The sequence below is a fragment of the Taurulus bubalis genome (assembly GCF_910589615.1).
Source record: "Taurulus bubalis genome assembly, chromosome: 4".
Lineage (NCBI taxonomy): Eukaryota > Metazoa > Chordata > Actinopteri > Perciformes > Cottidae > Taurulus > Taurulus bubalis.
The window spans coordinates 25946448-26018536 of NC_136592.1; the positions used below are offsets into that span (position 1 = coordinate 25946448).

At 42.5% G+C, this 72089-nt stretch overlaps 1 protein-coding gene across 1 annotated transcript; it reads left to right on the forward strand.

Moving 5' to 3' along the window:
- The first annotated feature begins 3159 nt into the window (after nucleotides 1-3159).
- mpped2a (metallophosphoesterase domain containing 2a) lies at nucleotides 3160-59833 on the forward strand. The gene is made up of 7 exons (XM_079216871.1): nucleotides 3160-3170; nucleotides 5472-5741; nucleotides 22680-22861; nucleotides 27619-27844; nucleotides 57869-57984; nucleotides 59274-59387; nucleotides 59652-59833. The coding sequence occupies exons 2-7, from the start codon at nucleotides 5629-5631 to the stop codon at nucleotides 59768-59770; spliced, it is 870 nt and encodes a 289-aa protein (XP_079072997.1). The 5' UTR covers nucleotides 3160-3170; nucleotides 5472-5628; the 3' UTR covers nucleotides 59771-59833.
- Nucleotides 59834-72089: the final 12256 nt, after the last annotated feature.

Here is a 72089-nt window from a genome sequence, read left to right on the forward strand (position 1 = left end):
TAAATCGTTGATATTATTAATAATAGTGTTATGATAAGATTGGAAAAAAACTGTTTTATCAAACTTTAGATGTTGAGTCTTCTGAACAAAGCTCCGATGCAGCATTATTATTTTATTCCAGCTATATTCTATATATATAATTCTGAAGATGTTTTGTATCCCATGAGAAAACCTGTGTGGAAACATCAAAATTTGATAAAACTTCCTGAACTGTGCCACAAAGTTGTTATGCTCACTCAAGATGGTTTCTGCATTTCTCGAAAAAAGAGTTGATGCGCTAAATGGGATAAGGTAATGCCTTTGTCACATAAATTCTGACTGCGAGCATTAAACTCACGTGGCTGAGTCGTCGGTTGTCTCGGTTATACCCATAACGTGCGAATGCTTGTCTTTGTCTTGGGACAGCATGAAACATGTTGACGTGATGACGTGAAAGAACAATTAAAACAAATTATCTCAAAGCATCTCCAGTTTTTCTCTAAAATTTGCTTCACAATTTAAACAAGACAGTGTTAACTGTTGTACAACTAAACCAAAGTACTGGACACATTTTAACCGGATGATGACGCTATAGGAAAAGTCAGGGCGTCACCAAAGTTCACAAAGACAGTGAGCGTCTGCACCAAATTGCATAATAATCCATCCAAAAGTTGGTGAGGTATTTCACTTTATGAACCTCACGCAGGGAAAGTCAGGGGATCAATAAAGACACTGTGATTCATCCTTTGGGAAACACAAATGTCTGTATCAAAATGTGTGCCAGTTTAATGGAATCATTAAATGCTTCCGGCTTCATCCTCTGGGGACGATGACTTTCTGTACAGCTTCATGACATCCATCAAGTTGTGTGAAGATAGTTCAGTGTGAGAACCCACCAACATCCTAAACATGGATAAAAGGTAAGGCTGACTTTTGTTGAATGCAACCTCAATAGTACAGTGAGGTTGCTGCAACAACAAATGTCAAGTCAATAAGGTCAAAAGGTCAGAAAGCTAGCAAGCTACCCTTTAAGCTTCGTATAACACATGCCTTTGTCAGCAAACCATTTTGAATTGAACCGCTGTTGTTATTGAGGTTTGGTTTGTTCTTTCAGCAAATATACTACATTTCAACACATGTGAGACAAATCAAAACCAACTTTCTCCCAGACTTCCTGTATAATTTAGTGAATTGACAATCACAGAGTTAACCCCTTATGATCAGGAGGCTGTTTTTACACCCTAGTTGCAGCTTTTTCCCAGTTTGGAAACTGTGCTGCCCCATTTCAGGTTGCGTGAAGGACTCCCACAGGTACTCATTAGTATTGTTTACTTGTGAACCCAAAGGGGCCGTGTTGTCTTCTAATCATAGATTTCACAACACCTTCCACACTCTGGCAACGTTTTCCCACATGACTGTGATCTTATGAAGAAATATTTCAGGTCAACAATTGCACAGAATTAATGTACAGCGCTTTTCTGTATGGAAACCTGTCTGTTAGTTCAAGGTCAAATATGAGGACGTCTGTGGCGTTCAGATGCCCCGATTATTTCAATAAGTCAAATTTAAAAATGCATCTATTGTTTCCGGATCTCGCCATTAGTGTCCATCATGACCAAGGCAATCGATTAGTTTCAGCATGTGTGCTGGTTTAATAAACGAGGCAGTGTATGTCGAGTTCAAGGTGCAGCAACCACAATATTGAATACTGCATAAGATTTCATGGGAGAAGATCAATAACCTTCTTATTATGCCATGTCATGAAGCCTCACAGCCTGAAGTAAACATACCATAATAAAACCTTTCTTACGGCCAACAGAAGACACACAAAGATGAAAGATACAGATTGTAAACAGTACATTTAGGATGTTTCTGTTATCGGTGTCTCCAGCATGATTAAAGTAATCATGGGTGTGGATGTTGAAGGGCTTGTTGGGGGTTGTAACCTGATTTGAGAACTTCAAATAAAACACACCTAATTGTTATACAAAGAGAAGGTGCAAGCAAGAGTTGTTGAAGATGTGATTGTATATGACACTCTTTAAAACAGTACATTGTGACTTCAATAGTCAATGGCTAATAAATCACTTACTAATGCTTTATAGATCCACAATAAGTCGCTAATAAGAGAGCTTTTAGTGTAATTACCAGGTTGTAGAAAAAAAACCTACACTGGTTCTCATCCTCATGTAGAAAAATATTATTATTATTAGTCATCCGTTATTTAGCTTTTATAAAGCCATAAAACACCTGTTATTAATTAGTAAGTAAACCATTAATTAATTGAAAGAAAAAAAATGTTACAAGTCAATAGTACATAATCATTTTGGCTTTATTAACTAACATTTTGAGTAATGGGCGTCACCTTAAAAAATGGATTTATTCTCCATTTATAAAGCCAGAAAACTATCTATCTATCTATTTATCGAAGTTATTGATGTATAACATGTACTTTCTGATAATACCCATTTGAAAGTAGGGTATATACTTTTTTTTTTGTGTAAATAAGGATTTTGGCTTAATAAAATAAAAAAATCCGCTTTACTCGCAAGTCGCTGCTGCCTGTTAAGTGCAACTTAGTAATATCATTTCCGACAGCAAGTGAATGCAGCACGGAGGTAGCGCGGGACTGCGCGCCCGCCCGCCCGCCCGCCTCCCCTCCCCTCTCGCGCCTTGCCGCGCGCGAGCCCGCCGGCGAGGGCGCGCGCACGGGAGGTGGCGGGGGGTTGTGCTCGCTCCTGCTCTCTCTGCTCTCTGACCCCAGTGGCAGCTCCGACTCACTGCACTCCGGCTCCGTCACACCGAGGCTGCTCTCTCTCTCTCTTTCTCTCTCTCTCTCTCGCTCTCTCTCCCCCTGTTGTCTGTCAGTGTCTCTCGCCCTCCTCCCCGGCTCTATCTCTCCCCCTTCGCTTTCTTGTCTGGTTTCTTTCCACAGGAGCCAGCCGAGGTCTCGCCGGGTCGAAGGTTCTGCCCTATCCGCCCAGACTGCCGCAACCCCCGGACGGCCGCGTCCGAACCGACCCGCTCTCTCGCTGCTGCCGCATGGACCCGCGTCCATCCGCCGCCGCCGCCGCCGCTGCCGCCGCCGCCGCGTAGAGGGCGACCCCGACCCGACACTCTTTCTCCGGCCAGTAAAGAAAAAAGAAAATAAAAAAAAAAAAAAAAAAAAAAAAGAAGCCCCCACGACGAAGGTAGAGCAACCTTTCCGCTTTGCTTTGAGAACCGAAGAGGGAGGGAAGGGGGGAGAGAGAGAGAGAGAGAGAAAGAGGGGTAGACGGGGAGAAAAAAAGAAAGAAATTCCTGACACAAAGCCGTCGGTTGAAAGGTGGCTTGTCATTTACGAGGACGAGCAAGAGGTTAGCGCGGCGGTGCCGTGACACTGACAACCTTTGGGTGGTTTTTATTATTCCAGGAGCAGAGTTCAGCATTGCACGGACCTCCTTTTTGTTTTTGTGTACATTTCTGCAACAACAAGAGGCGCATAGCTCACCTCGTGTGTATTTATATATATGTACATATATACATGCATGGTATCAGTAGGGGTCAATTTATTCGCCTTTTACCCTCTCTGCTTTCTACCCGTGAAGTTAGCTATTTGGTCTGTAGTAGCTGGAGGGGGGGCTCTGTATATTCAAAGGCACAGGGCTGACTGTGTGTGTGTGTGTGTGTGTGTGTGTGTGTGTGTGTGTGTGTGTGTGTGTGTGTGTGTGTGTGTGTGTGTGTGTGTGCACCGCTGTTATAGAAAAGCTGATCAATGCGAAGCTACAACCTGCATAATACATTATTTTTTTAATTTATTTGTAATCTAGTGCCAGTGCAGGTTTAGCAAGCTAAGCTACAGAGCTAGTTGCTGCTACTGTAGCCACAAGGTAGAGAGATACACACACACACACACACACGCGCGTACATACATACATGCACGCACGCAGCGAGGAGACCGTGGAGCATGCTGCACACAAATCGGCCTGCATTTGCACACACACACAAAAAGAGCACATTTTCCGAGCAGCAGGAGTATATAAGATTTTAGGTTTTGTCTTGAGAGAAGTGATTGCTGAGGGGAAGGAAGTGTGTGCAAGGCATCTGACAAGGCAGCTTTTAATTGAAGTGATCATAAAAAGATATTTGTTTAGAAGGCCCATGAAGATCTGCCAACTTGTGTATTGTACTTACAGCAGCAAAGATTTTTTTTTTTTGACGCTATCTGCAGGATTTGAGTTTACCCTCCTTTTTGTTTTCTAGGCTGGCATGAATCTTTCTGACTTAAATGCATACCATATATCATAGGAAGTAGCATCCAGATGACCTAGAAAACATAAATCAATGCTTCAGTGAAAATAGGACAGTTTTTTTTGCTTTAAGATATTCCACAACTGGAGTTCTTTTCTTTTTTTTTACTCGCCACAGGATTTAATCATCAAATGAACTCCGGAGCTGCTGGTTACCCTCCAAAAAGTTGAATATATTTTTTTTTTCTTCCTTCTTCTTCAAATGCTCATGGCTGCATCAGGAGGTCTGGTATAAAAAGCCCACAGTGGCCACTTCACTATCAGTCAGGGAGGTCAGGCAGGAGGGAAGCTCAGGGGTTTGCAAGGAGACGCACACAGAGAAGCCCGGTGAGTGAGCTCTGAAGATGCAAAAACAATAACAACACACTTTTTGTTCAGCATTTTAGCTGTTTTTGACTCCGGAATTTAAGTGTGTTTTTACCTAGTTGTAGTCTTTGTTGTATGGTTTTTGCAAAGCTATTGGAGCTGTTCAGATGGCAGATTAATTGTTCCTGGGTCTTTTCAGAATTGGGCCTGGAATAAGAAAAGTTTGTCTTATTTTTTACACGTTTCGGAGTTTGTTAACAAACCTGTTCTGTGTCGTGCATTGTGGGGAGAAAAAAATCCTTGTTTTATTGGAGGCATATTTGATCATTTGCTTAGTTTAATTTCAATAGGCTAATGCCTTAGAGGCCATGCCTGCAGTCATTTTTTCAGATTTGATTATATTAGTTTGCATTAAAAACCAGCTGTGTTATGTGCAGAGGAGCAGCAATTAAAAACGTGTCTTCCAGATTGTAAATTGTCTCCCTTAACGGTCCAGTGTTTGGTTTTTTGAAAGAATTTCTATTCACTTAACAAAATGCCGTATTGTTTGAAAAGGTAGAATACGTCAGCTTATTGTATTTATTTTGCCTCGGTGCATTTCTTTTTTCTAATTAGGATTTTATGAGTAATGTTTTTTTCTTTTTTTCCCAAAATCAAATTGTGACAGCAAAAAATGGAAATGATTAGAAAATAGTCTTATCCTTACTTCATGTGTGCTCAAGAGTCGATTCACCTGTTTGTCTTTTTGCTGGTGCATTTTGTTATTCACAGAGGTTTTATACTTTCTTCTTATGTGAAAGACTTTTCTACCAGTGTATTCAGAAGTGTGTGTGTGTGTGTGTGTGCCTTATGCTCCTGTTTGAAGCAGCTGTGTGTGTGTGTCTCCTGTCGGTGCAGACTGCAGTGTGTCGTGGTCGAGTCGGTCAGCCGGGTCGCTGCTGCTGCTGCTGGAAGACTTCCTGGGCTTCTTGAGCGGCTCTGAAGGATGACCGCTACACGGCTCGCTGCTGAATCCCGGTGAACGAACGGCGTCTCATGTCCAAACGGCGGAAGGATGGCTCATGGCAAAGTGACCATCGCGGTGGACGAGTACAGCTCCAACCCCACGCAGGCCTTCACACACTACAACATCAACCAGAGCCGCTTCCAACCTCCACATGTCCACATGTAAGTGTGTCTCTCTCTCTCTCTCTCTCTCTCTCTCTCTCGCACACACACAATGTGGATCACCTGCCATGGGAACTAAAATGAGAATTAATCATTCATCATTTATACTTTTCATCCTGCCTGTTTGCAATCTTTAATGAACAAATGTCACTTTTAATCGAGGCCTTTTTTTCTTCTTTCTTTTTTTCATTAATTTAATTAATTTCCCATTTTATGTTTTGGTGGTTTAAGGCTGGTTTTGTTTGACGTGTTAAACAAATTTCAGAAGACGTAATAATCCAGACTGCAGAAATTTCGATATTCTTGAGAGGCGACAGGAAGCCAATCAGGCGCCTGTTTGATGCAGAGTCTTTGTTTATACTCTCATTTAATTGGCCCAAGCTCAGAGAGCGTACGGTGGCCATGGAGGACAAACTTTGAGAACAGGCAGACTGAAAAAACTGCCCTGTGTAACTTTTGAGGACATTAGATATCACTGGTCCCAGGAGTGTGGCAGGTGAACACAGAAGTTACATTTTAAAAATTGTCATTGTGGTGCATGAACGCTTTGTCCGCATTAGGGCGCTCTTTTTATTGTATTTATCAGACCAGTTGCTTAGCGTGGCTCCTGTCTGATGTGGTTACTCTCTGCCTCTCATTAGTGGGTCAGAGTGCTGTGACCCGTCAGCCCTCGCCACGCACACACTCGCCAGAGCGCCAAGTGTTTTTTTTTATCTGTGAACAGATATTAGTCTCACACACAGCTGCATGTTTGCAGGCGTTGTGTCTTCTCCCAGTTACAGTCGGTTTAAACTTTTAAACAAGATTTGTGAGAGATTGTTGGTTGTGGTTTCATGCACAGTGTGAGATAAGTAGGGATTGAAGGGGAGAGCTGCCTGTCTGCTGTTTTCACAGTGGATTTGTGTCGTTTCATTTTTTTTTTGCTCTTTTTTTTTTTTTTTTTTACTTCCTTCTTTGTTGGGTAACTTTGGCGTGATTTTGCTGTTTGTTTTTTTAGATGTATGATTGTTTTTCGAGGGGAGAGAAAAGCCGACACATAATCCTGTTTCTCTTCGGCATTTTCTATATTATATAGATGCAATTTGCTTGGGCAAAATACTTATTACATGATGCATGTTGATTTTTTTTTTTTTCACGCTTTAAGTTTTAGGAAGTCCCACACCGAACAGGCTTTAATGTGAGAAAATAGAGCCCATGCTGACACCATGCAATAATGTCTGTGTTCTGGTAAGAATTGACTGTTGTGTAAACATGTAAAAACACAACAACCAGGTCCTGACATATAATTATACTGTTGAGGGTAAAAACACAAAGCTTATTTTCACTTTTGTCCTTAAAGGTGAAATGCCACCAGTGTTTTTTCCTGGTTGCATCTTGATTATGTTGCATGCCTTCAACTGGCTCAAGCAAACACTTTGTACATGCAACATATTTCAGGAATTCACGTCGCATGTGTATCTTATTAAAAAAAAATGGGAGTCCTTGGGTATTCAATCGTCATCAGCAGTTTTCTGTTGTGGTCCCAATAATATGTCTTTCTCGAGTGTACTGAAGTAGAACATCACGTGCCATGGTGAAGCTATGTTTGCGACTGAGACCATATGACCATGAATACTGTTATACTAATTATATTCCGGAACAATTTCCTTCTATTGGAAAAACATTTGCCATATACATATTTTTTTTTTCAAATATAATTTAAATAATCCTAATTTAATTTATTTGCATTGATCATGTTCTGCAGATGTCTGTTTGAACCTTTGTATTAGATACAGTGGAACAATATTTCCTTACATTTCATCGGTGTAAACGGACGCACACTGGCGTTGTAAGACGGCGTTCAGGCACGCCTGTTCATAAACGGCAGCCAGCGATATACAACTATAAGGCAGGTTGGCTTCCCATGTTCATTACTGATCGTCGGCTGTTTAGTTTTCTTCACTGACAAAGACGTTACCATCGGAAACGCTGGTGGTCGCCTTGTCATTTTCAAAGTGCGATAACCAATGGTGCTCCCTGGTTCCCCACATCGCCGTAATGCCGCTGCCGTTTAAAATGACGACAATCCGCGAAGTGCAACGCTTGCTGAAAGCCTCCATGAAGACACCTGTGAGACTTATGTCGAGAGCTTGAGGCAGGATGAAATGTGACAAAGGCGGGCCGCCTCGTAATCGTCTATGAAGGGAAAAACCCGACCACAGATTGTCACGGAAGGTTAAAAAAGCTGGGACTAATGCTTGACTGTTAAAGAACCATTTCTTTACCACAAGTTGTAAAACAATTTTTGAGTTATTCTGAAACACTGTTCCTGGTATCAGCAGCAGTTTGTAAATATACATTTTCTCCTAATAACCGCTAAATCTAAAAGGAATAATGGGCGCTTAGCTCCTGCATCTGTTGTTGCATAATCTCTGGTCAGACTTAAATTAAAGTAATGGAGTTCTCATGTTAATTGACATTAAAGGCCATCAGATAAGAGACGCTGTAAAGTCCTCCTTTCACTTAATCTGCCCTTCATCCTGGTCCGGTTGCACACGTGCTCGTCATCGTGTTACGTTGAGGTGGAAGTGAAGTGGTGTCTGCATCCAGTTAAACCAACAGTGGGGTTGACACTCGGTGCATACGTTTATGTTACATGACACAACACTCATGCATATGTATATATATATATATATCATAAAGGAGACTTTTTTAGACAAACGTCAGATGGATTGGAGCCAGAGGAAGATCTGTGCAGCAGTGTCAAATCAGTGAAAACCGAAGAGCTGAAAAGCAAACCAAGCCGCTCTCCCTCACGTTGTGGCGCCACAACATCTGGCAAATACGTTTATTTTTGATTTGTTTACCTGAACCACTCCGATTCCCACAATTCTGTCTGAATGATCATGTTTATGTAAACAGGATTATTTTGGGGGGAGAAGGTCAAATTATGTAACGGCGTAAACCGCTGAATGGGAGTCTTACCTTCCTCCCGCCGGTGTTGGCAGAGTTCACATTATTGTGCCATTGTGTTGTTTTTGGGATTCCTCAGCGGTGAGCCGCGATGCCAGCGCAGCGAGCGTCGGGGCCTCGAATGTGCAGAAGGAGTCGAGGTCACCCAGCAGTTTGCGTTACGTCAGTCCATTTTAACGGTGGACAAAGGCGACAGTAAATCAGGCCAAATGCTTCAATATGAATCAAGGTTAACACACGGCAGACCGCAGAGGATTCACCTGAATAAATTCTAGTTTGATGTTTGAAGAGGCTCCCTCAGTTGTTGGTTTTTTTCTTTTTCAAAAAGGTAAAGAATAATAATACAAACAAGGTTTTCGCAGCTCTAAAACATGAATGCAAGGTTCCATTTTTGCTGAATTTTGGGATTTGTTATTTAGGATTGACAGATTGTGTTGAAAGGTTTGGTGTGGTTCATCTCAGCCTTTTTATTCTGCAGCGTTGCATTGTTTGACCTTAAGCGTAGTTCAGTTAGAGAAGCAGCAGAGAAACCTTGTATTAAAAAAAACCCTCTTTTATAGGAAAATAGAGAAACAAGCAAAGTTGGGGTCAAAAAAAAAAAGGTTCTACCTTTTAAGAGGAAAATGCTTACACGTTTTTATCGGCCAACCGGAGATGGCACAGTTTTATTCTAAACAACGTCAAGCAGGAGCAGATTGTGGACGACACTGTAAAAGAAACAACTGTTTATTAAGTGCAGTCAGACGGCTGAAAACAAGATCTTCCAGCTTCTGCATCTCTGAGAAGCACGGCGATGGAAAAATGTCAATGATGGTGGGTTTTAAGGTGCAGAAAAGCAGTTTGAATTCCTGAAACTTGGAAGAAATCATCTAAACTCTAATCTAACTAATCAGTATAATATGTTTTAAGTCTGGTTTTTTTTTTGTGTTCGTATTGGGCAGCCCTGCTGTTTCTTCCAGTCTTTTCGGAGGTGAAGCCTCAGTAGGAAAGGGATGTGTTGAAGCCGTGGGGCCTCTCAGCAGATATGTGTTTGGATAAATACATTAGGCCGTTTCCTGGCTTCCACAGAGCTCGCACTGTTTTACTCGGCCATTCTTAAACTCAGACTGGGAACACCGGGATCACACACACACACACACACACACACGCGCGCGCACGCACACACTCCTATAAGCCCATCCCCCCGCTACGTTTAAGTGCTTATAGAATACGCGCTCTGTTCTGGGAAAGTAAAGGCTTGTTTAGATTTGGGAGATAATGATCCGACTTGCTTGGGGGATCTCGCTCGCTGCATCCACAGTATTTGGACATAAATAAAGTTGTTGCTTCTCTTGTCAGAAAAGAGAGAGAGAAATAGAAGCTTGAGTGAGGGGGTTGCCCGCCTTTTGAAATGCAATCCCTGCTCTAATGCTTTTTTCCCTTCCCGAGCCAGAATATTTCGATTTCCGTGATGGAGTACAGCAGCACCTTTTGTGTGGCGTGGAAGGTAGCGCTCTCTGAACCGCGTTTGAAAACACGCATGGAGAGCATGCACACACTCAGACTGACGCACACACACACACGCACACGCACTCGGTCACAAACTAATGCTCAGGAACGTGACCCTGAAGTCAAAGTGGGCTTTCTTCGGAGCACGGGACGTCTCAATCTCGGTCTGTAAGTAAGCGACTGGCTCAGTCCAACCATGTTTGTCTGGTTTATTTTTCTACGCCGTCGTATGTTTTTTTTCTTCTTTCCTCAGCCCCCTCTTCATCGTCTCGTGAAATGAAATGCTCAGCAACTTGAAACACATGCTTCGAGTTGGGACACTAATGGTTTCAAATCCAATTTGAGCAGGATCTGGGCCAGACTGCAGGACGCAGACAGACAAACTGACAGAGAGTAGGAACTAACAGGACTCTAAACTGGAGATCTGGGGGGGGGGCTGAAATAGTTTGGAAAAGTCTTGAATTTAAGGATCAAAGAAGTCTGGAAGCGTCTCCTGTTATTGAACTCCAGGAAAAAGTTAGCGACAAATCACGCTTCAGAAAAATCTTTTCCCCTCAGAATGAAATCCTCGTTAGGTTTGCATTAATCAATTACTCTTTAGAATGCACCCATCATCATTTCTCAAAGCCCAATGTGACGTCTTCAAGTCAGCAAATCCTCACATTGGAGAAGCTGGAAAAAGCTAATTTTTGCTCGATAAATGGGTATAAATCAACTCTCCAAATTGCCCGCAATCTGTTATCAATTGACTGATTGCTGAAGCACAAATCTTAGTAAAGATAAAAGTTGTTCAGCATCTTAGCCGTTCAGACAACTGCCAAGATTCAATATTGTTCAAAGTGGGAGAACCTGGGCGTACCGTAGAAGTAAAAACAGAAGAAAAATGGCTGCAGGGAGGCGGGAAAAGAACCCGAATAACATGGAGTTAATCATTTGCACCACGTTAGATTGTGCAGGGATGATGAGGATCGTGATGTTCTTCCTGGTTGATCTTGATCGCAGACGTGTCGCCGTTTCTCACTCGGTGGCTTAACTGCATTACACCATTAACACCTTTTTTAGAGTGTTAATTTATTTAATTCCCACCTGCAAGCCAACACAAACTGTGTCAGTGGAGAAAGGGACTCCTTACCGATGCAGCCAGTGTCGAAGATGAGAAGTTTATTCTGATTATATGTATCGGATTTTCTTTTTAGTAATCGGTAAACCCTGAAATCACCAAAAGAAGCATGTTGGGACCAGTGAGTGCCGAAGAGAGAGCAACCCGGTCCGCCAAGTTGTTGTCCATTCCTCGCTTGGAGCTTTTCCAAATAGCACTTAAGGCGGGACTCCGCTGAGTTAAGAGCTGTCGGCGCATCTTGGAATCACTTGTGTCTTTCTTAGTTTCCCAGACTGCGTGCGTCTGCCACCAGCTTTGTTCTTGCAGTTCAGGTTCTGAAACGGTCTTCAGTTCAACTAAATCTGTCCTCGTAAAAGCTCCATTTTGATGAAGTGATCTATATAGTCTGCTGCCTTTTCCGTGAGAGCCGGAGCTGGTCGGGTGAAGTCCCTTCAGCGTCTGATCCCAAGGATTCGGACATTTGCGTTCTCACTCACAGCTCCTCCGGGTAATGTTCAGGTCAGGGTTAAAGTGCACGAGGGAAAGGGGACTTAATCGATAGTTTAATTCTGAAAAAACAATAAGTCACTTGGTTTGGACAGGACTTGTCTTAAAGTGTGGCTTGATTATTTATTTTTTAAGGAAAATTAAAGGAGAATATTTCAAGAAAGAATTTTCCACATTGACCCAATATCTATAAACAGAGATTAAATGTTTGTGTACAACTTAAATGTTTTGAGGGAGACGAAAATAAAATATTTGGATATCAAAACACACGTTTTGTGAAGTTTAGAGCCTCTTCTTTCTTTCTCCATCAGGGCACATCAGACTTTTAGTTCGTTTAACCCATGTTTTGGTTTATTTTTTTCCACCAGTGGGCGTTAACTGGTCGCCTAGCACAAAGCTTCCCGATTTAGAACGGCTAAAAACTGTTCTGAGGCTCAGAAGAACCAGTAAACACAAGATGCTGCATTCCCTGTTTTTTAGGCAGCTATTTACATTCTATAAAACATAACTCACTCAAGACACCTGAGCTCCATGCGTTCATTTTAATGCTGGGAAATGGAAATTCTCTAAACCCCCTCACAAATGTTGGGAAGAAAAGAAAAAAAAAATCCACATTTAGCAAACTCCTTCTCCTCCAGATGCCTTGTTAATTATTCCCGCCCTCTGAATAATTGAGGCGCTCGTAAGTATGAATCATTTAATGCCGTCGCCTGCATCCATACATGTGGATATTTATTCTGACTCAAGCTGGCGAGGAAACGACTCCAGAAGATCACGGCCTTCACACACTCGTTTTGACACCGTCCTAGTTTTTATTAATGAACTCCTTGAGGATATTCTTGGTATCGAGGAACAATGCTGTAAATGCAGTCGAGGAAATTGCTTAGACTTGATATGTATACTTGATGAGAGGAGCAGCCCCAGGTTTCACAGCTGACGCTGTTATTAACATTGTTTTTTAAATCTTTTGCCGTCTCCATTTGAGTTTGCGTGCTGAAAGGAGGGATGATGCTCAGCGTGTTGAGTCTCCTCACAGAGGATAATTAAACATTTTCTCTTCTGCGTTGGTGATGTTGGCTTTACACAAAGTGAACCGTCAAAGGGAAGGAAGCTGTGCCGTCACGTAGCGCGTTCTGGAGGTTACACCTTGTTTACTTCAACAGCAGGCAACGCTTTGAAGATGGAAATACTAGCGATTTAACTGTGGAGAAATGTGTGACTTTCACACAGATACGTGGGCATTTCAAAACCCCCCGTGTTGTCTGATTCTCACCATTGAACACATCAGAAGCGTCACAGTTTTTCTGTCTCTCTCCTCCAGCGTTTATAGATCTTAGATGGAAACACAAACAAAGAAACACTAAATGCTCGTCCCTTTCAAGCGGATGAGTGTTTACTTCATGTTTTGTTCATTTTTGATTGTGAAGCAGTTTTTTGCTGTGTTTCCCGTCCTTTTTACTTCGTGTTATTGTATTCAAACCTGTAAGAAGCATATTTGTCTTGGTTTTCAGAAACACAACTATTGAGCCCCAAATGTTTGTTTATACTTTTTAGTTTGCTGTGTTTTGTTTCAATACAGTTGTTTTATTAGTTTGTGGTGCAGCTACAACCTGAAGCTAAACTCCAGTGTCTGTTCTTGTTTTGTGGTCGTCTGGTAAAAAGCGTCTCCAGATGATGGAGATTGCTTTTTTTTTCTGTTTTTGCTTGTGGCTCTGATTTTCCACAGATACTTTGTGTGAGGTTTGTGTTTGTTCCCTGGTTCTGATCGGTCACTTGTAATGGAAACACTTGTTCTGCCAGCCTTGTTCCCGACCTTTTTGAGGGTCTTGTTTTCCAAACGGGGCCAGAATCTGCTTCACCGACGTGTGTGAGATGGATGAACTGTATGAGTCCATTTACAGAAATAATAACTTTAAAATCAACATTTTTCCTTGACCGAAATAATAAAGGGAAAACGGATCGTTCAGATGTTTTGAAGTTGGCTGTATGAGGTACTTATCCATAGTTTGTTGCTGTGACACTTTTTTGTATTTTAGTTCGGACTCGTTGGAAAGAGCTTTCTGACAGCAGGTGAAACAATGAATATATTCTGACAATATTCTAAATACAGCCAATTTATTTAGATGCAGTACATTATCCTGCTCCTGTACTTCTGTCTTTCTCGAAACTGGCCACACTGTACCACAATGCAACATTTTGGGACTTAAAAATGCCTCTGTGGTCCGCAAATCTATGATTTATTAATCAAAAGGCCAGACTTTCCGAATAATGGTGCAGCCTCCTTTTTGTTCTATTTTTCATCCCGAACCGTTTGAGCATCAGCAGCGGCAGCAGCAGTCGGGCTTCAGGTCTCCCGAGAACAAAGAGCCAGTCCCATTTTGTGGCCTTTTTATTTCTCTCAGCCTGCCGCTGCTCACCGGCAGGAGTGGAGGGGCTTTTGTAACTGGAGAACCCTTGATTAAGTCCCCTCTCCACCCTTGCTTGGAGCCCGGCGGGACGGTACTGGTGGTGGAGTTGCTGGTGGGGGGGGTTAAGTGACAGTTGACATAGGACAGGTCTGCTGTTTTTGAGATTGAAGCTCATTTGATGTCTTTGAGATTTTTTGGGCTCTTAGCCTGCGGAGCCTGGCATCGCAGGGCACGATCTCCTGATGATGTCACTTCCCACTTGACATAAAATGGAGGCAAAGCCGCCCGAGCCTGCAACTTCTCAACGTGACAAGTCCATCCATTCATGCCTTTGCTGGTAATCACTCTGTTTTGCTCACGATACTTTTTCTGTGAGGCGTTCAGAAATCGCAGATTGCATCCCACTCTACCTTCAGAAATAGAGACGAGTCGTTAGATTTATCCTGTGAGTCAGTGAGGCGATTGTTGTCGTGCTTCTGTTTGAACAGAAACAGCAACTTAATGGTTTTATTGGTAGGCGTTACACTCACACTTAATCATTTGTTTGTGTTTGTTTGTTCTAGTTCAGAGACCTGCTACTAGCTTTACTCGAGTGTTATGATGCAGGTATTTGTGCTACACAAACTGCGATTTACATTTCCTTCATTTCTCATGATCGTTGTTCTGTAAGGGCTGTGTGGAAAGGTATATAAAGATGCTTTCTTTTTCTTCTTTTTTTGAATCCTTTCTTTCATTCAACAAAAGAAACCTCAAATGTTGTTTGAACAAGAGCTTTGCTTAAATAAAGTTGTAGAGAGAAGCCTTTTTTTAATTTATAGAATAAATTAAAAAGATTATGAATCTGAACATTAGTCCCTAGCTGAGATGCCTATGAACAATTTTCAGTCATTTTTGATGAATACCAAAACAGTATTAAGGTTCAACACTCAATCTTAATGTGTAAACATCTTCTAAAAGTATAATTATGTTTGCTGTTTTTGAATCCGCCGCTTATATGAAGATGCAGTTGAGTATCCTGCAGAATGAAAAGCGCTCCATAAACCGTTTGAATGCTTCCTTTCAAAACGCGTCCGTATGTTGCCTCAAACTGAAGCTGGCATGTTGTTTTTTTTGTTATCTGTACTTTTCTGCTGAGAGCTGTGTCGGTCCAAACTGCTCCACAAGCCCGGTTGGTGTTCGGCCCCCGGGGGCCGCGTCGTACCCGTCTCCGCAGCCCTCCTCCCATCACCCCTGCAGCCGGGCGGACTGTCAGCAGCACAATTAAAGGCTCTGTCGTAATGAAAGGGGCATTAGCAGAAGCAATTTATTTCCCGGCGCAGAGCCGGAAGGTTTCTCCGTTGCTGATATTCCAATGCAGGCTTTGTGTGCCGTACTTAGTCATTATGTGTGTCTGGGGGTGGGGGTGGGGGTGGGACCCTGCCTAAACAAATGGAGTAAAGGGGAGGGGGGGAACATTAAGGCAAGAGAGAGGCCATCATTCAGCATTCCTTCAAATCTATATTTTTGAATATCCTTCTCATTTTTCGTGTGAATTCCCATCATTCTGCATCTACGTTCTGTTAGTGCTTCTGCCGCTCCTTCCTGTTGGCTTTTCTTATTTGCTTGTTTTCGCTCTCCCACCTTTTGCTTATTTCTCTGCTCCCTTGAGCACAACCACCACCACCACCACCGCCTCCCTCTCCGTCATTCCTGTGTTCATTTTGTTCCTCTGAAGTTTATTGAATTAGCGCATACAGCTGAAATGCAGAAGATAAGAGAGGCGCTCTCTCTGCTCCTCTCAGAGAAATGGTATTTCACCGTGTGTGTGTGTGTGTGTGTGTGTGTGTGTGTGTGTGTGTGTGTGTGTGTGTGTGCGTGTGCGTGTGTGCGCAATAGGGGGAGGGGAACTGATGCAGAGGTTATAGACAGAAGAAATGGAGAGCGTTGTGTTTTGATGTTTCTCCAGAATGAGCGATAAAGACGGTGTGAGCTCAGTGGAGGAACGGCGACTATTTGGTCTCCAGTTCAGCTTATCTTTTTTAAATTTCCTATTACTGTTGCGTCGTGGACACACAAACATCAAATGTTCTCCGACAGTCTTTGTTGTGAAGTTCGACAAGGAAGCGGTGAAGAGCAGAGGTCCCATCCACCGTCTGCTTTGAGAGGAGAAATTGTCTTTGTTTCGCCACACCCTGCTGAGTTTAATAAGGTCCATAAAAGGATTTACTTAAGTCAATAAAACTAACCTTAAATACTGATTTTGTTTCATGTCATAAATAGTGAAAAATGCTGAGTTAAAAAGTGACTTTAGTGGTAACATCATTCAACCAGAAGACAGCTCCCAAACAGTAATTTCATCACGCAATCTTCTCGAGAGCATCTTGATTGTTTACTCCAAAAAGTTACTGTTTCATTTTAGAAGTATTTTAAATTCAGGAAGCAAGTTGAAGGCAATGAAAATTCTGTTTGCTCGTGATTTAAATCTTCATGACCTGCAGCTCACCTCCAGTCAAACCTGTGCGTAGTGTAGTTTATATTTAGATTAAATCAACATGGAATGTGATCGGCTGACATTTCTTGCAAAATGAACAGGAATGCATGATGGTATTTTGAAGGATGGCTAATCCTGCTCCGTGTGGTGTGTACGCAGTGAGTGAATTATATTGTGTTGCAGTTGCACACACAGTAAAAAAGGCTGTAGAGTCGGGTTAATTGGCGCTTCGTCTGTCTGATAGACTTTGAACCAGCAGGTGTATGAGTCTTGATCCGGTTTGTCTCGTATGAGCAGGTCAGCTTTATTTAATACGTCTATTTCCACCGTTCCCCTTTGAACTCTGGAGGTTTTATGTGACTCTGTCCCCACTGGTGGGCTTCATTGATGAGAAATCATGAGCAGGACGACTCCATTTAACAATGAAGGAAGGAAGGAGAGAGGAGGAGCCTGAGGCTAATCCTTCTGTAGCAGGTATGAAATGGACAGAGACCCAGAGACAAGTGGGCAGCTCAGAGGTCGTTGACCCCGTTAAAACCTGCCAGGGCTGGATGGGTGCAGGCGGGCATCAGAATAATCAATCTGGCCTTAATATTCTATATTACTCTACAAGTAAGAAGGGCTTTTGGACCCCGCCCACATACTTGTTTGCGCTGGACGGCATAGCTGAGGGAGATAACAACAAACATGCCAGCTGTTTGGAGGTATTTCACGCTCGCTGCGCCAACAAGTTCTACGGCTACTTGCGTTATCTGCAAAGCCAATGTTTCAAGGTTTGGCACCGAAAATATAACGCAACCAACTTAATCAAGTCCCTCCAGAAGCAGCGCGGCTTTCACCAGCAGCTTTCACCAAGTTGTAAGTAATCATAATTTTTTTGCATCTCCATTTCAGAGGAAATGGAGATGCAAACTATGATTTTTATCCTCTTCTAGAAGTTCCGAAGGCGTTATAACCATTCTAACCAAGATCATGATAAAACTGAATGTCTTCTACTAGCCTTCACTACAACCTGGACTGTACATTTGGTGATGATCTGCTAGAATACAGCATTTATGATCCAAGTTTTAAAGATATACTCAGGCCATGGCCAACTCGCTCTTATATTAACGAGGGTTATATTTGTACGACTTTGTTGTCAAAATACTTCGTAATAAGGTTCACAGATTCTGAAAGCTGAGGATCATATTTGCTGACGAGCTAAACGTTTTACCCGTAAGAGCTCGGTGAGTTGATGTAGATGGTTGAGAAAGAGGAGTTGCAGTGGATAGCAGTGCCGTCACCTGCCTAACGTCTCGGTCTTTTACTTTACCTTTTCATTTTATTATATAAAATGGTGAATTTCACAGTTGAAATCATTGAGAGATTACATTTCTGCAATGATTCCTTCTATCAGGTCTGTATTTCACACATAAGCAGTGTACGTGACGTTATCTCTCGCCGTGATGGATAGCGGGGTTTAAATTTAACTAATTCTAAAAACATATGATAAGAGCTTCGACAGTTTTTTGGCCCGGCAGCAAACAACCTCGGCCTGTTTTGGACGGCGTGAGGACCCGGGAGGAAGCGTTGCAATCAATCAAAGTGATTATGTAGCGCGCTTAAAGAGCCGGACGAGTCGGAGAGTGACATAGACCGCGACCTTCTTATCTGCTGCGAGTTAAGTGTCACGTTTGAAGAAGCAAGCTCGGTCTGAACTTTGACCCTGTTTGCTTGTGTGTGTTTTTTTTTTTTTTAAAGGCCTCGGAGCCAAGTGTGCTCCGTCAAATTGAATATCCTCCTCCAGACATCCGAGAGCACTCCCTCCCTCCATCTGTCTCTCCCACAGTGGTTTACACTTCTCTCACCTCTTAGTCGCTTCAAAAAATGACACCTGGAAGCAATAATTGGGGAGAAAATCGATCCAGTTTCTCCAATTTAGTTGTGTTTCACATTTTCCTTGAACAGTTTTCTAATCTGTAAGCATTAGTGAGGTAATCAATGTTAAATTGTGTTCAATTTCCAAATTATATGCAGGTCTTGAATTTTTGAATCTGAGGCATTATAGATAAATAGATGGATAGATAGTTACTTTATTAATCCCGCAAGGGGACATTCCTTCTCTACAGCAGCATTTGATGTGAATAAACGAGAACTTCAGATATGAAAGCAGCAGAGAAACGTAACTTTATTTATTTATTTTTTATTTAAAGAGTGGAAAAATGCTTTCATTTACAAATGTGGAACATCTTCTGTCATCTGTGAATTTTGTAATTAAGAACACAACACAAGCATGACAGTTGGAATAAAAACAGTGTGTCTGGCGGGGGCTCAGGAAGCACCAAGTGAAAATGAATGTTAAGTACGCTAAAGTACAATTTTGAGGGACTAATGCTGCAGCTGTAGGTGAGAAGACGTTAATGCGGTGAGGGTTCTCTCGCAGACGTTTCTTCATCGAGCAGATATTTCTGCAGCCGCAGACCTCGGTTTTGTGTCAGCTCCGATGTCATGGCGGATTTGAGAGTGTGCTCCTGCCCTCCTCCAGCGCATTAGCATTTCTGCCGCTCCCCCACTCTTCTCTTTTTTTTTTTTTTTCTCCTCCGCAGTCTTCCCTCTGATGTCACGGCTAAGCTCAGACATGTTAACACGAACCTTCATGCTAACACAGTTCAGTCTGTCACTGGAGAATATTCTTTTACCTGCTGCCGCAGCGCAACAAGACTTTTTCATTTTCACTGTCTCCGTTTACGATAGATCAGAGGCCTTTTCTGCACTGCTGAACTCCTGAACTCCTGTATACATTACTAATGAACCTCTGGATTGTTATACAGTCATATGTTAACAGGAAAGACAGGGGCCCTCTCTCATTGTGTGTGTGTGTGTGTGTGTGTGTGTGTGTGTGTGTGTGTGTGTGTGTGTGTGTGTGTGTGTGTGTGTGTGTGTGAGAGAGAGAGTGAGACGTATGCACCACTATCATGAAGGTTTCTTGGCCCTGGCCTGCTCTTAATTGATAGGGGCTGCTGGTATTTACTTACATTCTCAGGGTGGATTAAATCTCAAAGGAAAGGGGAGGAGATGGCGGTTCTTTTTCTCCTGGCTGTGTGTGTGTGTGTGTGTGTGCGCGCATGCATGCATATATACATACATGTACATATGTGTGTATTTTTGTCATCCCATGTGGTTCCGCGTTCGTCTTTCCTCCATGACGAGAACTGTCGAATCCTGTAAAGCTGCATCACATCTATTCACCAGCTACGCTGCAATGCAAAGTGCCGCTCTGCTGGCACGGGTTAATGCATATGGGAGCATTATGTACTGCACACAGTTGATCGTAAATACCGTTATCTCAAACTAGTTTTTCATTTGGACCAATGTGATTTCATATGAAGTCCAGGTCTGCTCGGGTGACCGAGAACGCTCCTGTGTCTAACGGAAAAGCTGAGATCTCCAAACTGAAGCTATGAAGGTTTAAAGGAGGGACAATGGCCACCGAATACTGACTACTGACTGCAGGCTACAAACAAGAAAGTAGAGGACGCAGACTAAATACTACATTCTGGTAAAACAAAATAGATCCAAGATGTCTAATTTGAGTTACGGATCCAGTTTGAAGGCTTATTAGAACATCATATTTTCTGGATAGTCACCCCACCAGCAATGGCTTTGCCTTGCAATTGTTGGCAGAGTCACCTCATTCAAATGAATGATGGCACTGCATTTTTAAGGCAGTGCTGTTAGCATGTCAGAGAAAAGGTTTTGAACAGCCTCTCCCCCCCCTCCAAGCTTCTCATTCATCCAGTTTTGCAGAGGCTGAAACGACACACGGGTGGGGGACTCGCGATGCAGCAAGTTTGCAGCTGCTGCCTCAGACAGTGGCCACTGGTCACAGATGGTGACAACAAATGGTGGTTGACTGCAAGAATTGTTTGATATGGTGGTATAAATAAATATATGTGTGTGTGTGTATATATATATATATATATATATATATATATATATATATATATATATATATATATATATATAGTGAGACGACAGCAACTGCCGATATTACAGATTTAAATTTTAATATCTCTGGTTGTAGTTGGCATTTTTGGTCGGTGTGTAAATCTGTAAGTTTGACTGCTTGATTGAAGATTGGTTTTCATAAAGAAGTCCAGATATTTATTTCACTGGACTGACCTCAAACATTCACATCTGGTTCATTTGTCTATAAACGGTTTCCAAATATATCTAAAAAATAAACTTAATTATGAATCCCAATATACATAATGTCGATAGAAGACTTAATCCAAACTACATACTGTGGCGACAACAGCTTGTCCACCATTATTAAAACAACTTTGCAGAGGACTGTTTAAGTCAAAAGCAGAACAACAACAACAGACTCCAAGCTGTTTGTGAACCTTTTCCATGTCTAATGTTCTGCTCAACATGTCACAGAGATGGGAAAACAGGAAGATTGCTTCCCTCCTCAAATGCGATGTTGCCTCCCCTTCAGTAAGATTTTCTTTTGTGCCAAGGTGCCCATTTTCTCCATCTCTGTTAATGACATCTCCTCCAGTCTGAAACCTTTTGATTTCATCTGCTTCTGTGGCTGCCTTCATGCCATGTTTGTGCACAGATGCGAGTTAAGTAAGTGTGTGTGTGCGTGCATGTCAGATTGGAGATTGCAGCGTTGATTATGTGTCTGATGTTTTCGACAGTGACATCCCTTCTAATGAAATAATGGTCTGGTGGCAGAGTGCTGGAGGATTGCACATTGTAGACTTCAATTACAGACAAGATGATTCCCCCCCTTCCCCAACCCCTTCCTTTCAGTCAGAAAAAAAGTGCAGGTTTTTCTTCCTTTTTAACAGACATACTTACATCGAACAAAAAGGCTGACTAAAAGGCTTTCTTTCCAGCCAGACTTGGGGTCTAAGTGTTTTTTTTTCTTTAGATAATGCATAGAAAGAACATGGCATGCCTTAATTTACCGTCTCTTTAGCCAATCTGATGCCACAAAACAGCCATTGCCCTCCTTGTGAGCACAAATCAACCAGAGCGCTGGTTGTTTTCCAGCCCAGACGAACACATTTCTCACCGTTGTAATGTCTTCTCTTTTCTTCCAGATGCATTTTGCTCTGCTGCATGCATTATTCTGTAGACCGTGTGATTTATTTTTCCCAACAAATGATCTTTTTAAGGTTCCAGTTTTCAGCTGTGCCCCTTCTGCTATTTGGTATGAAATTTAGCATACATTTCCTAAAAAATATGCTTCGGGATCAAGAAAACCTTCTTTTTTTTATCACAAAGAGAAAAAAGGGCACACTCTTTGAATTACAGCTCTTTTTTTTTTTTTTTTTACAGAAATAATGTTCAAAATACGACCAAAGGCAGATGTCTCATAAATAAATGGAACATTTCATTACTTTCTAAATTGATTTTGAGTTTTGTTTTTTTCATTGTTGATAACATGGAATCAAACACACTTGAATGTTGACACAAATGTCCAAAGCGCCTTTTCAGCTAAAAACGCCAAGGGTCTAAAGATATTCACAAACTGTGTCGACAACTTATGATGTTGAGGGTAAATTATAAATCATTATCATAATATATATAATTCAAATGCCGCTTTGTTTGTAGATTGAGTATAAAAAAATATTTTCACGTGTAAAAGGGAAGCGCAATTATTAGGCAGCATGGTGTGAAAAGAGACTCTTCTTGTTGGAGGGAGGGAGCCAAAAAAAAACAACAATTTGAATTGGGTTCAGTGAAACAGAGTTGCTCACATTATAAATGTCAACCCATCGATGCATAATTCACTGTTTTTTATTACAGTTTTTCCCCAGCGTATGTTATGTAACCTTTTTTTAAAGCAACAGGGGGCGATGCCATGCGGAAAAGTTCTCCGTCTGAACTCAAACTATAATTCAAGAAAAGAGTAATATCAGAATACGTTGGTTACTGTATCATTGTGGAGGTAAATGTGACCTTTTATCATGACATGGAGTTGAGGACTTACTGTCTCTTTGGTGTCATTGTCTTTTCAGGGTGGACCCCACTCCTTATGACACTCCCAAGCCAACAGGACACACCAGGTTTGTGTGTGTGTCGGACACACACTCGCGTACAGACGGCATCCAGATGCCCTACGGCGACGTGCTGCTGCACACGGGCGACTTCACCGAGCTGGGCCTGCCCTCCGAGGTCAAGAAGTTCAACGACTGGCTAGGTACTAATCTGCTTACAACACGCATGTTTTTCACATTCGCACAAAGCTGACATGAAGAAGCTCTCGCGTCAACAGCAAAGGCATTAGACCTGATGCACGCGTAACCAGGAGCTGGACCACACAAAAACCCCCACGTCCTACTGTTGACCCAAAACTGCTGCGCTAAAGTGTCCGGTTTAACCCTTCTGACCTAACACCCTGGCTCAGTTAACCTTTGACCTCTCCCTCTGGCCCCATGCTGTGGGTGGGAGCACTTGTGTGTGTGTGTGTGTGTGTGTGTGTGTGTGTGTGTGTGTGTGTGTGTGTGTGTGTGTGTGTGTGTGTGTGTTTTCTGACCCAGCAGCAAGAGTTTTATCTCCAGACCCTCCAGGGGAGAGCCGAAGCATTTTGTGATGTTTCACGCGCATAGAGAAACGCACACAAACGGTCTGACATTCCCTCTCACCAAAGGCATGAATCAATAAGTGCCACTCAATCGCACTGGCAAAGTAAAGTTTTAACACATTTTAATTCTTTGGCTATGCTTCAGTTGTTTGTGTTTTTGCCGGTTGATCCGCTCTCAGCAGGTGAAACAAAACAGCATGGTAGGAGCACAATGTCTATGTCCATATAGCAAAAAAATACAATATAGAAAATTAACTAAAATTAATTAAAGTGGACAAATTCTCCCTATTAGGTTTAAAACGTAGACCGTATATCAGAAGTGGAGTCAGGTTACGCACCCATTGGTTTGTGGATTTAGTCTTAAATTCAACATTTTAGCTGTCGCCATCTTGGCTTTTAGTACCAGAAATTACCATATTGTTGGATGAAAGGGTGCCGCTGGGGGAGAGAGATGGGCTGTGAGCAGCGGGCACTAGCTAGCTAGGTTAGCATGGTGCATTCGCAAAGTTATCTGTGATAGCGAAAGACAGGCTTGTTTGTAATGAACAGCCGACTCCTTAAGAGTGTCTTTTTGTACAACCGATTGCTGAACAATGAAACAAGCCATTGAATCCGTAGGGTCATTTTCTCATAGACATCTATAAAATCGGACTTCTCTCTACAGCTAGAGGAGTCTCATAATAAGTTGAATAATTACAAGAATGTCAAAAAGTGTCAAAACTGATTTTGATGTATTTTTCCTCCAGAGTAAGAACGTTTTTAGATGTATTTTTTACAAGTAAACCCCTTAGATGTTGAGAGCAATGTCTCTTTGAGCCATGTTCGGAGTATCAGACACTTCCCCCCCCCCTGCAGAGTTGAAAGGTAGCTGTCAAAGTTTGGCCTCTCCAAAGACTACAGCGGCTGCAGTCAGTCTGGCTTCACAGCGGTTACAGTGGATTCCAACATTGACCCAGTTTTCACAGCAAAACTCAGAAATCCAGAGGTCTGCAGAGACCTCTCAAACCGCTCCTGCAGCATAATCCACTTCTATACTGTCCGTGTGTATGCGCTGCGTGTTCAAACAGTCATATTTTCAGCCGAATTTAACTAAAACATGGCTTCCAATTCTCGATCCTTGTGCACATCCTGTAAAACAAAAACAAAAATCGCCATTTGTACGACAACCAAGGTTCACATCTGTGTTTTAGGGATTGATGGACACAGACATGGTAGAATCTCGTCTTCAGGCGTTTTCAAAATGTCAATGGTGCAAAATGCCGGCTCAATGTGAATAGAAGACCGGAACAACTCTGTCTTGCCGTTGTTTGGCTGATGTTGAGATATGCTCTGAATGTAACATTCAGCACCTTTTTTAAACTCTTGTTAAAAAGAGTGTATTTTGAGCATTGCACTGTGATCATTGCACTGTGAAAAACACTTTCAATCGAGGAGCTCATCTGTGTTTTTGACTCCTTTAAATCTTTAGACAAATGTAAATATCCCTTCTTGAGAGACGTGACAAAACATCTCTATGCGCACATAGTTCTGCAGAGCTCTGCTTTGATTTTGTCTTTCGTATCCTTTGGTGGGCGACAAATAAGAAATAAATCTCGGTGTATCACTCCACCAGCCCTATGGAAGATGTTTCACGGCAGCAATAAAAAGCAGCAGAAATTCCCAGTAGAGTAATGGAGATGGAGTTGTTTGATGGTAATTATGTTTTCCCCATCTTTTCCCTGCGTGGTGGTGGTGGAGAGGATGATTCACTTTGGGTTGTGTGTGTGTGTGTGTGTGTGTGTGTGTGTGTGTGTGTGTGTGTGTATGTGTGTGTGAGAGAGTGAGAATGGATGTGTGATCCAGTTAGAGTGCTGGGGGAACTGAGAGACGGCGCTCTCATATAAGGTTAGACTGGAATTTATGATCCTGAGACGCGACAAGAGCTAATTTAAAGTAGCGGGAATGAAACCTGTGGACCGGGGAACCATGATTCTTTCATTTTCAGCATTAGCGCACACACACACACACACACACACACCCTTTAGACGGATGCGGTGGAATTATTTTACCTATTTGCATTGAACCAGCGTATCCTGATAGGATTTTTATTCTGTTTGGTTTCTATTGTCTTCACTTCCGATTGTGTACTTGATCGCTGCAAAATTTGAGCAATGCATTTAAATCTTTTCATCCACTCTACTTTCACGAGGTAAACGTATTTAAATTCTTCATTCAATTTGCCGTTTTGGCATGCGTCATAACCCTCTGCGGTTCCTGGTCAGAGCAACACGGAGCAGAGGAACAAACGCGGCTCCTAATGTTGATGAGCAGAATACTTTTCCTTCAGTCAATCTCCATGCTGCACGTGAAGGATTTTACTTTTGTACAGTTTTGGAGAACCTGTAAAATCCACTAAACGTTAAATATAGCTGCTAAAATGCAGTTGCAAAAGACGTGAAGTCTAAACCTATAATTTTTTTAAATTAAACTAAATTCAGCTCTGTTTAATGGGTTTCCCAGATGACTTTAAACCTGCAAAGCACAAAACCAGCTGACTGAGCTCCGACAGTAAACTGAAACCTTCTAAAGAAACTTAATGTGGTTTTGGCCACTGAAAGATAATCTACTCTAATTTCATTTATGGAAATTAATTTTGATGCGTAAAATCAACATTGCTATTTATTTTATTTTTTTAATGAATGAAGACATTTTGGTTGGTTGTTACATAATGCACGTATTCCCCCATTTTGTAATAACCACTGAAATATATAATAATGTATTACAAAATGCGGGGACATTCATAACTAGTCGTTCAGACTGTTTATTACTAAATGCAGCAGATTATAACTAAATAAAGTGAAAATGTGCGCAGTCATGACATAATGATGTGTTGTTACAAGCAGCTTTATAGATGATATTGCCTGGGGTGGGGGCATCTGCTGGTTACCTCTAGTCATAAATTAGCCCGCGGATAAGTGCAAGAGGAAGGAACAAAGTCAACAGGAAGCCTAAAAAACAGAATGGAGGAGCGGAAAAGGCGAAAAATAGAGAAGCAACAGAGGGGTGATGAAGGCCAGAGCCTTTCGTTGAGTGCTCAATCTGCTGGAATAAAGTAGTAAGTCAGTCTCTCGATGGCGAAGGGGAACCGGGACAAATCACATGGCGGAGGAGAGCGAAAAGGGCACAGCAGAAGTTGAAAGATGAGGGGATGAGAATTGTAATAGATGTTCTTCTCTATTTAGTTCAGGTTCATGCTTTTTCCAGCCGCCCGCCGTCTGCAGAGATGGACGATGGTCCTTGGGGGGGGGTCAAGCAGAGCCGTCAGCTGTGGTTGTAACCTCTCTCTGAATTGAGGGTATTTTTCCCCTCCACTAATCTGAGTTTTCTTTCTGGTCCTGATCTGTGCTCCGGGTGAGGCGTTCAGGGAGCTGCTGAGGAGAGTTTATATGCTGCAAGTAGAACATATGACTGTTTCTGTGAAACGGCCGGTTTGATTTTTAGGAATTACTGTTCCACAAAGCTGCACGATGTGGACAAAATGTGCCGTGTGTGAAACGGGTGTTAGTTCTAAAGAAGTATTAGCAGTTTAATAAAATCAGAAGAATATGTTGTCATTTTTGTTGATTTAAATATTCTTTCTAATATTCTGCTGATTCAGTGTTCACGCAATAAGATCTTTTACTTTGCCGTCAAATATGTAAAAATTATAGAATCTGAAAAACTTTTGTCAATTAGAACATTTGCATTCTAGGCTCAGTCGGACATTTGTAAATCAAAGACTGATATCTCTCAGGAATCACTGCTGAGTTGGTCTAAATCTTTTATTTAAATCTTTTTTTGGGGTGTGGGGGGTTATGAAAAGAACTAATTTAAACTTTTCTCTGTATGTAAGAGCTTGATGGTTATGGTTCCAATAATGTCTTATACATTTAAATTTGCGATAATAAAAAGGCAATATGTCGTGCATCCCTCACGGGAAGCTGTAACTGAAGTAAAGGACGCCGGATATTTAGTATACTAGTGGACAATATTTATGCAAAACTAGTGAACAAGCAGTATTTGTAAGTTAATGTGCTGGTCGTCCTGGAAGTCCAGGCTCCTACTATGTAACTGCAGCGTCCTCAGTCCTGTTCATCACTTCAGTCAGTCGGTTCAAAGAAAACGTCCTCGTCAGCGGTATGTTGGTGGAACGAGTGTTCCTGATGTGCTTTGCAGTCACACGTTCAGCGAATGGTTTCTTTCAGGTCAGGGGCTTTAGAAAATGTCGGCGAGGAGGAAATTCGTGCCGAATAAAGTATGAAAAGAAAGGGTTGCAGACTGGAGCTTAACATGTGGACGCTTATGTGTATATGGGGCTTCAGCTCACACACTTCTCCCCTTCTCCTCTCTTCCAGGTGGCCTCCCGTACGAGTTTAAGGTGGTGATCGCCGGCAACCACGAGCTGACCTTTGATAAGGACTTTATGGCCGAGCTGGTCAAGCAGGATTACTACCGATTCCCCTCAGTGTCCAAACTCAAACCCGAGGACTTTGACAGTGTCCAGACGCTCCTCACAAACTGTGTGTACCTGCAGGACTCGGACACCACCATAAAGGGATTCCGGATATACGGAGCGCCATGGTAGGATCACCAACCTTCCCTTCTGTCCTCCATCACAAAACTGCTCTCATCACTTTCCGTCTTTCATAAGCCGCTGAGTCGAATGTCTGTCTCATTGTGTTGTGGATCCCTGAGGCGAAGGTGTGCCTTCCCCTCTGTCTGGGTTTGGCTGCTTTCCAGCCGGCCTCCCTGCAGTAACTCTGCACTCTCGGCGAGGTACCTCTCTCGCATGCAGGGTGCTATTCCCAGCTCGCACATTCCTTTATGAGCTCAGGACCTCGCCTGCTCCCCGAGCTTACGTTACACCTGTGTTTTGACACGGGGTTAAGTGATACGCGTGGTACCGGGACACTCTTGTCAATAGGCTCTCAGGTGTGGAGAGAACAGAGAGAGACTGGGAGCGGGGGGTCGGGGGTCGGGTGGTGTTTGGTCGGGGAATGGTGTAAGCAGCTTGTGTTCAACAAACAGAGGCAGGTGGGAGCGAGAGGTGTTTGTGCAGAGAAAGTACTTCTAGTCCTCCTGAGATCCGTGCTGCATTCATGGATGTGTAACTTCTCATTAACCCAAAAGATGACTTCTTCTGTTCTTGAATTGGTGTCGTTTCAGAATTGACACTGCGTTCTGGAGCATGAGGCAGATAACAATGGGTTTTGTTTCTGTGTGTGTGTGTGTGTGTGTGTGTGTGTGTGTGTGTGTGTGTGTGTGTGTGTGTGTGTGTGTGTGTGTGTGTGTGTGTGTGTGTGTGTGTGTGTGTGTGTGTGTGTGTGTGTGGGAGGGGGGTTAAAGAACGGTTTGGCAGAAAGTGTTTCCCACAGATATGATCATGTGTTTCTTCTAAAAGCAACACAAATATCCACTATTTTTATTTATATAACTAAAAATCACAAAAGAATTGCTTTACTTTTTCTCGCGCAGACGCACAGAGGTTGATGTTTTACAGCTGTCTATTTTACAATAAGATAATTATCTTAAAACAGGCTACGATGCTTTGGCTAATTCACTTTCAACCATAAGAGAAAGCAACGTCCTGGTTTGAGAGGGAGACGCACCTGGAGATCTAGTTTACAATTTGAATTACAGTTAATTCTATCCACCGATATTAATAGGATTTAACATTTAAACTGTCTCAAAACTATTAAAATATTATCTTCAAATATCTCAATTATTCTTAAATCCAATATTATGATGATATAAGAGAAACACAATGCAGCTCAAATTTGTCCTGAATAAATCAATGATACATTTTCGAATGAATTTCTTCCACTTTGATTATCTAACTAATAATTCGGCGTTGTTTTAATACAGTAGTCTTACTGTATCCGTTGTGTTTTGTTATGCGACAGTCGCGGCTGAAACTTCCTCTCGCTCTCTCTGTGCTCAATGGTTCTCACAAGTCTGCTCCAGACCTAAAATAACTATTTAGGTCACACCTTCATCCTTTTTTAGTGGCTATAATTAGCAGGTTTGCTGCCTGGCTTCAGAAGTGGCGGGGGTAGATCCCAGCATTCCTCCGACATCGCAGCAGCAGGAAGAAGAGATTAGCTACTCTTTTTTTCTTCTTTTTCCTCCATCCTTCCTCTCCTCTATCCTACAGTTTGTAAGAGGAAGGATGCCGCCCCCCTCCTCTCCCTGGTGGGTGTTTAGTGTGAGGGCTGGTAAGTGTCTGTTGTGACAGCTGGGGGTCTCGTGAGAGGCGGAGTGGACAGCTCGGCCACCCCCGCCCCTCCTCGTCTTCAGCTTCCTCACCTCCTTCGCACCCATATGCCATCGTGGTCCCGGGGTCTGGCCTGCTTGTCCAGTGTGAGGTCTCACTTAGCCCAGCGTTGACCCCTCACTTCATCAACAGCTCACCAGCTCGCCGCCTGGGTGGCCGAGCTCCTCCGAGCCCTCGGAGGTCCGCTGCTGCGGGACCGAGACGCGACGGCATCCCTCGGGAAGTGTAGTTGCGTAACCACCGCCTGCTAGACGCTGCAGCTCTGCTGCTGTTAAGACACAATCCACTCGTATGTTAGGTTTCCAGCTCATCCTATCACACGGCTGCTTTCAGCGGTCTGACATATGGATGGAACATATGGATTTTGTTTTCAGCCAACACGATAATCAATAACTACCTGCTTGTCAATGAGATATCTGATGGTTTAACATCTGTTTTAAAAAGGAAGTTGATGACCTGTAGTTTATCGTGCAGACGGAAGATATATGAGCAAAGCCTGATGTTCTATAGTCGGGATCGAACTAATCAAACGATCTAAATCCCTTTTTGTTATCGCAACCAAAACAAAGAAAAGTTCTGACTGTTCTTTTTTCTACAGCAAATTGCAATTTTGTTGTTTTCATCTGTCTGATGTTGAACTTGTTACGTCAATGAAAATATTTTGGCTTTGTACTTTCATCTGATAGTTTATGAGGCGAGATGTATATCTTCCATCCCTAGTCTGAAGTTTTAGGGTCTTTTTTAGTTTTATGACAGAAAGTAAATGGATCATTTCAAGTTTACCAACCAGAAGCCATTTGCTTTTTTTGACCTCAAATGCCACAAATGTTGTGTGTTTTTTTTTTTTACCCACATCCAAAATGTCAACGACAAACAAAATACCATCAAAAGGATGTCTCCTTTGCCTGTTTTTGTTAAAAAAAATATGTTTGAAATAAGTCATTTAAAGGTCTTTATAGATATAAAAAGGATATTCCGCTGCAACACCTTCGGTTCACATTGGAAATATTTGGTTTAACCACCGAGGACCAGTTCAGTACAATGCGGGTTTCCTAAAAGTGTTTTTGGATACGTTCATGTCCGCCGTACTCGCATCGGGCCTGAAGTAGCAAACGAAGCATGCTTTCACATCACCAGTAGAAATCTCTATTATCCCACGGAGATTGTCTCAACTTTTTATCTTCCAAAACTTAGAAGTAAAGCCAGTTCTGAACTCAACTCTTCGGGGAACGAGGTGGATTTTAACGGTGTACACACACACACGCGCACACACGCACACACACACACACACACAGCTTTTTTTGGTTCATCAAATATGTGTCCAACATGTTGCCTCAGTTAATTAATCTCACTAGAGTATCTAAAAAAAAATCTTCTGAGTTGAGGGGAAAATTGCCCCAGATGTTGTAAATCGTAGGGCTCCTCTGGCTGTTGGTTTATTGCCGGAAATAAATGTATTCAGAGATGAGATTCATTAAAAAAACTGCGTAATTAAAGATGGTTATGAGAATTAGAACTCCTTTTATTACTTGGTTGTTATCACGCTAATGTCAATGGCTGTGTGTAAACTACAGTTTTGCTTCCCTTCGTGAAACCATTTCAGTAAAGTCATCATGACGCTGCATTACTTAGAATGTACTTCTCATTTCCTCACAAAACCAAACTCTAAAACTAATTTGCTACAGATTGCTTTCATGCGTGAAATGTATTCAATTTCTGTAATTTTTGTCATTTTTAACTATTTCCACTTCCAGGTGCAGCTTAGTCTGCTCTCATTCAGTAAACAAAACATCACTACTACTAAAAAAAAAAAAACATTTTTCTCCGGCTTCAACTGCAGATTACTTTCATTATTATGGAAATACTTTGCCCGGTAATCGGTTACTCACCCTGTGTTTATTTGAATACGTGAAGAAAACATTTTTGTTTGCCTCCACAGTGAACAGAGAACCCCAAAATTTGTTCAAAAAAGTTTTGATGAATGAAGTAAATTACGGCCACATTTAACAAGTCACATCTATCGATCCATCAATCAATCTTTTCCTGAACCGTGATATTTAAAACACTCTGCAAGTGCGTTACTGTTTATGCAGAAGTGTTTTGCATAGTAGGAGTACCTTTTTTGAACGAATCACTTTATAGGACATTTTTATGATAATAATCGCGGTACTGTGTTTTAAACATCTTGAGTAAAACTCTCTTCTGACCCTTTTCACTCCTGCTTGGAGTGAAAGCAGTGTAGCATGAAAGACGCACAACTCACGCCGTTTAATGACAGATGCTCAACAGACCGAATACCTAAACCTCCTCTTCTCAGGCTCACACACACACACACACACACACACACAGTGCAGGCTTCTGTACCGTGTCAATCAAGCCTCCTTTGGAGGAGCTGAAGGTCTCAGAGCTGCACAGTTTGGGTATTTTATTCACATCGTTAACTCTTTCTGCTCCAGGCAACAACATTTTAGTGGCGAAGTAAAACTGTGTCCTTTTTCTCTGAACTTTAAACCAATTTTATATAATTATTAATCTGCTGTCTTTAACATACGGCTTTAAAGCAGCATATGAAATTCTGTTTCTTGCCCTTTTTGTAAAGGTTCCAGCCTGACATCATTTTGGTTAATCACCTAAATTATTTCAGATTTTGTGCTGAATTGCTTGGCAATAATACCCCGAAGAGTGATCTTTAAACATTTTGAGTCATTTATCAACTAAAATCTAAAATATACTCTTCTGCTTTTTCAAAATATGTTTGGTGTCCCTGTACCATATATGGAAGCAGGTGGGACAATTCTATAAAAACATGTTCTGTTTACTTTCCGCCAGCATTTTGTTTTTAGGACTGTATCATTTAATTCCATAAGCGTCGAGGAAGAAACTCTGTATGGTGTATCTTCAGACATAATACACACTAATGCAGAGGAACTGATTATCCACCGCCAAATATTGTCCCAATCATTTACTTTATCCGATGTGAATATTTGCTGCTTTAGTTTGTTTCCCATCAGAGTAACCTGAATCCCTTTTTGAATATATGCAGTCATGATGACATCATCTGAGTCACATATTGGCGTCTCAGCCGTCTTCGCCTCTTCACTTCCGACTCCACCTCCCTCTCCGTCTCTACGACCCGGACGCTAACTTACAAATGGCCGAAAGCAATTCCGAACAATGACTCGATTTTATATTACACCACACGCCGGCTTTGTGAGTCGCAGGCCGAACCGGGACGACCGGCACGGATGCTGGGGACATGTGGATTTCAGCGTTCTTTAAAATATGATAAACTCAACATTTCTTCTGACAATTTTTCACGTTTATAGACTAAATTGTGCCCAATGTTGACTGTTTTCTGAGTTTGTCATTTGTCGACTAGTTTAAATTGAATGGGCTAAGAACAAATAATCTCTGCCGCACAGACTCGGCTCAGACATCAATAATAGAAGGAGTGACCTGTCGGTCCGGTCACAGATATGTGAGGAATCCTGCTGCTTTAGCGGACTCCGATAAGCTCTGCTGACTGATTCAGAACAGAGAAGCCGAGCAGGGAGGTGAGGCGGACTGGAGGGATTAACCTGTTTTGTGATTCTAGACTTGACCGCAACTTAACTCCCAGGTCGAAGGTCAAACTGTTGCTGCTGCTGCCCTCCTCCCTCCCTCCCTCCTTCTGTCTCATCCACTGGGGGAGTCTGCTCCCTTCTTCTCGCTTCCTCTCGGGTCCTTTTTTCTTTTCCTCTTCTTCCTTCTTTTTCATTTTTTCTTTTCACTTCTCTCTGTTCACATGGACGCAACACCTCACTTCTCATTTCCTGTCAATTCTTCCTCTCTTTTCTTCGCATTATTTAGTTTGCCATTTCATTTGCTAACAGGAACCAATCAGTGTTTGCTTGGTTTATTCAATAGCAAGTGTGTGTGTGTGTGTGTGTGTGCGTGTGCGCGTATATGCGCCTTCCAGAGGCAGCAGATTAAATCCGACTGCCCTCATTTGACTCTCTGAATTCCACCTCGGGGGGGAAACCTGCAGGGCCAAATGCAAATTTGTCATTTGCAGATTTTAGTTTTATTCATTTCTCACTGTAAAGGTCAGGTGTGTGTGTGTGTGTGCGTGACAGAGAGAGGAAGAGGGAGCGAGAGAGGGAGCGATGCACAGTGGTGGTGTTTGAATATCAGCATCATGTTTAGCCTCAGTTGTTTTCATTATGAGGAGGGCAGCGATCTGTGAGGTTTGTTTTCCCTTCTCCTCCTCCTCGTCTATTTGTCCGTCTCTCCGGCTACATTATGTGGCCAAAAGTATACGGACACCCCGGTCTGCAGACTTTTACTTTTGGTCCAGGGCTTTATTCTAGTCCAGGAAAATCCTATTTCTAAAGTGTGCAATTACATTTTAGACAATGGTATGCTTCATTTTTGGAAAGATGCTTCCCAGCTTCAGCGAGATAATTCCCCCGAGCATAAAGCAAGGTCAGTGGTGCCAAAGAGCGTCAGTGGTCTGCACACGGCTGGACCACAACCCGACCCAAACACCTTGGGGATGAACCCTAACAAGCCAGACCTTTTCGCCCAACATCAGTGTTGGACCTCACTAATGCAAATATCTCTGTCTGTCTTTGTCTCTCTCTCTTTGTGTCTCTGTTTTTCTCTCTCTCTCTCTCTCTCACATGCAGGTTCACTCTCCTTCTGGGAAAATGCACTTAAAAATATTCTTTTAATTAAGGGTTTATTTAAATATTTTGCTATAGATGTATAAACACCATCTCTCGTCTGACCATAACAAGACGTATCCTCATTATAAAGTAAACAACAAAACTGCAGAATAAATTGGACTGAAACAAAATAACCTGAAACCAAGAAGAAACAAACACAGGATTAACTTTATTTGGACCTTTTGATGTGATCCAGTGTGTATTGTAACCTTCTAGTCTGTTCAGCAGCGGAAAGGAAAGTTTTAAATCAAACAGTAACCTTTTCTTGTAACGTGACTGAAGTTTATTTGTTAACAAGGTTACTAATGAAACTTTTATATACTTTTATCTTGAATATATTTGCATGTACAAGTGAAATCCTCTGTATTTATGCCAAAATTGAGTCTTTAAATGTATGTGGCAAAAAGTTTCCGAGACGACTTATGTGTTTCTATTTAAAACCCAAGTGTATTTGGACAGAGTATAGACCCCATACCACTCGGGTGGATATGAACACAAACATTTCTAACTCTGTGTTGTTTTCATTTGTCCGTGTCGTTGAGATCTGACATTTGTGTCGGCTGCTTTTAGCTTAATCACCCCTAAGTCACCTCTTCGCCGGCGCCAGCCTCTGTCAGTTTGTGTTGGCAGTCTGCCCACACACACACACACACACACACACACACACACACACACACACACACACACACACACACACACACACACTGTTTTCTCTGTCTGAGTGTGAGCACATGGCAGCGTGGCCTCCGATGAGGCAATGGGCCCTGACAAATGTCCGTCACCAAGAAGTCAAGGGCTTCATGGTTGCTCTGCCCTCGTTTCTTTTCACAGTTTGTGTGGTGAAACTTTCTCAACTTCTAGAAATGTCACATTATGGTCAAAAAGTTTTTCTTCATTACTAATTACGCATTCGCCACTCTAGTTTTACGAGAATATTTTTGACGGATTTAATATAAGCAAACTGAACACTGCAGGGTTATTTGTTTTATTCATTGCAATTGTTTAAAACAACTTGTAGTGGCATCGACAGACTGGCAATATAATATTTGCCCTGTGTGACTCTTTAATATAAAGTTTTCTTTCTCTCGATGTAAACACATGCTGTCAGTTATTTTAGAATAGTCCAATGTAAACTTGTGTCCATAAAATGTGAATGAAACAAATTACTAGAATACTAAGTTAATCAGTTGATCAACAGAAAATGTATCCCTTTTTTTATTTAAAAAACTGCCAAATATTCCCCTCTCAAATATATGAGCATTAGCTGCTTCTCTTTGTCATTTATGAGTAAACATTTTTGGACTGAAGGGCTATTAAGTGTGTGTGTGTGTGTGTGTGTGTGTGTGTGTGTGTGTGTGTGTGTGCTGAATGGTGTGATTGAATGAATACAACCCTCTATTGGCGGTGCACTCGGCTGCATATGTACTGGTAGTTCCATTAGCAGTTAGCCAAGCATGCCGTCTAAAGTAAATAAATAAACAACGTTTCTAAATAAGCTGCAACAAAAGCTGTAGTTCTTCTTTTCAGTAAAAAAAAAAAAAAAAACTACTTGGAAATTAAATGTTTCAGTCGACAGCGATGTCACATTAATTTCAGTAATGTTTCAGAATTAATGAGATAATGATTTATAGATGTTAAATTGTGACACCTTTACTTAATGGAGCGTAAAATAGAAATCATCCAGCGTGCGCGTGCGTGGCCTCCTGCAGCTGAGGAGGGTGTTTGTTCTCGGAAGGCTATTGAGGTGTGTGTGTGTGTGTGTGTGTGTGTGTGTGTGTGTGTGTGTGTGTGTGTGTGTGTGTGTGTGTGTGTGTGTGTGTGTGTGTGTGTGTGTGTGTGTGTGTGTGTGTGTGTGTGTGTGTGTGTGTGTGTGTGTGTTTAAAGGAGTGAATGAGAGGGTTAAGTGATGGATTTATGACGGCACGCCTCGCACAGCGCTTTCTGCTAAATGCTGCACACACATTACATGCAACATACTGGAAACCAACAAACACACGCTGTACGTCGTCACATAGGTGTTAATAAAGACTGAGTAAATCTCCCTCTCACCCCCAAGGTGAGCCCCCAATATGTCAGAGGGAGAGTGATGGCTCCTCGCCGTCGTTTAATAAAGCTCTCCTCTGCGGCCTCGTGTGCATCAGTCACCGGCCGGGCAGCCAGAGGTCCTGCCACACGACGGCCAGCAGCTCCATCAAACACTGTCGGGTCTGGAAAAGAGCTGACGCAGTTGAAGTGCTGCTCTGGATCCAGGCCACAATATAAGGTTCAATGCCAAAAAAGTCACAAATAACCCTTTTCCACCAAAATGTACGCATATGTGTGAGATTTTTTTAAACACAGAAAAACCTGTATAAGAGAAGTATACATTTCTGGGGGTTTTTTTTTCCTTCTTGTGCGACACGTTTAAGGTGAAAATGTTACAGTGGTTAAAACCATACATATATAAATAATCTGGGTTTATTTTGACCAAATTTGGGATTGTTAATACAGTGGAAAGACTAACAGATGTTTTTGTTTTTTTTTCGTTTCTGTTGAGGTTGATTTTAAAGCGTTTCGATGATCAGAGTGATACAATGATGTAGATATGTTGACAAATATAATGGCCGTAATAGTCCATTTTCCTGTTGATTTTATTTCCTATATAAACATTGCAAAGCTTGTCACATAGCATCGTACTGGACGGGGGGAAACGGTAAATACCTGCAACTGCTGCAGAGTCATTTGTCCCGGGAATGAATGCTGATTGGCAACCTTTCCCACTAAAGACAAAAGCCAGATGTTAGTGGGGGGTTTTTTTGCCAGTGGGAAAGGAGCTTTACGCTGGTGTTACCTCTTGACAAGTTGTCGTTGTTTTTTTTGGGAAGAAACATTCAAATAAATAGTTTTGAATGCAGTGCAAATCAAATGTGTTCAGGAAAGGTATCGTTATCGTGAAAATGAAGCAATTTTACGTGAAGAAGCCGGACGTTGTCATTTTCAGCGAATGTTTATATATGTATCGTGTCCAACATGTTTTTCTGACACAAGAAAAGAAAAATATACTTCCAGCAGGGAAAAATCCTTCTTTGCTTTTTTTCCGCTCCATTTCAAATCCCCTTTTTCTCCATTCTAGATCAAGGCACTTTGAGAATTGCGTTGACATTTTCTTGACACTTGTGGTTTGATCCAATAGAAGAATGATTAGTCATTTAGTTCGGTATTGATTTGGAAACATCTCCAGACGTCAAGATGTTGGACTGTATTGATTGTTTTTTTTGGACAGAAAGTGTGCCGTATATCTTTCGTTGTAGCCATTTGTCTTTCTTTTTTTTTTCAGTGTTGTATAAGAAATACAAAAACATTATCATACAAGACAATTAATAGTCTAAAAGTCTCAATCAATGTAGTTAATCTGCGTCCTGTCAGCAACACGGCCTCTCTCTCTTAATGGGATGTAAGCCCCAAAACTGAGCACTCTGTGAATAATGGAGAGAGACAGCTGTGTTTCAGCCGCTGGTGTGTTTCTGCTCTCTAGTTGTAGAGCAGACTGTTGGCGCTGCTCTGAGGTCAGATCTCTGTTTGTCCCTGACGGTGTGTGGACAGACTGTGGTTACAATACACACACAGACACACAGAGCCTCCGGCTGGAAGGTAATCGGTCCTGTCGGTTTGCGTGTGTGTGTGTGTGTGTGTGTGCGCGTGCCTGTATGTGTGTTTCAGATAGTGTGAGAGCTCGGTTGACGCTGTCTGAGATGTTGACGCCTTCGTCCCTTTGATGAGGAGACAGAGAGACAGGCTGTCCAAACTTATGGAAAGTAATGAATATATAAAAAAAGAAAACACGAAAAGCATCTTAAAATACGGGAAGTTTCTTTTATTGAATATTATTTTCCTCCACGAGTCTCGTGCCTCTTTTCACTTAATATGGTTTCCATCTTTTATCTGGAAGTGTGAGAAACACGCGTCCGTCTGTGACACTTAAAAGGAAATGCATCTCGCCTTCAGCGAGACATGTCAAAGCATTTCCTGCCATTTTAATTTGGTTAGCTTCTGAGTCTCTTCACTGATCTTTCAGAGAAATAAGATAATCTGCAAAAATTCTGACGTTTGGTACCGCCTTTCTTATTTTTTTGATGCCGACTGAATGTAGCAGCGTAGCAGATCATAGTTGATCTGTGATTTTATATGGATCACAGATTGGCATTAATGCTTTCTTGCCGGTAACCTTATAATACTGCATTTTCATTGTCACCACCGGAGCTAACCGCTAATGTATGGAGGTTCCATTGAATTACGCTATGATGCATTCATGCTTTATTCACTCTAAGTAGTTTATGATACATAATTAAAACTACCAATGCCAAGTTTTTGTTCATCAATATAATATATTGTATAATTGTATGTTTTGTATGAAAATAACCACTATAGAGGACTAAAGCAAAATGAAAGGATAATATGCAGAATTTCTTTTTAACGTTTTACACTGACTTCATTGAATACTGGTCATATTCGTGGTCTTGCTTTTCTTTTCAGATAATTCTTGATTTAATATCTGGTTTTGGAGAGTACAGTAGCGGTATCATAAATGATGCATGTACACGCCAATTTTTTTTAATCTTTTTCACTCATCTCGACTACTTAAATTTGAGTGCATTTTCCACGTGGGTGTTTTAAATCGGCATAAGCGTCACGTCTGATACAATGCGTCGTAATTGTGTACTCGGTCTGGCGGTATCTGCTTGTCTTTGTCCATGTCAAATAAACCACGAGAAAAGGAGCGGCAGTGCAGTTTGTCAGGAGTGAGCATGTAAACCCAATCAACTCCCGGAAACGACCTCAAAGAAGGTTTCTGGGCAGCAGCAGGAGGAGGAGGAAGAGAAGGAGGAGGTGGATGTTGACATCTGACAGCCAGCAGTTCCTCGTGTTCGGAAAGCCGAGCAGCACAAAATCTAAAAACGCTGTAGACGAAGCTGCAGTGACCATGTGGCGCTGTTGACCCGCCTCCTTTGCAGCCCGCAGTGTCTGACCTCTGGGGTCGACATGCTGCTCTAACAAGAGACCTCTGAGTCCATGTGACTTCTGTTTACAAGCTCTGGCTCACTTGTACTTGATCAAATGCAACAAGGGACTCTTTTTACACTGTGGTTGACACCTTTTTTTCCCTTTTTCTTTATTTTTTCTTCAAGCATGATGAATGGCTTTTCTTCAGCACACTTGCTCGCACTACCTCAACGCCAACATCCTCGAATACCTGCTTTAAAAGAATGGACACGCAAAGGTCAACAGCATGCCTTTGTTCTGGTGAAGCGATATGATCATTCATATGAGAGAGGTTCACTGGGGAAGTTCACCTCTCCCCCTAGTGTATTTATTTTTCCCGTGACATGTTTGGCCCTCGGATGATGGCCTTGCGCCCTCGAAGCGGCGTCTCAGCTCTTTCATCGTGCTGAAAGGGCTCTGAAGTGCCAGTTTCCTATAGATGTTCTGCTGAAAAGCCTTTCCTCTTCCTCCCCTCCCTCTTTCCTCCTTTTCTATTCCGTCTCTATTCTTTCGCTCCCATGTCATTGAGTGGATAAATGTGTGGAGGCGGGTGTTTTTTCTTCTTTCTCAAAGAGGAATTGGGATTGGAGTTTTTTTTTTTTTAAAGGGAACGTGGGGACTAAAGGGGGAGGACAGGTTAAGGAGGTGGGGGAGGGGAGGCTGGTGGCTGTGGCAGCTTTGGCTTGCCTTTCAGAGCGTTTCACAATGGCTGGCTCTACCTGCGTGTGTCGGTGGTTGCGTGGTGACCTTTGACCCAGAGGCTGGCGGGCTTCAACGGCAGCGTCAGCATTAATTAGAGGGGTCACACGACGTGAAGCTCTGCAGAGCCTCTGATCCTCCGCTGCAAACGCTCCAATTCAGGACAGAATGTGCAGAAGGGATAATGGATGTAAAGACACACACACACACACACACACACACACACACACACACACACACACACACACACACACACACACACACACACACACACAGGGTGAGATAATCTAGAAACGCACGAAAAACCTAACTTTTCATCAAATATAAGGTCTGTGTGATCCCTTTTTGATCTACCTACCTTTTTGTTTTTATTATCATCTTTTGCCGTTTTTATCTTTATTGACTGCAAACGTCAGTCGGACATGAAGCTGCAGAGAGAAATTCCACCTGGGGTCCTCGAGAATAAATTCAAGGATACAAGAACAATGCATTGTCATTATGCAACACGTGTAAAGTTGTGTCGCCGACCTCCCGCTGCTGGGTTCGCCTGAACATTCCTGTAACCGGACATTATCCAGGAGCAGACTGAGGGGTGGAGTAGCCTTAGGTCTAGCTAGGTTAGCTTAGCTTCCATCTGGGCTCCTCTCCCTCTCGGGTCAGCTTTCAGTGGCGTTTGGTCCGGCTGGGTGGTCGGCCACGGGCCGCGATCCTCTCGAGGTTTGCGCCCAACGAATTAATGAAATCCCAGCGCGTCCTGCTCCGATGTCGATGAGTGTATTCTGTCGCGTGCCACAAGCGATCCGGCAATAAAGACGAAGAAAACAACACTATTTAAGACAAAAGCTTTGCGAAATTCACGGGAGCAACCACAAATGGTACGATACCGGGAAGCCTCATATGTGCTAGTCCATGCTAACCTACGCTAATCATTAAAGGTGGGAATCTTCGATTCTTGGGGTAATTTTTAGGTTAAAAAAAAAACGTGGAAAAACTTTTAGCTTTTTGAAGATGCTAACTTGTTCCCCAAAAACGTGTTCATGAATCCCAAAATGTCAGAAGACGGAGCTCTTTTTTCTTTCCGATCTTCAAACTTGAGGACCTTTACAAAGCATTACACGAGAGAAGCCCTAACAAAACAAAGGGGGTTATGTCAGCCAGCGGCAACACAACATTGATTTTACTTTTTAACAATGCTCAGTGAGAGCTATGACATTACCGCTGTTGATTTGCAGATGCTTCACTCACTCTTTACTGCTGCGTCTCATCCATCATGATCAAGTAGAGCCGACCCATGTATTCATTTAAGTGTTGCTCTCGATGCATTTTAGACTGCGTCCAGTCTACATCTGCAGATAAGAGCCTTTAGCGTCAGGCTTTGGGTCGGGTTTGGGTTCTTGCCAAAGGTTTTGTCAGCTGTCCTTCCAACACAAACCATCCATTGCAGTTCAGGCACATGTGATTAAAAGAAGGTTGCTCGTCGTGCATTACTAGGAAATCCTAGTAATAATGTTGAAATATTGGTTCGGAAAGGACGAGGAATATGCAAACCCAATAAGAAGGTAGTCTAGTCCCTGTGTATTTTTCTAAATTATAGGAGCCTGAGCTTTAATGTTCATCTATTTCATCCTCGGAACCTTGATGCAAAGGCACTCTGGGAATGTAGGTCCTGTGAGTCTAAGAGAACTGTCGGCATTAAGAGTCGGTATCTGACCCACGAAACTTCTTCCTTAAAGGAATCGTTTGTGTTTTTCCTCTGCGGTTCAGCGGCAGTCTGGTTTTCTCCAGCGGCTGTACAGTCGGTCTTCAAAGTGCGCTACATTTCCAAGAGGATTAATTTGATTAAACAGAGTGTTTGCTCGCTCCTTTTTTAAGTGTTTGTGTTTTCTCCTGCAGGACTTGTGGCTGTGTGTATTTTTTTCTAAAGAGAATAATTAGTCGCATTAAGGAATAGTGAAGCGGATTGGTGGGCGGTTGGAGCCTGTGGGACCAGGCTGCTGTTTGTGGCTGCAACGGGAATTTACGCAGTGTTGATTTACAGTGTGTGTGCGTGTTAAACGTGCCCCCCACCTGGTCTGCACACTAAATCCCTCCCAACCCCCCAGTCAGGACTGTTGTTTTACTGCCTTTGCCCAACGGCAGCATGTTCATGTTTTTGAGGTGTGTGATGGATGAGATTGATGTTTTTCTGCTGAAGCACCTGATTAGCGGCGAAGAATAGCAGAGTGGAGTATAGAGCTGCACGACAGCGAAGGTTAGTGATTTTTAAGGAAGTAATGACGAAGGGGAAAAGAACGGACTCAAGTTTCCTTGTCGGTTTATATAATTAGCGATGCACAGATTGTGAACTTATGGGGCGATACCGATGTTTTTATTTATTTCGTTTTTGCGCAAGGGAAATGAATGCATCAGTATCAAAATCAATAATTCACCATTTTATTAGTCTTTGAATGAGGGAAAATTCAATCGTACACATTTTCAAAACAACCTTTAATATAAACTTCTTTTAAATGAAAAGGTTACTCTTTTTTTTATAACTGTGGCAAAAGCCTTTTTAGCTGCTATACAGTTGCCTTCTCAATGAGAAGAATGTTTCAGTATTTACAAATCCAAAAACATGCATTTAATGTAAGTTCAATTAGAAACATCAGCAGTGTTTCCAACACATAGACTCTACTTGAGGGGCCACCCACGTTTATTAACGACCGTCCAAGTTTTATGACCCATTTTACCGCAGTTTATTTAATTTTTTTTAACCGAGCCGAGGTTATAACGCCATCTGCCATCGATTAACGAGTGGCTGCACGGCACCTCTTCATACCACAGTCCGAATCAGCAGCCGGTAACCGCAAATAACCAACACAACATTTAGCCGCTGCAAAATCGATGCGAAACAGCGGATAAACAGTGGCCACTGGCAAATGTCCTCTTGATTACCGATAGAAAGATGTCAGTCAACAAGGCAAATTTTAACAGATAGCCTACAAATTGGTGCATCCCTAATATCAATCCCTGCTATTTTCCGGTCTCTTTAAACGCCCTTAATGAGTTTTCACATTGTGTGCGTCTTTTGTCTATCATTTTGACCTCCAGCCCCAGCATGGTGACTTTGGTTTTGTTCACAGTGGAAGTGGAACTACCAGCCGTTAAGTCAGCGCAGGGAGCAGCTTCCTCTTGCCAGCATCGCCTACAAAGGTGAAACGGGCAGAACTGGCCTCTCAGCAGAAGATTTGTGCAGCAGCTACGCCTTTCGCAGGTGGAATAACTACACCTGTGAAGGAGGTGTCTTCAGAAACAATACATTAATACTTCTTCTGCACTAAAATGTAATCATCCAGGCATTTTTGTGAGATTCTGCTTTTTTTTCGCCTGGTCGAATAATCAAAAGGGGGGGTGTAAGAATCAACACAAGAAACCTGGAAACACTGGCGCCATCCTTTTAATTAAGCCAGCAAAAGATTGTTGTCAAGCAAATGGACTGAGATGTGTGAGTGAGAGAGCGAGAACGAGCGAGGGATGAAAAGAAAGCCGGTGTTGGGAATACAGCGGGGGATTAAAGACAGTGAGCGAGTGTTACAGACCCCTGGCCAGTTTGCTGCTGTAATGAACATTAGGGCTGCGGCATAAATTTAATGACCTGTGAAACAAACAGCGTGGCTGAGACCAGTGCCTCTGAATGCTAAGTGGCTCTATTATTAATACCAGCTCAGAGATGCCACTGTGTAAACACACTGAAAGTCTCTTTCCCCTGTGAGGCCCGTTAAACACACGTTGCTGGTGCGCCGCCGGCTAGCCGCAGCTCTCTGAAACGGGGTCACGTTTTTTCCTTTTTGTACCTGCAGAATTAATGCCACGTCGCCCCGCTAACGGCATACCTGCGCGCACTAACAGGAAATGAATAGCATGGCAGCTACTGGCTGTGCAGGTTGGTCACCTTGATAAGGAATAGCTTAGCGATGGGGCAGGTGAGCAAGTGGTGATGAATAGGTTCCATGCTGCTCAGAATTTAAAAGGGCAAGCGAAGTGCGGATGAAAAGCAGAGCAGTCAATTGATTCTACCGGAGGTAATGTGTTTTATCCCAAAATGTATTTGTATATGTTAAAGCAAGACACAGGACCTTAGAAATAACATGGCAAATAAGGTGCAGGGAGAGGGAAACAAAGCTACAGAAGGGCTGATTCATTACCTTTTTACGTAAATGATGTATTCTAGATCTGCTCTATTATGGCAAAAATCCTAATCACGATCAGTCTGGTCCATATTGAAGTTACGATTATTTAACATTATTACGGTAAATGTTGTAGCCTACATTTTAAATCAAAATTGGAAGGCAGGCTCTATGAAGACCTTCCTGCTCTAGTAAACGGTTTAATCAAACACATTGGCAAAAGGAGATTCTAGCACAATAATCAATTCATGTTGAATATCTTGTAGCCACAATCGTTATTGAAATTCTATTAATTGTTTGCCTGAATATATTCATATCATCCTGAAGAAAACCTTGTTCCCTTTTCCCGTCGCCACATGTTCCTTGTGGCGTTTTTCTTTTTTTTATTGCCTCACATCTCGCCCCAAACTTTCTGTTTGAACCGATGTGTCAAATTAGAGGAGCAGTACTCAAAATGCAGTTGTCATGGGACTTGGAGGCAGTTGGTGTGCGAGTCTTCAGGTCCGAGCTCTCTGAGTATGATTGGGAGCGATGCAGACTTAATCAAACGATCCAGCACAGCGGGGAGCGCAGGGGAGTCGAGAAGAGCCCAGAGCTAACCAGATGTCTGCAACATGAGGAGGGATACATGACATGAGGTGGCTGCTCGAGGCTATAAAATGCAATCACGATCCCCTTGGAAGGGTGCCCAAGATGGCGCAGCAACCAGCCGGGGAGTAAAGGCGATCCGTCAGCAGCCGGTCCCCTGCTCTCCCCCTGAACCCGACCTCAGGCTACCTGCTCGTTCAACAGAGAAGATGCTTAAAAACTCCAGGCTGCTCTTTCAGCAGACACACAGCGGTGGGTTTCCATCATCATCATCAACACCGTCGGTCGTGGTTTCTGTGCAAAGGGGGGTGCACGTATGTCTCTTTGTTGTTTTGTTTTGTTTGCTGTCTTGGTCCTATATGTGTCTGCACTGGCAGATCCTGGACCCAGCAGGACTCCTCTTGTTTTTTGTCCCGTGCTGTGTCTCACGCTATGAGGGGATAAATATTTGAAAAGCAGATGAAGTCCTGTGGCCTGAGCTGTGTTAGCCCTGCATTAGATGCACCTTTTTTTTTTTTTTTTTTTTTTTTTTTTTTTTACCTAAACATAGATTTCAGCTCAAAGAGTACCTTTCTGTCCGGGCCATTATTCTCTGCAGAGTTTGGTGTGAAAGGTCACCAACTTAAGTGCTGGCACAGCTGAAGCTCAGATGAATAAGTAATACCTTCAATGACAACAAGCTTGGATCTAACGGTACAGATGCTAAGTGCTTGAAGGTTTTTTGATGGAGAGAAAAGAAGTGCAAGCTCCACTGAGTTAGCGTGCATGTTTTAGAAGGAAGGCAACATTGATTTAAGATAGAGTGGAATGGGGAAAGAAATACGTAGCAAAGGCTCACTCAGTGTGGTCAAGGTGTTATTTTTCCTCTAAAAGCAGTCCACAGCTTTCTGTATCCAGTATAGCACTAAGGATAGTTAGGAATATACTGGTTTAAACTCACTGAAGGTTAATTAAACCATGTATGTGTACTCTTATTCTGGTTTTGTTTTTCGTGGTTTGGGCCGTTTAGTTCCAGTTAAAGGAGTTGCTTTATCCAATGATATTGAGATAGTAGTGTTCTTACATCTTTGTGGCAACATTTTTGGGGAAGGCCCTTTCCTGTTTCAGCGTGACAATGTTCTCGTGCGCAAAGCTCCGTAAAGAAATGGTTCTGAAAATGTTGCGGCACGTTAGGAGGAACGCTAGTAACGTTAGCTTTTAGCAGCCAATGGGCAGTACAGCCCTGCTTGGGTTAAAAGAACGCTAACGGAGGATGCATTGAGTTTCACTGTGGTGCATTCAAGCTCCATTCAGTAAAAATATTTATTGAGTGATGGTAAATTTGTTCAAATGTAATCTTGTAAAATGTAGTTTTGGGCAAGAGACTTGAGGGCGATCATCAAGGAATGAATGATACATTTAAAAAGAGTTCAAAATGTTGAGGTGCATGAAATAATTTGATGACGGTACAATTAAAGATCTGGTGACATACTGAAGGTTGATTTGGTTCGACTGATAATGTGAGTTTTCCCAGTGGAGGACATCCGTCTACTGAAAATGGACTTAACATTTGCACAGCTGGAACTGTTTTTCCCAACACACCTGCTTCTCCCACGTCGTCTCCCACCACACTATGTGGCCCGTGAGGGAGATGTGAATTGTCTGTAGCGAGCCATCAATCACGGTGGCAACGACAGCTCCATAAACAGAAGGGCGGCCTACCTACTCGTATCTGCTCTGCGGTGATAGCGTTCACGTTGTCCTGCAGCACTTCCCTTCCTTCCTGCTGACCTCTGCAAAGCTTCAGTGGCAAGGACGAGACTCTGCTTATCTCCACTGGCTGAATTTAGACACCCGATGTGGGTGGCAGGAACACCCTGGTGTCTGCAGGGATGTAGGGTCAGGAATTAAGAAGGTGGGCAAACTGTCACCTCCATTCAGTGATCAGTGTCAGGCAAACAACCAACAATAGGAAGTTATATTTAGGCGATGTATTTAAAGGTGTGTACTGAATTTATGGCACGGTGAAATTACTTATTCGGCGGTTTAATAGCTGTGGGGCTGCAACCAACAAGTCTTACATCTCCATGGGTTTTAGCGATAAACAGCCAACCATGTTCCCCAGAAAGAATGGTATTTCAAATTAATTTTGTATTTTTGGGTTGTGTTTTATAGTTCAATCCACTGACTGTTTCATAAAACCCTTGATGAACTGTTACAATAAAACATCAGATTCTGAAACAACAGAAATTGGAAAAAGAATAAAAGTCAAAGAGGCACAAGACTAAAAGCTTAATTATTTTAGGAGTGAAGGAACTACTGATCCCATAAACCATTGCGAAAAAACGATTGCTACCTCTGAAATCTCAGAGTTACATGGTAACGGCACGCTCAACCAATCAGTGACATCGCTGATAATTGGGAGCGAAGCAGGCTTAATCAATTACACTTTAATATTGTGGTGTAGTGTAGACATTCTCTATGATGCATAAAACATGTATTTCCTTAAACAAGGTTGATATCATGGACTTGTGGCTTCTACAGGAGCATATATCATCAATCCACAATCTCATACCTTGTGTTTTGTTTACGGCTATTAAATCAAGCTCCTTTACACTTCCTGGACCTCAGTGTTGAGCTCTACGGGTGCGTCTGTACTACTTCCGATCCACTTTGTACATGCTGCCCCGTTCAGCCTTGTGTGCTTTCGTTTCGTCTGTGTTCCGGCTCTTTGTATACAAACCCATGAAACTAACAATGCCAGTTTGTGTGCTTTCCTGTGCCTATTGTTGCCACTGTGTCTCCGTGCCCCGGCTAGCATCCACTCGTTGTAAGGTCAAGACAATGACCGCGATCAGAGTGCCTTGTATCAGCACTGGCTTGACTCTTTGGCCCTTCCTGTTGCCTTTAACACTCCCTCCTCGTCTTCCCCCCTCGACCTTTGACCTCTCCAGCAATAACTGGTTGGCCTGTTATGTCGGGACAAGGCAGGGTGTGCTCCCGGCCTTTTGACAGTAATCTGTGGGAACCCGCTGCTCTCTTTCTCTTAATCCTCAGGAGGAGAGTTATTCCACACTGACAAATACCAATATAATCAAAGCAGCGTTGTCAGTTAACGGGCTTTGTTAATGATGTTAGTTTCCTGTGAATCTGACTGTGACACGAAGAAGAAAAAAAAAGCCAACTAGTGTGGAAGCTGTGAGGAGAAACAAACCAGAGCATCTTCATGTTATAAAGTATTCATATAATAAGACCATTCTAGTATCTAATGGAACGTAATTGAGCGTTGAGTGCTGGCTCAGGCCGATGTCAGGGCATAAAATGTCTTTGCAACTTTTTAATCTTTAATAGCATGAAAACTTTTAAACTGAATGCATTTCTTAATCTTAAATCTTAAATTACGAGCCAGCACTGTGAGTTCACATTTTGTTTGGCGCACATCACTTGGAGGATGAATGCCGAATGGGCTCGTTATTGACCAATATTTGTTCACTACTTTTTATATTGCATTGTGGGACACATTAAGTCTACTATACTGTGTATGGTGTACTAATTATTCCTACAAAATGCTATACTTGACCCTCTCTCCTCTTGACTGTGCGTTCATGATGAAGTCAAACTCGAGTTTGGAATTCTTCCGTCTTAGTGCTCAGATCGATCGTGACCGATCGTTTTCAGTCGCTATGCGTTCTAAATAGTTTGGTCGGTGGTCTTATAAAGGGGGATCAGAAAAGCTGACGCATCCATTCTGAATTGAAACGTTTTCAGTCGGCATTTGCCTGCTTTCTCGCCAGCTCTTTAATCCAAAATCACGCACCAGTGCAGCATTATACCGCCGTCGTTTGGTTCAGTGTGAAAAAGCAAAGCCGGCTTGCGGGTTCTTTTGTCCAGCAGGATTGCAGAATCTCGGTGCTAATGAAGCTTTGAACTACTCGGTAGAAACCAAGCAGGCGAGCATGAGGCACATCCTGAAGTCACGGAGACCGCTGATGCCAGCGGATCAACCCCAAATGTTGAGCGTTCGCGATGATGTCGTTCTTTTTCCAGCTTGCGTGTCAATTTCTTTTAAAACTCCCTGAACAGATATTTGACCGAAATTTCTGCGATTTGTCGGGGATATTGAAATATCTTTTGAAGCGCAAACAAAGAGGAAAGGAGCAGAATTGGTTATTGATGGGTGCGGAGAAATGCTTCAAATGGGCCTCCATGATCGGACCCAAAGATCCCAATGGGAGCACCCATCACACTGCAAAAACTTGCTCCTCCGAATCCAATCGAAGTTTGGGTAACAACCAATTTCGCCCACCAATTCCACAGCAAATCTCTGGCTGAACTGTTGGTGACGGAGAGGAATTTTGGGTAATGTAGGTGCTATGTGTTAACAAGGAAGAAGAATGTGTGAAATGATCAATGAATATATTTCTGAATAAAGTGGTCCATTAAAATCAGGGAAGGAAGACTAACATGACAAAGGAAACAGGGCAGAATAGATAAATAATGACTACAATAACAAAAAAGGTAACAAAGATTCTCTGAATGCACGCGCTTCTAATGTCACCTCTCCAGGCTAGTTTATGTCAAAGCATTTCAATAAGTCTTTTTCTTTTTTTGTCCTTCCTGTCTGAAGAGCAGCAGACCTTCAGTCAACGGCAGAGGCCAAAACACACAATGGTCCTTTTTTAATAATTTTTCCTTAATCTCTTTTCTGCTCTCGGTTTTGTGTCATAAATGGAAGTTTTTTTTTGTTTACAACCCGAGATGTAAACGGAAAAAAAAGAAGCTTCTTTTTTGTTAGTTTTTTTCAATTAGCATGCAGACCTGGAGCTTTTAGTCTTTGTGCTGAGGAACAAAGGCAGTAAGAGCGCACCGCCTTGTGAAACAGCTTGAAAGACGCACCTGTGTAACGAAGTGCGTTCATTTGGTTCTTTCAGATCACCTTGTCCTGTTCCAGCCCTGGTCCTTGTCAGTTATTGTCACTGAGGAAAGCTTGCTCATTTCCCAGAGATATGATCCCCCCCACCTGCCTCCCTTCACTCCCCCGCCCCTCCCCCCTCTTACATTGTTCCCCAGGATCAAGTTCACGGAGGTCGGGGCTAGAGCAGTAATGGGACCCTTGTCCCTGCGTCTCACAGCAGGTTGAATGGGTCTCGGCCCCCTGCCCCCATACAGGCTCTCTGAATAGGACCCCTCTCGCTATTAGTCTGGTCTCCAGTTTCTCAAGGCCTGCCTGGCCTCCCGACGATCCATATCCATATTTCAAAGTGTTTAGATTCCATGTTGGCATGTAGACACATCCGTGTTCCCATAGCGCCTCGCTGCACCTCCTGAACCCCCACCTGCAACTTCCACGGGCAGCTTTGCACCCGCATGTCTTTTAATGTCTGTGGGAAGTATTTGCTGTCGTAGCACTGGAGTGTATTTTAAAAGCAGTTTTCTGGCAGAAAATATGATAAAAAATAAAAACCTGCCACAGCTTCGGGGACTAAGAGCTGTTCTCCAGAACCGGTGGTTCTTTCAAACGGTGAATTTTCAAATTATTCTGATTCATGAATTTTTTGGGGGGGTGAGGGGAAAAAAAAGAAATTGAACAAACTTGAAACTTTTAGGTCATTCCGCTCAAGCTTTCTTCACAGAGCTCCACAGTGAACTCCCTCACTCGGCTGCAGACACTCATAGTATCAACATATTGTGGTTTAATATGTTTGTACACTTTGTCAATAGGAATCGGCCTCGGTGCATGGCAGGACGCGGGAACGGTGGCGTGCACAGCGAGTAGCACTTCGAGACAGGCAGTTTCGGTTACTGTAGCTTGAGATGACTTTGATGTCTGTGCTAATCCAGTGTATCTCCCGCTTCAGAGAGGGAGAGAGGGAGTGTGTTGAAGGGAGAGGGGTGGGGGTTGTTGAGAAGGAAGTCTCTTAGATGTAATGATGGCAGAGGATACGCTCTGAACATCCCTGCTCTCATTTGATTTTCTGCTACAATGTTGGCCACTTGCCCTTTCCTCTTCCAGCTATAATAAATATATATATATTTTTGTTCCTTTCTTCGACTCCCATCCCTCTCCGTCTTCACATGCACTCAGACCTGCATGTGGCGGTTCGCTGGAAGCTGCCGGGTCGTTGAGAGCAGCTGTGTTTGCTGCGAAGCGTCTGCTGGCTGATGCAGCGGTTGTTTTACATTAGCAGCCTGCAGGTCAAACTGCAGCTGGCTGCATCTCAGCGTGGAGACAAATCCTGTGTGTGTGTGTGTGTGTGTGTGTGTGTGTGTGTGTGTGTGTGTGTGTGTGTGTGTGTGTGTGTGTGTGTGTGTGTGTGTGTGTGTGTGTGTGTGTGTGTGTGTGTGTGTGTGTGTGTGTGTGTGTGTGTGTGTGTGTGTGTGTGTGAACCAACCCGTCCCCATGGTTGTAGCCTTTCCTAAGCGGGCTAAGTCTGGTGGCTAACCCTCAGCGCCTCTGAGTTTGGCAGCATGACTGCAGCAAGATTAATCCATTCCACACTCCATCAGTCACTAGGCACAGGTTATTAGTGCTGGGGCCGAGCGGAGCACACAAACACACACACCCATACATACACGGCTCCTTCACCCTTGCGACTTCGCCTTCTACCTCGTCCCCAAAGTTTGCAAAGGTGGCCTTGGTGTTGAGAGGCCATTTGTCAAAACCCAGCCAGAGTCTCCACTTGGCTCCTTTTAATAAGGCTACCTGGGCTCTGGGATTACACACACAGATATGTACACACACACACACACACAGAGATATGTACACACACACACACACACACACACACACACACACACACACACACACACACACACAGGGCGTGCTTTCTGCTTTGCACATACTCATACAGCTCTGAGTGTCAGGTGGTGCGTCCCGCGGGGCTTATAAAAGTCCCATTAACATGGCCCTCCTCATTGGTTCTGACAGGTTGATCAATTAGACCCCTCCCCCCACTGACCCTGGGGCTGCTCTGACTCAGAGGTCAGACACGATGGATCGCTGGACCTGCACACACACATACACTCTCTCAGCTCTCTCTCTCTCTCTCCTATTATCTATGTGCTGGTCACGGTGCAGCTTGTTCGTCCCGCCCGTGTGTCCAGCACCGATATCCCAGAATGCAGCAGGATATAGGTGGGGGATCATACTTTACCTGAGACATGTTTCGATCTAATCTCAGCTCTTAACAGACCAAGAACACATACACAGTGCTCTGTCTCGCCTTGCAGTGGTGCGCGTACGCGTGCGCGTGTGCGTGTGCGTGTGTGTGTGTGCGCTATTCTCTTGAAGACCAAACGAGCTCATAAAAACGAGGGGATTCTTCTTGTGTGAGTAGCCATTTTTCACTTATTTATTTTATTACTGAAACCAAATAGATGTCATAGATTTGGAAATCATTCCTCTCGATGGTAACAATTCATTCAGCACCTTCATTGCTCAGATCTGAGTACTTTGACACATTGCTGGAACTGCTTTGTCCGGCAGGACCATGAGCGGTCAGCTTTTTTGTTTCATGTATTTAGGAGAATTTGGTCCATTAGCTCAGATAAAAGATGTCTAACTGACTGCGATCGAATCAGAGCCTCTGAATGCAAACACAAAAATGATAACGATGATACACTAGTAGATTAATGTATTCATACAATTATTTTTCCATCTGTTTTCCTTCCACTCCGAAGAAACATTAGACGAGACGAGCAGCCAAGATGTCGCCGGCTCCAACGTAGAAATCGTCACAGCACTCGTGAGAAAGGTCTCGTTTCACCGTCAGCACTTGATCAGTTTGATTCAATAACATTTGGAAAGTTCAGAAGAATCTGGACAATTCCCTTGAAATCTACTCCTAGAGGACGAATCCTTCATTTATATTTTTGTACTTGTACACAGGAAATTGTTAGATCTGATGGGCAGATTATCGTGAAGTTTCCCGCCAACATTTATTCTCCTCCGAGTCTGAACTCATATCCTCTCACGCCGTCGCAGCACCAACTGGAAAGACTTTATGGCTGTTGATCTTGACCTTGGTGAACATTAAGTAACTTGATCTTCAATATATTGTTGAGTCTTTAACATGGGTAGCGGGTGCAGTCAGACATTTTGAGACCTTTTGGAGGACATTATAAGACTTTAAAGCTTGGAACGATGTTCTTGGCCCATGGAATGAATCCACTCGGGGTCTTCACAGGTGACGTTACACAGACGGACAGTATTTGCCTCATCTGTCCAGCTCGAGTTTTTGCTGTCTGCACGGTGGGGCATCAGGTGTCTGTTGAATGAGACACAACCAGAGGAGGCCGAGAGTCTGTTTGGTAAACAGTGTTCTGTGTGTGTGTGTGTGTGTGTGTGTGTGTGTGTGTGTGTGTGTGTGTGTGTGTGTGTGTGTGTGTGTGTGTGTGTGTGTGTGTGTGTTCAGGTGCAGAAACAGGGTAGAGGAGAGGTTGACCTGAGCTTGTTGAGCAAAAAGAGAGGAATAAGAAGCGTTTGTCGGGTCAGTCGGTGAACAAACGGCAGGTTAGAAGGAGAGAATAGAAATCTGTAGCCCCAGAGGGGTCAAACAAAAACACATTATCACTACTGTGTTGTTTAATTTATCAGAAAATATCCAAGAGGAGATGAAACTGAGTCGAGCAGCTCATGAATGCCGTCGCTCATAGCGGGACGTGTTGGGTCTCTGTAAGTTAAAGAGTGCTGTCTAAACCTGCTCTACACAAACACATTTACAATAAAACAGACTTGACCTTTTCACAATATGGTAAATGTTAGCAGAATCAAATTGAGAATTTAGCAGAAAGATATGACATATGACACTTCTGTCATCATGAAATGGGAAAAAAAACTGACATCATTCTTTCTCTGGGTTATGAATAAAGAAAGACATTTTCACCAGGCAACGACAAAGTAGGCCAACCTGTTTTTGAATGAAAAAGGTTTTCCTTTTTTAAGGTTAAATGCATCAATTTGGAGCGAAAAATCTAAGGCTGGATCTGTGAATGATTTTGTGCTTTTGTAAACAGTTTAATCATTAAGTAGGCTTCAGCATACAATGATTTTTTTTTTAAAAAGTATAAAATCCTCACACTGGAGAAGCTGGAACGAAGGAGATAATGTTTCTGATCAACTATTGCGGCAAAGGTTTCAGTTTTACTGTTTACAAGTTTTTTGGAAACAAACATTTGAGCAGCATAACCTGGTAAAGCAATAACATGTTTATGATTATCAGTACAATTACAATACTCAGCACGACAATAAAAAATACATTTAATTATTGCGCTGCCCCTCCACGGAGGCTTCAAGAGGATTTCAGGGTCCGTGACACAAAAACGTCAGAGAAACCGCTGATTCAGTCGGCTGGAAGACGATCGTTCAAATGATCCCCTCAGTGAGGGAGGAGTCGGATTAAGTGTGTGTGGGTGGGTGTGGGTGTGTGTGGGTGGGGTGTATTAGGGGGTATCATAGCCACGTGTCTAGGGACCCAGAGTAGTTTGGGTGGTGGGGGGGGAGGAGGGGTTAAGAGCGGTGTCACGCCCAGAGAGACGCCGCGCTGCCGTCCTAATGATGTCCACCGGCCTAATTGAATATCGACGTTCTGCACACGAGGGCTAAATGGCTTCTGTCTGCTTCACATCGGCGGCCGGCCCGGGCTGCAGATTTGTTTAACCTGCTTCCACAGTTTAATTCCTTTTCTTTATTTTGTGTATGGGAGGAGGGCGTGGTCGTTAAAAGGACCCGTCTTTTTGTCCTTTTGATGCCGGGCTTCGTCTAGTGTTGTGCCTCGCTGCTGGATTTTGAGTATTTATAGTTTCTTGCTTTCGTTCAGGTTCGATGACGTCTCACCTTCCGACGTCGCCGCCCAATCGTACGCCGACCACGTGACGACGTCATCGTTCCACGCCTTGCCTTGTTGTTTGCTCTTCTTTTTATCTTTTCTATTTTCTCTCCGATCGTCACCTCCTTCATCCTTTCTATTCTCCGTTTCTCTTACTTCTGATTCCTCGACGGTGTTTTACTTCCCACTGTGCCCGCCTCCAGACGCTTCTCCTTTGTTGCCACGACGACGCTCTCCAGATGGCGAGTGTCAAGGCGAGACTGTGCTCCGAATGTAGTCTGATTACAACACACACACACACACACACACACACACACACACTGGTCTACATGCATACACACAGACTGAGACACTGGCAGCGTACATTCTGTTCAACACTCACATCCTACTCAGATGCTGGTAGATGTGCACTCTGCCCACTACACACACACACACACACACAGCAGTACAGTATAATAAAACCTGTGCCACACAGGAAACAGTCTCTCCTTTATGTGACCGGGATGTCATTAATCTCGGCGGAGGTTAACAAATGCACTTGCATGGAAGGTATATTTCATAGGCAGACAGCCGACAATGGGGCCATTGTGGCGTCGAGCTGCAGCGCCTCGCTCTGAATTCAGTCAGGACCTTTTGGTTGGCTGCGGATCCACGGCTCATGTCTGGTGGGGGTGGGGGTTGGGGGTGTGGTATGTTTCATCCCCCAGATGGATGTGTTTATGCGGGAGAAAATGTGTGAAACATGGAGCGAAAATCATCGCCCCGGCTATTTATTTGTCCGAATCGTTGGGGGAAATAAATGCGTTTGGCCATTTTTCAAAGTTTTGCCTTGTTGCTATTAGTCAAAACCAGAGGCAGACAAATCCCCTGCCCGTGCTTTCTGTGTGCAGCCGACCGACCAGGCCAAGCCGGCTCTGATTCACCGCTTTCTACGTTTCTCGCCGCCGCGACAGCAGCGATATTTCCATCCCATGAAGTGGCGAGTCTTCCCAGTAATCCATTAGACTTCCATTAGCTCCGATTTGTGTGATTAGTTCTAATTAATCAGTGGAGTCTGTGGCCTTCACTCCCCTGTGCGCTCCTCACATTTCATTTTTAACCTCATTTCTCAGCTCTCCACCGAGCGAGAGAACGAGGCAACGACTGAGCGAGCAAATCAAAGAGAGCTTGGGGTTCTGCCGCCGCCTCCTCTTTGACGGAGCGCACAAACACTCGATACCACTCAAGCACCAGACCCAAACTAGACCGCATTATGATGCTCTTTTCTCTCGCCATGCTGAATTAATGGTGCTTGGTTTTGAGAACAGATACTTTAGGAGCTTGGTTGTGTGTTCTTAAACGGTTCTGGTTCGCCCCACTCGGCCCTCCTGTGGAACACAAGTATTGATTAGCGTTGGAGCTTGCATCCCTCACTGTAACAAAGCCTATTGATGTTTGAGGAGCCCTGATTTCCCCCTCGGTCAAATACCATACGCGGCACCATTCGCTTAACTGACTCGGCCCATTTCAAAGTAACCTGGGAACAACAACGGAGCCGAAGATCCCCTTCTCTTCTGCTGCTCTGTGCCGAGAAAAACTCCAAATTAAAGTTAAAAGATGTTCCTTTCCGGGGCTCGTTGCAGTAAGTCATCTTATATACTGAGGTATTATGTGGCGATAATCTGTCTTCCTTTCCTCCTGTCGTCAGCCTTCTTCTGCCATTACAACTATTGTGATAAATGAAGGCTCAATTTATCAACCAGCCTCTACTCGATTTTCTGTTTCTCCCCTCGGTTTTTCCCCGCCCCTGCTCCCATAGCTAACCTCTCTGCACGGTTCGCTTTATTTCTTCATCTGTTTTCACCCCCACACCCCGCATCCATCCATCCATCCATCCCTTTTCCCCACTCCCTGCTTTTCTTTGTGTCTGCTGGGGAAGGCTGAGATGCTGCCTGTCACCCTGAAGCTGCAGACTCCCATCCAGGCTGCCGGAGGTGGCCCGGCTGCTGTCAATCAATCTGTAGCCCGTGCAGCAGAGGGGCTGTGGGGTTGACAACATGATGTGGCTCCCTGCTGCTTAGAAATTCACTTTTTTTAATTTGTTTTAGAAGGCCTCTAAAAGGCAGGCGTTTAGTTTTGCCTTCTAAAATTAATTAAACTCGATTGTGACTCTTTGAATTCAATGCGCCCTTCCTGTTCACGGGTCAACAGTCCGACCAATCACAGGTGTTCGTTTCAGTCATTTTCACCACATGCTGCGGGCAATCTGCAAGTGTACAGCGATATATTGCAGATGCATGTCCTTTTTTCTTTGTTTTTACATGCATCCTGTATTTTAGGTTCCATGTCTATAAACTTATTTTGATTTTGAGTTTTGCTCACTTTAAAATGTTCATATTGCTAACAAAGAGAATTTATGTTTGTGATTGTCATTTGAGCATCTAGCTCTCTTTGCTGCACAATTAATTATAGACACACAGTATTGAAATTCTCCTACTGACTATTGCTTTAAGAAAAACAACGATATATACGAAATTACTGTCCGATAAAAGCTGAAGAGAGAGAGAGAGAGAGAGAGAGAGAGAGAGAGAGAGAGAGAGAGAGAGAGAGAGAGAGAGAGAGAGAGAGAGAGAGAGAGAGAGAGAGAGAGAGAGAGAGAGAGAGAGAGAGAGAGAGAGAGAGAGAGAGAGAGAGACCCACATAGATGCACATCTAAGGACCGGAGACTTAAATATCGCACACAAAATGGCCACAAAGTATAGACGGTGAGCAGGTCTTTACACACGAGCATGCTGGGATCAATAAACCGGATCAATCAAAAAGTATTTATATATTGTGATCTGTTTTTCTCCTGTGATCTACCATAGCTATGTGTTAAGCACTTCTACACAAGCCAACTTCCTGCACCTGCCTCACAATAAAAACCATAATCAGTTCCCTCAAAGCATTTAACATTTGACGAACCCGCTCTCTGACAACCTTTAGCTGTTTGTCTTTGTGTGCGCAGCCTCTCATTTTGGTAATAATGTATAAATATAACCTCATTGTAATTAGGTATTTCACAAACGCCTGGCAAAGCAACAGCCTTGTTGGTTCCTAAACATGCATCATCATCTAAAAAAAAAAAGAGAGATTTCCTAAATATTTAATTCTCTTAATGAACAGTTTTTACAGCAAACAGAAGCAAGATAAAAACAGTAAAAGAAGAGTCTCTGCAGCTTTTAAGAAATGCCGTGCTGAAAAAAAAGCTGCTTGAGCTCAGTAATGTATTCTGCTTCCAGATATCAATTTAGCTTTACGCCATAATCACGGTAGCGTTGGTCTCCGGAGCGATGTTAATGTGACCGCTCTCCCTCCCGTCTCTGCAGGACTCCGTGGTTTAACGGCTGGGGGTTCAACCTGCCTCGGGGTCAGTCTCTGCTGGATAAATGGAACCTCGTCCCCGAAGGCATCGACATCCTGATGACCCACGGACCTCCGCTCGGTGAGTCCAATTAACCAATCACAGCCCGCTCATCATCACCATATCTAATGAGGTTGTCCCTCATTATGCGGAATCTGTACGGAGTCGCAGGAGGCATCGCAGCAGGGTGTGTGTGTGTGTGTGTGTGTGTGTGTGTGTGTGTGTGTGTGTGTGTGTGTGTGTGAATCCACCAGTATCTGGAGAGAACCCCCCCTCCCCAAACCCAGTCTGATTCAATATTTGTGTTTGACTGTATGAAAAAAGAAAATACATATTGTTTGGTTTTCACTACGGACTGATTCAGTTTTCCTTCCAGTTGTTTTTTCCCCCAGTTGTTTTTTTTCTTCTTTTGCGCCCTCCATCTGGCTTTATTGAGTGATTTCCTTCCCTCTCGCCTACGGAGCGCTGCCGCTGCTGCCGCTGTGGCCAGTTGATTGCATGGAAACTCGATTTTGCACCAGTGTGACAGACGCTGCAAACGATTTGAAGAGAGGAGGGGAGAGGAGAGCTTGGGGGAGGCGGGGCGGTTGAAGATGTAGGATGGCTCTCCAAAATTTGAAAATCAGGGTTGTTTGACTGTGGAAGACATTTTCAACTGCCAGAATATGTTTAGATTGCTGTTCAATTCTGGGGAAAAGGCAGTAAATTATCAGTTGTGAGGTTTTCACATATTTACAGAGTAAGAGTTGGTTCTGATCTAGAAAAAGGTGACGGAGACATTATTTTTCCTCCAGGTACCAGTTCTGATACCTGAACTTGCGTATCTGAGAGGAAATACTGGTCCTCGACTAGTGTGTTGACAACAAAAATGTATATATAATTATTGTTGTAATTGCCACTGTACACTACTAACCCTGTGTGGAAGTGATGTGATATGGCCTGGCTCAGGAAAACTAGAAGCTACTTCAGCATTTTGGATTAATATATGGCAGCCTGAATATGCAAAAAATATTACTCAAACCACCAGGAATCAGAACCTGGATTTCACAACGGATACCTTCAATTAGGAATTTGGAATCAGAATGAACGAAAGCTGGCAAAGGTTACCGTCTGCGTGCATGTAGAAATGTATTTCAGACACCTTTATTGCAGTTATTAAACTTACCTGAACCAACAGGAACTCCATTGCAGGAGATCAAATGTTCATAATTGTGTTCTTTGCCCGTCACCGTTTGTCTGCATTGCTGCTCAGTGCCGCCGCTTGGTCATGCGTAACGGAGGAACTTGATGAAATGTATAAACCGCACCGGGTGTGGGTGGTCTGGGCGAGCTGAGCATTTTTAAAACCAGCAATGTGTCCGTCTGTGTAGGTTTCAGAGACTGGGTACCGAAGGAGCTGCAGCGGGTCGGCTGCGTGGAGCTGCTCAACACGGTCCAGAAGAGGGTGCGACCCAAACTTCACGCCTTCGGAGGCATACACGAAGGTACTGAGAATAACAGCCCGGGGGTCAGAGGTCAGGAGGGTCTGAGGCCCACCCTGACATACTGAGGAATCCCTCGACACCTCAGCTGACTTTAACTTTTCATTAGTGTTGCCCGACTTTGTTCTGATTGACTGTCTGGAAGCGCACAAATTAGAGATTTGCAGAAAACAATTCATCAAAAACGTTGTCTCTGGCTGTGAAGTTTCTGAGGTGAATGGATGTGACCTGTTGCTGACGTTTGTTCCTCTCCCTCCTCTTCCTCAGGCTACGGGATCATGACAGACGGCTTTACGTCGTTCATCAACTCGTCGACCTGCACCGTCAGCTTCCAGCCCACCAACCCCCCCATCGTGTTCGACCTGCCCAACCCCTCCAGCTCCTGAGACCAGAGGACGGGGAAGTGGGGGTGGAACGATAAACTACTTTTTTTTCTATAAATATGTCAAGTAAAAAAAAAAAAAGACAAAAAAAAAGTTCTAAGTGTTTCTTTGCAAACTTTTGGTCTTCTCCAAGCTGTGGTTGAGATTGGGAAGATTTTGAGTCGTGGGGGTGGGGGGTGTCAGGGAGGGTTAAAGGAGAATACCGGTGTTTTATTTAATTTTTTTCTAGCTGTGCTAACAATGCTGTGTTTCCTGCTCAGATTTTTGTTTTTCTACACACAGTCTCATTCAGTCTGAACAAGCATCTAGTAAGAAATCTTTGTCCCAATTTCAGCAGGCACTTTTACATCCAGTCAACTCAATCTCTACAGGAAGAAATGGAAACCTCACCCAGGAAGTAATCCCTTGAAAATAAGTTTCCATAGTGCAGTTTTATTTTATATTTGGGGGTCATTTCTTGACCCCCAAAAGAAAACATGAGGAATATTTACGCTCTTGTCTTGTCCGACCTCCCGTACTTTAGTACCGTCCCGTTTGCTAAAAAAAAAAGTGTTCAAGTCTTCGTACGTATGCAATCCCAAAATAATTTTGGTGTGTGTGAAACTGAGTCGTGAGTGACGCCGGTATTCTCCTTTTTCAGAGGGATTTTGTGGTTAAACAATCTTGCTCTTGATAAATATTGGTCAGATCTGTAAGATAAATGATGCTTTGTGAATTTGTACAATTTCTTTGTGTTTGGTTCGCATTGGCCGGACAATGGATGCCATTGTTTTATGTTGTACCATCTGATATTTTGTGTTTAGGTCTTTTTTTTTATTCTTTTTTTTTCTCGCCAGTTCCTCTTTTCTTATTGGCTGACTGGGACGCTGCCTTAAACTAGCTTTAATGTTCTCAGCTAGAGCCCCACTCTCTGCGAGCTCAGAGACAAAGTCCTTATTTATTACCCCGCAAAACAACACCTGACTAACGCAGGGACAGAAAGCTATCAAATTACAGCCCGAAAAATTAACTTTTTAACATCCCGTTATGGATTTATGATCTAATTTGGAAAATGTATGTATAAAATATATATATATTATATATTCATGTTGTAAAACATCTGTACTAAAAGTCGTGTTTGACGAAAAAAAAAAAGAATCTGGTGCATTTTCTTTTTCTTTATGCACCTGTATAATTGACATGTTTCTTTAATGCTCCCATCAGAAGCTCTTCATACGTTTCTTTAATGTTTTTTGTATCGACTCTCCCAGTGGGGTAGACATTCATTTCGGATGAGAGAGGAAAACTTGTCAGAATCACAATCCAACAGGTGCTGGTTGTACCCAGCAACCTGCCTAAACCTGGTAAAGTTGTCCTTTAAAAGTGTAACTCTGATAGTATTTGTGTTTTTATTGCTTTCTTTTTCTAATTTTGCACTGTGTGTAAATGCAATCTTGCTAGCACACAAAAAAAAATGTTGCCAATAGTTGTCTCAACTTTGCCGCTGTAAATGCTCTTTCCGTGCTCTGTTCCTCTCTCGCTCTTTCTCTGATTGTATCCCTCTTCATGGAAATGTTAGTTCTCTTTCAGTTCATTGTGATATATTTAGCTGCCTTTATATGCAAATAAAATTGCAAGATTTTTACTTATCGGTCTCTCTGTTTTTAATTCTTTAAAATTTGACCAGTCCTGTTTTTTTGTTGTTTTTTTTGGGAATTTAACAACAGTACAGTTTATTCACCAAAGAGAAACAAGATGTACGAGTTATTTTTTTAACCTGATTTCATTTCATTTTTCTTTTACTGTTTTTTCCCCCAATTCTTATTTAGAAATGTTACTGGACACTTATTTGAAGGTCTTCGTGAAATATCAAACTTGGAACCAGTGCTTGCTAGTCAGTTGGTTTGCTTGACAAATTGCTAACACATAGAGTTAAAGGAAGACATTTTATTTAAATCTTTTTTATTGATTTTACAAATAATTCAGACAGAAAATTTGAACATGCCTGTCCCAAAAAGGTTAGCATATACAGGTTATTACATTCAGTTTCATATTGCTTGGGGATAGTGTAACTGACGAACTGGCACTGAGTACAGACTACAAACAAACGAACACATCGCTCTGAGGAGATACGAGTAATCCGCTGATTCAGATAAAAGGCAAAAAATTCCCGAAACAGCGGGGGTTTTTTTAACCCTGACTTTGAGTCCTCAATCAAGTTCACGCTAACTCTGTTTAGATTATGGAAAATGCAGGGTGTTTTGTTTTTTTATTGACCATTGCGTGACCCCAAAACACATTATTCCAGACCGCAAAACAGTTTTCTGCTAAGCTGCTTAGAAGAGGAAGGTGAGCAGGGACAAAGTCATTGCTCTGCCAGTCTCGGCTGTGAAGTCCAGAGTCCGGTCCAAATCCTGCACGAGTAATTACCTGTCAAAATCGAACCTTGTTTGCATCACTGATAAATCTACAGAAATAATGAAAGCGTACTCATGTTTGGGCTCAGGTCAAAAGGCCAAAGTCCAAGTGATGTCCCCCATTCATCAAAGTCAAAACTGATCTCGAACATACAAACATGCACTACAGGTTTTCTCTGCAAACCGATAAGCAGAATATCAAGTTATTGTGAGCATGTTGCTTCACCAACATTTTGTACACCATGTAAATATTGATGATGATGGTCGTAGTTTGGACGAAGCGGTGGCCACAGCTGTGCGCAGGCACGGCCTACTTATGAGAGCCATATGTCTAAAAGCATACAAATGTATACTCCTCTGCAGAACCCAATATCGCAGCCGGTGGCAGAACACCTGCTGGCCCTGATTGTGCCGAGGCCAGAAGAGCAACTTGTTTAAAAGTCTTGACCCATGGATGAATATAAAGGCAGTGCAGCAGCAGCAGCTTTTCCCCCGCTGCGACCCTGTAAATCAAAACCGTTAACAGCTGAAATGTAAAACTTTTCGCACACGGTTGACCCCCTCCAGCTGTGAGGTTTATCCAAAATCATTTGAAATGACAGCGTAGGAACTGCAGCTCGAACGGTGGCTTAGTTGTGGAATGCTGCTGTTTATTTTTAACAACCAACGACAACAGCTCCACGCTTTTAGTTTACCAGCAGGAAATGGTATGGAAGTCTTCTTTTTACAAAAAAAACAAGGACACACCTGACAAGGTTAATATTTATGTAGAGCAGAGACGAAGGACGCTTTCAAACATGTGCCGATCAATTAGCATTATTTACATTTTACTGTAGCTACGACATTTAACAGATCAAGAGATGACTCGACATGCTTCACTCAGCAGGAGAGAATAAAAAAAACGGGCCTTGTGTTTCTCCTCATTCTTGTTATCTGAATATTCGCAATATTTTTGGCTCCCGATCTGCATCCTTTGTCATCGGTTTCATCGGGTTTCATTCCTTCTCTAACACCGGCCAGCATCGGATCCTTCGTAGGCCAAGAATAAAAATGGGCTTGAGTCGCGGGGCCGCCTTCGCCAGCCTCTCCCACCAACCCCCTTCCTCTCATCGCCACGACATCAAAGCAACCCAACCAATTAACTATTCCCCGAAACGAGAGCAGCAAAGCATCGCCCACCAGACCCCTCCCCCGCCCCCCCCATGCACATTACCATAATCCAGTCTAATCATATTAACATAGGCCACAGATGAGCAGGAGGAGACACGGCTGCTCTGGATGTGCTGCGTTGGTTCAGCCTCTTGGTGTGAATGCATACGGGTTTCTTTAATGCTGCACATCATGTGATGTATTAATATAGCTCCGTACTGCTGCAGTCCTTTTAATATCATAAATAAATATAGATCTACTCACACGGTAATATCATATGCTACGATAGCAACGGCACATGCTCATCACTGGAGTGTTAGCATGCTAACAAGCACGCCGCGTGTTAACATACTAATTGATTGATACAAATTGATTCATATTAGCGTGTTAGCTTGTTACAGCAGTGAGAAGTAGCTAAGTACATTTACTCAAGTACTGTACTAAAGTAAATACAATATAAATACAATATGTGTACTTGAGTATTTCTATTTTATGCTACTTTATACTTCTATTCCACCACGTTTTAGAGGGGAACGTTGTACTTAACTCCTCTACATATGTTTTATGACATCACTTACTTTGCCGTTTACGATTATTAATGCAAAGTATGAATATAATGATGAAATATGATGCATTATTGTTTAAAAACATTTTTCTTTACCTTTACATTCGTGTGATGAAAACATTAATGTGTCAGTAATTAGAATCCAGGAATATTAAATCATAAAATGTGTCATTCTGCATAATGAGGATATACTGTATTGATGCTTGTACTTTTTTACTTTTAGGTGAGATTACTATCATCCAACGTAAACTATAGAAGCAATGCAATCGATAAACTCTTCATTTATCACATTTCCTCTGTCGGAGTATTGCTGCGAGCAAACCACAAAATAGGGCCGTGTGTTTATGTTGTCGTGGGCTTCTTTTGTGATATGTCAAAATAATAGCATTTGTAAAAGTTACACATTTGTAAAGTCCCTCTCTGTTCGTGATAGTCTCTCCGCCAGTCACCCTTTCATGTCTCAGCGTAAGGACGTTTATAGCTCTGCCAAATTGCTGGCTGTATTAATTATCCTTGCCCAGGCAGCTGCTGGTGGTGTTGGGTGTTTGTCAGGTTAGCCTTCATCTGCTGCTGATGGATACGGGGCAGGACACGGTGAAGGCTGCCGGAGCACCATATCAACCTGTGTGTGTGTGTGTGCATGTGTGTGTGTGTATGCGTGTGTGTGTGTGTGGCTCACGCTGATGCCAGCCCTCTGCATGCAGTGTTTATATGGACCTAATTGCTCGCCAGTGGTATTATTGTAATCTGGCGCTCATTTGGCCCGAGTGCAGTTGGTATGAAATAATACTCTAAATCGGAGTCATGCAGGCTCATGCTTTCCATGCGCTCATCTCTCCCATGTGGCCTTACTTAACATCTTTTTATAGTAAATATTGTATAGTGACAGTTTACATTATTTGGGAGTTCATTTAAGGACCGAGCTCCTGAGAGCTTTTATGAAATCAAAATGGACACATTGGTGTTTTGTATTTTTCACACACAGAGAATATACAGGCGCTGGTTCACTTTTAATGTAGTCAGACCCTAAAGTAAAACTTGATCTAATTAAATTAAAAGTTCATTGGCTAATTAAAGATCTTTCCTAATTATTTTTTCCCAAGTTCATTATTTCCCCTGCAGAGACGACTGATGCTGTCATTTCTCTTTACATTCTGCGCTTTAAAGGAATCTCTGAGAGCTGATTGAAGTGGAGGAGAACTGACCCTCCAACCCCGCTAACAATACGTGATTATCACAAGTGGATCGACTGAATGACGGGAGATGATTAGTTCCTCCGCTGCCTTTTTACATCGCCGCAGAGACAAAAGCTACATTTGTCTAATGGCATATAATTTACCTCCTTCCTGATTTTCCCTTTCCCGTCTCCCTCTTTTCTTGCCGCCGCTCATTGATTAGTTTGTGTGGAGTTGAGAGAATTACCGTAATTACAGGTGTTGGGCATCGTTGTTCCATTATTCACTAATCAAGAACTGGACAATCAAAACCCCTCACAATCGAAGACATAGCTTTTTCCTTAAATACTGGCCGCCATTAATATGTTTATTTACAGATAATTAAGGGGGTGGGGAGGTATTGTTCAACAAATGTGCATTTTACATATGAATATAGGACTTAAATAGTAGGTGATGCCATGAATATAGATGCAAAGACATTTTCTGACATCTAATCACGACTGAATCATTCATATTTAAAGCGAAATAGCTTATTTTTTTCACACACTTCCTCTATGGCCCCTCCTCTTTTGCCACATTTCCACTTCCCCAGTTCATTGCTGTTTGTCTCCCCGTCCACCGGATGCTTTCAGACTTGTACACCTGTCCGAGTCACCTGACTGCCGCCTGCCAATCACCGGCACGTTCAGCCCCGAAAGAAACGTAGCAGAACGTTCATTTTAGACGAAACGCAGCAGCTTCAGATGAGTGAAAAGCAGCCGATTCTCAACAGACGACGAAGAAAACCTTCCTAGAAAACTGAGCAGCAGGTCGATACGACTCTAAACCTAAACAGGCAGGCAGACACCGTGAGCGGCAGTGCGGTGCAGAGGTCAATACTTCATTAATGTCTGATTAATGTCTTCAAGCTGATTAATTCAATTGAGCCCTTTATTACACTGTGTGTATTAATAGGAGTGAAGGAGTCTCTCAGCAGGAGACGCTGTCTGCCATATGGGGGAGCATCATGTCTGGGTGGGTGCATGCAGCCGCAGCTCTGGGAGGTACGACCACAATCTGCATTTACCTTTACGGAAATGCGTTTTTCACTTATGGAATGTATATTTCATTACTTTGAGGCGATTTTGAGTTTGAAAACCCTGCACTTCTAAATCATGTTGACGTTATCCTGTTTGACTACCAATTATAGGCTAATTTCATCTTAAAGGTATTCATAAAGCCTAACAATGTCACCATTCATTTACATTGGCTATTGATGCTATTGTATAACACTAGAATATCATTAGGATTATGATCTCAAACTGCCAAATAACTTAAATTATTTTAATTTAATTCTGCTGCTGAGGCTAAAAACTACATACTTTCTGTTAAGGATTCCCAAAAGCAAGACTTCAGTAGAGGACATATGGGGCAGGAAGCATTGCCCTTATATGGTATTATGAGGGGGATTCATTATGCTAGTTATGCTCATTTTAACACAGGTGGCATTCATCATGTTTACGCTGGTTACAGTTATATAAGTCAGGAGCGTGTTTAATCTGACCTGGTACAAAGTACTTTACAGTTAAGCTAAGAATACAAAAATGCTCTAGCATGAGGCCCAATGTGTTTTGGGGTCAATGTTGTGGCAATAAAAGAGAGAAAAAAACTATTTCCCAGTGCTGGAAAGGGTTGTTCTACTAGTTTTAAGTTTGTTTCATCCAAATATATCAGACAATGTGTAAGCTTTTTGTAATTCAGTTTGATGTAGATGATGTGTTATCACATATTTGTGTAGTTTATGTCAATGATGTAGTGATGGATCATTCGTCAAAATGTAAACACAGAATCCAATTCAAACATCCACAGAAACAGGAAATAGACCAGAATGCAGTGCAGCAGCAAGTCAGGTTGAGGTTTGAGTTAAAGGTGAAATAATCCTCTTTTCATCACACTTAGATTCTCAGAAGGTGAAAAGTAGTTTCGTAAACTACTGTACTTAAGTACAGTTTTGAGGTACTTATTTGCATTTAATGCTTCCTATTGCTCTCTTTGTACTTAATCTGGTATTTGTCTGTACTGCATTTTAAATTGTACTGCATTTTAAATTCAGAGTTTACTTAATAGGGAGTATTGTACTTCTTCCATCACTGTCAAGAGATTTTCACTTCCATTCTTTGGTGGTTCCTTCGAAGGCATAATGTGAAATGTAAAAAAAAAAAAAAAAACTACACCAAAATAAGTGTAATTTAAATGGAAGTTGGGACATTTTAGGTATTCTCCTTGTTGTTGAGTTATTTAGTTATTCCTGAAGAAAAAAAACACAACAAGAGCTTAAGAGTTTTCAAGCTCTTCAGAGGTATTTTAACAAACCCAATGTCCTTTTTAGCCAATAATCGTAACTTGTTATCACATTTTTTTATTTTTTTTATAAATCCACTTATTATAAAATGTGGGGCAACACAGCAATCACATAAAAGCAAGGTAAACACAACTTAATTTCTGGCCCCACACGGCACTTCTTTGCTGCAAATAAAATGAAAAATTGATGAGAGCCAGCAGTGTAAGAGTATCTGAGGAGGATTTTTCCTTTAATCCCATGAAACAGTCAGTTGGCGCCAGTGTTTCTTCTTTTACCCCGATGACGCAAACCCCTGGCACACACACACACACACACACACACACACACACATACACACATATATGTGCTCTCAGGCTCACTCAGATGCACTACAGCTGTTATAGTTGGCACACAGTGTCAATTGTGTTTGCCCTGGGAGTTAACAGCAGCCACTCGACATGAGACGCCGCCTCGCCCTCGACCCCTCTGCCTTCACGTGACAAAAGATCTGCTTCTATCTCGCCGATGGACGCTTAATTGAATCTGATAACCTCTGTGTCACAGTTGTTTATCCAGCCGCTCTTCATTTTCCACCACGCACAGAGAATTTGAATACCTCTGACCAGTGAAAGTATTTGAAACCTCCACAAGGTGAAGGAGGTGGGTTCTCTTGAGTAGCTCTTTACTTCGCAGCGTCAACGCTGCGAACCAGGACTTGAAAGATGCATGCAACAATATTAGCTGGCTTAACCTTGTCCTATGCACGCTTTATTGATTTCAATTAAAATCAAATAGCAATGACATATTTTACATTTCTTTATGTTCTTATGACACATCAGTCATTGTTTACGCTCGTGTCATTGAGATTGGAGACAGAGCGAGGCAAAATTAACTCATCTATCTCTTTGTGTGAGCCTATAAAGGAGGCCAAAGTGTAACTATTTCAAACCTGGAATTCAACTTGAGTATAATCAAAGACCTCTGGCAGACGGTCGGTGAGCGTCCTTGGTTCTGTTTTTTGTGGAGCCCGTGGCTGAGAGAAATCCCTCTGATTGGCTGCTCAGCTTCAGCAAATCAGTGCTCAAGAAGAGAAACAGAAGTAAGCAAGCAAATGAGTCACATTTTTTATTAAGTATTTTCATAACAACATGGCCTTCTTAGCTAAGTGGCGAGTGAGAATGGAAAATGAATGAATAAGCATGCTGCTTTTGTTTTTCAATGATTGTAGCAGTGAATAAATACTTTTTTACTTTACAGGAAATGTGTTGTTCCTTGTGTTCATTGTCTCGATCAACAGGTGATGCGGTAACATTTCACACTGGGATCTGTAGCTTTAGCTTTTATCTTTGTCTTGTTGCCCTGTTTTTACTGCTGAATCAGTTTGACATCCTGGATACATCTTTCAAACACACATTGTAGACACTTCTGTCTGCTACTATCTGAACTCGTTTTTTTTTTATGAGATAATATTTGTTCGGGAAGTGCAGTTAGTGACAGTGTGGGCTCCATCGTAACTTGACAGAGTAGCAGCCGGACTTAGCAAAGGGTCGATTGTCAGTCCGGTTGAACGATTGTAAGAAAAAGAAGAAAAAAAACGTCATACAAAATAATGTCTATGAGTAAAGAAAACGTTCTATAACCACCTAAAATAGAGTCCTCTCAGACATTTGACTGGACAATCAAGTTTTTTATGACTTTCACATTCCTGTTTGAACAGTTGTGTAATGTACTATGATCATGATCATATTCATCCACCTGCAGCCTTAACAGCTTTCTAAATACGCCACATGATGTCGGTGGTATCAAATTAACGGCACAGTTTTTCTTAAAGTTTGAAAAGTTTATTAATTGCTTTTTGTGTGTGTTTAGGTGCTGATCAGAGTATCCAGCTGAAGGTTGGCTCCCAGCGGGAGCCACCTCTGTGTCTCAGTGCTGTGGCCTTGAGTTTGAATCATTTAATTATCCACGATTCTTTTTTGTTGTTGTGACGAGGCATGTAGGTGCACGGCCTCCTTTAATTGAATGACCTTCTGTGTAATTACTGTCTTTGTGAGTGCGAGGAGATAGCGAGGGTATCCCTGTCTCATCCTGAAACGTAGCTGAGCAACAAACTTTTCCTGCCGTCAACATGGCAACTAACTCAGACCTAAGTTATCTGGTCTTTTATAATATAATTATTAAAGGTCAGCTCCATCTGCTTTCTTTGTTGAGTTAGAAAACGGCCACTCAGCCAGTGACAGATTATCAAAAAAATAAATTATCTTCAGCAGCATAAAAAAAACATTTTAACCACCTAAAAACAACTGAACGCTATAGAATATTTTCACCGCTGTCCTTGCCACCAGGCAACCTTTTTTAATGGGGATCTGATGCCGTATATGCTCTCTTTTTAACCACCAGACTCCATTAACAAATACAGTAACTTTAACACGTATGTTGCAGGTCAACCGCTGGATGCAAACTAACGTGGTATCCACACAGAAGTATATTGGTTCCATGCCATTACTCCTATGTGTTAAATTGCTGTACGTAACGCTGACTATAAGATATAAGATCAAATAAGATAATCCTTTATTAGTTCTGCAGTGAGTGAATTACGTCACCTGAAGGCCACCATGGTTCTCTGACACAGTTAGCGGATGGGTATTCAGTTGGTTGCAATCTGCAACCTGACCACTTGATGGTACTAAATCATACACACCGAACCTTTAAGCGTGTTAATTTATTTGAGCAAAAACACAAGCTGGAGTGGAAATATTAAGCATCTGCTTACTGTCTGTATGATGTACACAACTCTCCTGAACCGGCAGAGAAGGTCAAGCTGTCTTTGTTCTCTGACTAATTAAATCTCCAGTAATTATGGTCGCTGCAGAGGATGTCAGGAATAAAATAGATGAGGAGAGATTCAGGAGCGGAGTTGATCTGTATGAATGCAGACAACATTTATCACATATTTCATGAAGCCGAGGGGTGTAATGAGGAGACAGAGCCTCGTTCACGAAGCTCAACGTTAGGTTCACTGGCAACAGAGAGAGAGCGAGAGCTTGAAGGGTTGAAGAAGCGTTCATCAATGTTCTTGTTGCTATGCAACTCACTAATTAGCCATGAAACAAAGGGGATCGGGTTGTTAAAAATAAAAAATGGATAAGAGGAGGTGAAGTATTTGCTCTTCTTGCTCCTGATTTAGAGGTTGAGAAGCTCCGCCTGACCGCAAAGGACAAATCAAAGGTGATTGTTGGGATTTTGCTGCATCTACATTAAATTTGACCACCTAAAAATGTACTCCTATATACTATATACGTTTCACATTCAAATCAATACTTTCAACACAACTACAGCCCTCATATTTATGTGCACAGCCAGGCAATAATTTGACTTTGGAGAGTTAAAGTTCCCTCTCCTGGTGAGGAAACGATAAACTCCTCCAAGCTAACTTGATAACATGATAACATCACATAGATGACGGATGGTATTGATTTATTATGTCGACTTCATAATGACAAATACTGTTCACCTGGAAGACATGGGCTCTATTTATCTTCATCTTACCTAATCTGCAGTTTAAACCTCTAAGGGCGACAGCAGACCTCTGATGAATGAGCGCGTCGTGGGAGATAAGGGGAGGAGCAGCAGGATGAAAGCCTGGGACACGCAGTGTGCACTTTTCCTCACGATGTGATTCCATTGGTTGCAGTTTTGTCTCCAGTGTAACGAAGATCTCCCTGACACACGGATTCACGTCCTGGCCTATTTCCATGTATGAAACATTCAAATTCTCTCACTTTCCCGTCAGCATATGTTGTTCGCTCTCGGTTCCACTGGATCAGTTTAATCACGAAGACACTCACAGAGACAGACACATCATATTGCTCTGCAGAGTCTCCTGGATATTTATATGGGAAACTGCTGTTCCTCTGACTTTGTAATCCTTTTAGTAGAGCAGTTACGATCATCAAAACCCTTTTCTACCTCATTCCCCTCTACTTAAAGAACGAGTGCAGAGAAACGCAGCTTGATTACTTTGAGAAAGTTGCACATGAACAACTGAAGGCCAGCTAACTAAAGAAAACTTTTGCCACAGGCTACATGTAAACATATTACATTACTTGATAGCTACATAGATTGATAGTGTGTCGCAATGTCTCTCAGGTGTTATTTTACCCATTCTGTCACTTTCCCACCTGTTCCAGTCACCTGACTCGTCCCTGCTCACCTGTTTCCACTTTCCCTCAGTGCAATATAATAAAACCAGCCTATTTCCACTCATTCCCTCCCAGATTGTCAATGTTGTGTTGTGCGTGGCTTTCTAGCAATGTGTACCTTCACCTGTGTCTTTTCTGAACACTTACCTGTATCTTGTTTATTCTGTTTAAGGCCTAAATAAAATGTAATTTTTTGTGATAATTTAAAAGTACTTTGCGATTTGCATAATTTCTATTATAATATTGTACTGCATGAATCCACCACCAGTTTTATCGAAATACTCATGTTTTTGCATGTTTCAGGTGTCGCTGTTGAAGCATTTTAATCCAAGATTCAGTTATACATTTTTTTTACAAAGAAGAGAGAATTTTTTTTTTTTAATGTTGTGAATAACTTTAATTTTGTATTGGCTTATTTTAACACATTTTTCTTTTTACATTTTTCCTCTCAGAGATAGAAGGGTGACCTCCTCCGCCTCTATGGACCAGCCTCCTCTGATCACAAGCTACCCAAA

What these genes read in the sequence shown, in the direction of transcription:
- mpped2a (XM_079216871.1), top strand. Translation starts at nt 5,629, where the DNA reads ATGGCTCATGGCAAAGTGACCATCGCGGTGGACGAGTACAGCTCCAAC. An exon ending in CGGATATACGGAGCGCCATG is followed by an intron (nt 27,845 to 57,868) that starts GTAGGATCACCA and finishes CCGTCTCTGCAG; the next exon opens with GACTCCGTGGTTTAACGGCT. An exon ending in CTTCGGAGGCATACACGAAG is followed by an intron (nt 59,388 to 59,651) that starts GTACTGAGAATA and finishes CCTCTTCCTCAG; the next exon opens with GCTACGGGATCATGACAGAC.